We start from the raw sequence: 72,089 nt of genomic DNA, 5'->3' as shown, positions 1-72,089 counted from the left end.
TGGTGGGAAATAGCATCTGTAAAAGGCTAAGGCAAGGGAATTCCAGTCAGTTACACCGGCAGCTTCCCTATCCAAATATCTCAACCACTCCCGGGCATCATCAGTCAAGGAAAAAGGGAAGAGGACTCCCTTAACTCTATCCTGCGTTACCCCAGCAGCCAAAGGAATGGTGGAGCAATACTTTGTGAAGAGCTCTATGTGCTTGCAAGGATCCTCTCCAGGTGCCCCACTGAAGAGATTTCTCTCAACCAGCTGTATATATGATGGGTGGATTCCAAAGGTCCCCGAATCAGTAGTGGGTAACAAGAAACCTTTAGGAAGAGAATCCACCGTAGGCTCTGAATGACTGGCGATATTCGGCATCCTAGCAGATAGAGTCTACAGTAAAGCAGGTACGACAATGTTCTCTTCTAGAACAGATTTCCTGCAAAACTAATTAAGAACTTGCAAAAAGATGAGATCAATCTCAAGGAATAAATTCCTTGAGACGAGAGACAAACTTAATAAAAGCAACAAAATTACGCCACCTCCCCGGCAACGGCGCCAAAATTTGATACCGTCGTCAGGTACCAAAAATAAATACCTAAGTACTACTAACAGAAGTAAGTGGTAAGTAGGGTCGATCTCCACAGGGAGGCGGTCACTATCTACTTGTAAATTCTAGTCTGTCTATGGTCACAATTGGGGGTTTGAGTTGTTTAAACTAGACTAAATGAGATTAAAGCGAGAGAAAAGAATAAGAGGGATTAGCAATAAAGGGAGAAAACTAGGATTGTCGGGTCATCAATGAATGTCAGATAATTGCAGCTAAGTTCACATATCGGTCACTTGTATCGGTCAAAGGGGCAACGAATATCTCCTTCCGGTCTCAATTCGCCCTAAAACACTATTAGCTTAGCTTCCGCCCTCACTAAAGCATCCTAATGTTCACTGCAAGTCTCACCCCTTCCAACCTTCTGGTCTAGGTCAAGGCTTACCAAGATTAATTATCTAATTGTGTCGACTCAAGTAGACATGAACGATTATATGCAGTGAATAACAACAAAGACATGATAGCAATGAAAGATCTGTAAACCTAATTAGCAACTAACAATAATTCATTGAATCCCCTAAATCCTAGCAGGAGATTTAGCTATGCATACTAGTAAATAATGCAAGAGCGAAAGATGAAGAAATAATAAGCATCGCAAATTAAAGAGAGAGTAAAGAGAGGATTACAGATTAAGATCCGGCAAATAGAGAGAAAAGCAGTGTTCAACAGTAAGAAAAGGAAAAATAATGTATGAAGTGATACTAAAACCTCATGTCGTCTTTCCTATTTATAGGAAAGACAATTATTAAACCTAGAATATAAAATTAAACTAAAAAGCCCGAGCCCATTAGCGAGTTACTCGATCGAACAGTTTAGAACTGCTCGATCGAACAACATCTAGCAAAATCTTCTCGATCGAGTAGAATGAATACTCGATTGAATACCTCTAATAAAGCACCCCTCGATCGAACACATAAAGTATTCGATCGAATCTTCCTATCCTCCAAAAGTGCTCGATCGATCCATAAAGGCTTCGATCGAGTGACTTTGACTCAGTCAGCAACATTGCGTCGTTAGTTTCAGCATTGACTTGTTGTTTTATCTCCGCTCCAAATCCACTCATCCTCTAAATGCATGCAAAACGGACGATAAAAGGCTTGATTCCGCTACTTTCGGGTCCATTCCTGCAAATAAAGCAAAACAAACCAAAGTAGAATATTCGGGGCATTTCGTAGCGTAAAACTACGAGAATCGCATAGAAATATGTGCATAAGAGACTTAAAAAGACTATATAAAATGCACGTATCAATCGTGCTTGCAACTCCCACCAGGATCCGCTTGTCCTCACCTGAAGCACGGCTTGTCCTGTAAGAAGATCTGCTCGGGCTGGCAGTCGGGACGCTCGGATCATGCTCTGGTACGCTCGTCCTGAGCTCAAGCCGCTCGGATCGTGGCACAGGGTTCTTCTCTTGTTTGGCTCCTTAACAATCCGCGGGGATCGTGTTGGGGATGCAAGGATCTTTTCATCATTGCCCATTTCACTTTATTTATTTGTTTAGGCCTCTAGTGTCGGTCTCCTCTTCGATGCTTGGTCATTAGATGCGATCCATTTAGCTCCATTCTGCTCCATAAATGAAATGTTAGCGATCCTCTCCTACCAAGGACACAAAACCTCAAAGAATATGCAAAATGGGAAACTAAAGATAAGAAATGACCCTAATAGGTGCTAGAAAGCATGGGAACGAGGTTAATTCGGGGACTAAATGTGCTCAAATATGAGTCACATCACGGAGTTTATTGGGTTTAGCTGGCTACTACAAGAGGTTCGTGAAAGACTTTTCTACGATCGCGAGGCCTATGCCAGCATTGATGAGAAAAGAGACCAGATTTCATAGGGATGAGAGTTGTGAGACGGCGTTCCAAACCTTAAAGGAGCGTGTGACAACAGCTCCTATCCTAGTTATACCTGAGGGAAGTGAGAACTTTGAAGTATACACTAATGCTTCAAAGAATGGTTTGGGTTGTGTCTTGATGCAGAATGGGAAGGTTATAGCTTATGCGTCGAGGCAGATGAAGTCGTATGAGGAGAACTATCCTACTCAGTTGACTGTATAATTGATTTAAGATGTATTGTTATAATTTAATTGATATAATTGATATTGTTGGTTGATCGTTGTTGGTTGATTGGAGTATGGAGTATTGGAGTTGAGATGATTGTTGATGATGTTCGCGAGGTACGTCCTCGGCTGAGTGGAGTCACTTGCGGGAGTGGCTTCACGCCGTTAATTTGCCCTTTGTGGAACCCGCCACAAGAGGGGATGTGCACATTAATGAACATGGGTTTTCGCTCGTGTGATGAGCGGGGCTTAGGTGGTCAAGGCTTCGGTCCCCCACTGGCAGGCTACACACTTTAGTGTGTAGTCAGTTGTGAGGTGTGATTGGGAGTTGGAGATGGATTGTGGAACAACTGTTTATCTTTATTGTACTTTGTCTTATATTGTTTATGCAGTGAACTGACCTCGTTGTTGTTTTGTAAAATTTGTGGTGATCCATTCGGGGATGGTGAGCAGATTGTGACAGGTGATGATGGTCTTTAGCTATGGGGACGAGATGGGGAGTCATCACTTCGAGTCTAGCTTCCGCTGTTACGAGATTAGCTGTTCTAGATTTCAGTTGTTTTGAGTAGTAGTAAACATTTCTTTGGTTTGGTGTTTGAAAATTTTTAAATATTAACTTATATACTTTAATAAATGTTGTGGAATGTTTTCTTTTGATATATTATCCTCGGGCAACCGAGATGGTAACAGTCTCTCATGCTAGGGTGGTCCTTGGTAAGGCACCTTGGTATGTGGGGGTGTTACATTTACACTTGTAGAGAATCCGAGATTTGTCATGTCATATGCCACTAACGTCATAAGGATCATCCTTCCACCCCATCCGATCGCCCTTGACAAAAGCATTTATCAATTGTGGACGATTGTAGCCTAGTTTAACACAACTTGGAGCTGACTTGTTTGTATCCTCTTGGACTTAGTAACTAGGAGAACTAATATCTATGATGGAGTGTGTATCCTTAAATTGCTTCCCTTGTAGATGACTTCCGCCACTTAGATGAGCAAAGTGGCTATTCTTTTGTAGATGCATCCTTTTACTTGTTTTTGTGTGCTTAATGCTTGGATGCATCGCCAATTTTGGCAAGCCCCACCTTGCCTTGCAAGAAGGCATCTTACCTCATAGAAGTCTTTTTGTGAGTTGAAAGGGCGGAGTGAGACCGGCTAATTGTCTCACATTGGCTATTTTATAAATAAAGGTCATAGTTTTAGTCACCTATTTACTCGGGACGAGCAAAGGTTCGGTTTGGGGATATTTGATGTGACTCGTATTTACGCATATTTATTCCCCTAACTAGCCTCATTCATATGCTTTATTGCATGCATTAGGGTCGTTTCTTATCTTTAGCTTCCTACTTTGCATATTCTATGAGGTTTGTGTCCTTGGTAGGAGAGGAATGTTAACCTTGCTTATATGGAGCAAAACGGAGCTAAATGGATCGCATCTAACGACCAAGCAACAAAGAGGAGACCAATACTAAGGCCTAAGTCAATAAAACAAGTATTTAGGCAATGATGAAAGACCCCCACGGCTCCTCAACGATCCCCACGGATCATGAGGCAGCCAAATGAAGATGAAGCCAAGCTGCCCTTTGAGACGGACGTCCCAGAAGCAGCCCGAGCGTCCCAAAGGGAAGGACGGGCGTCCCTAAGACTCAGCCCGAGCGTCCCTTGAGCAGGACGGGCGTCTTTCGTTACAGCATGGGTGTCCATAAAAGGAAGGTCGTGCATTTCCAAGCGGGACTTGCAAGGTGTTAAACTCATTTAAGGGGCTTAATCGTCATTTAAGCCCTTAGTTAACCTAATACTTGTACTTAGTATAAATACTCCATTGTAATAGGAGACTATAGGAAAGTTTTATTAGCTTTAATCAAGTTTCATTAGGAGATTAATTAGTAGATTAATACAATTCAATTATGCAATTCAATCTTAATTACATCTTAATCCTTCCTTAATTGTTCAAGTGTTCTTAGACCTAGTTGGGTAATTTGAAGATTATTTTGGGGTTATTGAAGAATTGACAACTCTTCATTATCAATCAAGTTTTCTTCTATTATTCTTTGCTTTCCATATTGATCATCCTAAGTTGCACTACTACAAAACTGGTTATACACATCGGACTTTTTTGTATATGGACATCGGATTCACACCCGATGTAGAGTTTGGTCATGTCCATTATGGATTAATGTACATCGGATTTTAAACCGATGTCCATTAATATTTGCACAACGGATTTCTATATATCTGATGTCCATAACTATTAATATACATCGGTTTATATTTATAATCCGATGTCTTTTTCTATTATGTACATCAGTTTTAGTAGTAATCCGATGTCTGTTTCTGTCATGTACATGAGTTTACATAGAACTCTGATGTCTTTATGTGCCTATATTCATCAGTGTTTTACCTAAACCTCATGTGCATTATAAATGATATTACATCCTCTACTAATAAAACCGCTGTCCTTTTCCTTGCCTTTTTTTTAAAAAAATTGGAATGGCTAATCTAAATCAAGCCATTTCATCTGCATATCAAAACTTAGGCCATTTCATAACAATAACACTTGAATCCACAATTCAACAACTAACCAACAAAGGTCGTTCGTCATACTTTCATACAACGACCAAAACATAGATTCATACAACGCCATCCAAATTCAACAACCAAGAAAGGTCGTTCGTCATAGTTTCTTACGACCTTACCAAAACATAGTTTATACAAATGTCGTCCAAATTCTAACAACCTACAAAGGTCGAAGACATAATGTGCAAAATCTAGCTAACACATTACTATATCACTAGATATTAAGAAAATAGTTCGCCCATAAGTCCCGAACCTCATTGATTTCTTCTTCTGAATAAGCCATTTTGTCTTGAAAAAGCTGTAAATCATGCACATAAAGGTTTCTAATTAGATAATAACACACATAATAGGCTTGAGCTAGCTGGATAGTTCAATTCTAGCTATAATAATGGGATTGTATGGGGAAAAATTTGCAAGACAACACAAAAATTTGTATGACAACATACAGGGGATAATCAGACCTCGTTGATAGTTGTCATCGGATTATGACGAGTGACAATTTCCAGCATATATCTCATGATGTAGTAACCGCATTCTATAGCACTTGGCTGACGAGCACACTAATAAAACAACATGACGACGAATTAAACCAACACATTTTGTAAATTAAACGTAATATAAATGAGTCTACTATTGCATATCAACTTACATCAACTTTCACTCATTGCGGTGCTTGAGAACTCTTCCTTGACCCACCCGTATAGCCGTATGCTCTTACAGATCTAATATAAAGTTTCCAACAAAAAATTATCAGCCAAGTTGAAAAGTGTTCTTTCAATGAACATCTTGCATATCAAGAATAACTACTAAGTCGAACTTACGTATTAATTAAAGTTCTCAACGTTGAAGGGACAGAATTCCCGATTGAATCAAACCAATATATTTGATTATGCTCAACAATGTCAATTACAGCAAGCATCCAGTGATCCCTATAAATAATTAGTCACTTAAGTATTCAAAATAATCAAACTGTTGACACTTTTGTTTTACATAAGGGTGAGTACTTACTCTTTGTAATATGGGGCGATGTAAATATGGCTTTTCTTCTTTTTCATCCAGTTTGAAATATATGTTACTGCTCCCTCTGATTCAATGCTGCCTAGCTGTGAAGTCATTTCTAGGCATAAGAACCCATATGTTTTCATGTCACAAACGCTAGACAAGTACCTGTAACAATATACATAGAAGTATAACCAGCATGTACTTCAAATCATCATCTGCTCCAATGTAAAACTAGCTATGAGATCCTAACTTTAAATTCGGAGTCAATACATACCCAACAAAAGTCTGAATGACTGGAAGGGAGATCTTTTCCATGTTCAACAATGAAGTGATGTCCTCCTTGGCGAGTCGCAGCCTTCGCTTACATCCTACAACATCCTCGCTCAATTGCACATCCGTTACTTGAGTTTCGCCCATCATACTAACTACCTTGGACAAGAATCGTCTAGAATCATATTTTTGTTCCAAAAGTGCTTTCAAAGTATTGTTTGAACTAGCCACTGGATCATTTGTTTTAATTTTAGCACTTTCTACTTTTTTTGGAATTAGTACTCTCATTAACTCTCTTCCGCTTTTTAGTCTTACTCATCACTGACTTTTCTCCTACTTGTACTTCACGGTTTTTCTGAGATTCCTGGAAAGAAAAAGCGCAAACTGATTACTCACTGACAATGCAATTTTCAGTATGGTTCAATCAGAACCATCATTTATGTGTTGAAGACGGGGTAAGCTAAGGCTAGCCATATCTTGTTGGAAATCTATATCTCATTATACAACATATTCTTATATGTTACAAATTAATTTAGTCATAAAATTAATTTAGATCTTATGCATGCAAACTAAATAAGAAGAGATAAGAAAATCGATTTCTCACCATCTATAATTTCGGTCATTTGTGGGCACCAACAAGATCTTCTTCTTGTTAGTTCTTGAGCTTTCCAATAATGGATGAACATTCATGACTTCAAAATAGAAGCCCTCCAATAAGTAGCACCCAAGACTATCCCAAAATCCCACAAACTAACATGTACTAGATATTTGTAATGTGGTTTACCTTAAAATCGGTTACTAATACTCTTATACTACTACTAGTATTATTAGTGTTTGATTTGTACAAATTAGATTCATAAAAATGAATTTTATGAAGAACAAGAGAGAGAAGGTAGGTTTTTCATAAAACATAAGAAGAATGATGAAAATTGAGAAAATCTCTCAATGGTCCATATACAGAACCGGTGGGGTGGGGAGCTATTAGGCTCTCTATCTTTTTCCTTTTTGTCTTCACAAGACAAATTGTGTAAGCCTTTGTCCATAGTCATGTCACTATCAAGCATATTAGACAAATGAATAAGACAAATGGAAAAGGACAAAACTTCTCACATTGCCCACCAATTTTCGGTTTATATGTGTAATATGGAGTCCATTTTATTTTTGTCAATTGTACAATTGTATGTCATGTGACATGTGACATGTCTTATGTCATGTTTTAATTTAAAATGCATATTTAACAAATTAAATATCATTTACAAATTAAATAAATCACATTTAACAAATTGACTAGTAATTCAAAATTGCTTTCACATAAAATGGTCATTTAAATACTAGTTAGTATAATTCACAACATCTTGTAATTATGACTAACTTATCATTCTCATCTCGCGTGTTTCGCAAACACCGATTAATTTTAGTAATATAACTTCTTAAATTACTAAATAAAATCTTATTTAATCACATTATAATAAGATGTCATTTTCTCTCTTATGATAATAATTTGTTCAATTTTAAGGAATTAATTAATCAGACGACATACAATTAATTAACCTTTTTCAATTAAGGGAATCGTCCTTTAGGTGTGACCTCAAGGGATCAATTGATCACCACCGTCGCACGACAATAATGTCAAACTCTAGCCTTGACCAATCATTACCGATATGTGTGGACCAGTTGACTATATATGTAATGTATCATCCCTTTCGTATTCTTGATATGAGATTTAAATATGTGATCAATATGATCGACAATTGTGATCGCATTATTGTCGGGGACACTTACTCCAACAATCTCCCACTTGTCCTCGACAAGTGTGCGTCACCAATTCTCTTGTCTTATTACTATCTCCCACTCAATGCAAGGTGTCTTTCGGGTCGTACTTGCAAGTGATCATATCGAGAGTGGTTTCCTCGATCTGGAGAATAACTGATTGACCGGAGTTATCTACCATAGATACCATCCGAGCGTGGCCACGCATTTCCAGATCATTACTCCTCGAGTGGCCCTGAGATATTTTTTTTAACCCTGACAAGGGGGTGGACAATTCCTATCGCACTTATTCCCTTCGACTAGCCACAGCCATCATAACCCAAAATATGCCCATTTGACCCCATTTACGAAGGTCGTAGTAACACAAATCAAAGTTAATCTGAAACTGTGCCACCTTAGGCGAACAGTCTTTAGTCAAAAGAATCGACTCATTAGAATATTATAGTAGCTCTCGCCACAACCGGGCTATATAAATTTGCAAGAACTCTATAAGCGGTCACTGCCTGACAAAGTGTTCCTAACAGTCTGCCTATGTGATCGACTAGTCATCTCACATGACTGTATGGCACTGAACTTGCCATAAATCGCATCACACTCTAGTCACTTCGAGACGTCACCTCATACAAGTGACTATGGGCGAATACTATGTTAATCCGGGTTCACTTTAACGGGGTTCAATATCGTCATACAACCCGTTTGGATGTAACAAAGTATAATAAAAGAGTTTTAAAGTAAAACTCGAACGACAAATGCGATTATCACATATGAATAGTCAATGCCTGATTACTACTTCATATTCTATAATCCAGTTTGATCTTAAATGTAGTTGTTCATCTCAATTTAATTGAAATGACATGACTCATCATGTTAAGCCTATGAGAAGGCTTTGGTTAGTAGGTTTTATCAACTTCTTGTACCTTACTCAACCTTACTATATACTCGTTTTCCTTTATAATGTATACATTTGTATTACAAAACTTTCTGAGTACGTGTCGAGATCCAATCAAGACATAGGCCCTCTAGCCTTAGAATAGCTCCCACTGTTTTCACAGTGTGCGGGACTCATCCTTCTTGCACATCTCATGATTGCAAGTGTACTCAATTTCCGTTGTAAATATTTCTCATTGTTCTTTATTGCCTAGAACGATTCTAGAAAATCTATTTCTTAAATAACATAGCCACAATGGTATCTTAACCATCCTAATGTGTTTTGATTATGGTTTTGTCGGAAACCATGCGCAATCTCAATTGTCAATTGTCATTTGTGTAATACCCTTACACAAAATTGCATCAAAAACACTTTGCATTACATCCTTAATGCTTCTGCAAGCAATTAAGGGTAATCTTTATGGCTTACTTGGGATCTATTACTTAAATTCGATTTGAAACAATTCATCATACTCAAAGTATATGAAGTGTTATACATCATTTCCTATTTAATTGATTCGGCAGCGGAAGCAAATAGAATCAATCAAATATGTTTAACTTGATTGAACTAGTTATGAATCTTATCAACATAAGACTTCTTATTCGACGCTAATATCATGTGGATTTATCTCCATAAATCTGGATATAAAAGATGTATTATATATATCTCCAAGTCTTAAATCATTCGCAATGATCAATATGTCATCCACATATTAGACTAATTAAAATTTCCGTAATTCCCACTAAACTTCATGTATAAACACAACTTCTCGACTTATCGAGAAAAGTTTTATAACATGATCAAAACATTGATTCCAACTCATTGATGTCCTACTTAAGACAATCTCTTAAGTTGCACATTATCTTAGGATTGTAAGAATGTATAAAACTCATGACATGTATTGAATACATTCCTTCTAATTGAAGAAGTTGGTTTTAGATTCACTCGTTATAAGTATATCATCATAATGAAATACAATCCCTAAGAAGATCCGAATAGTGCAAAACACTTTGCAACTAATCAAGCTTTGATATCTCTCTTAGATATCCATCAATTCCATTCGGAATTTATTTCGGATTTACATGGCTCTAAGCCTTGTATTGAATTGTGACTTAAACACTCTCATGTAAGTCATATGATCATTACTTTCCAGAGTAATTAACTTGAATCAAACAATTTCTTTGTAAGTTGTAAGCTCTTTACTTTAAGCTCTTTACTTTAAGCTCTTTACTTTCTTAAAAGTAACACTAATTCATCATCTTCAACAAGTGATGGCTTTAACCTCCTAGGTTTTGAAGAAACAACGTCTTACATAAAACGTCTCATGTAGCCAAGAAAGACCAGTTTCTTGCGACATAACATTCTATGTGGCTCTTGATTAATTTCTCTCACTCTGTCTTCTAGAAATAAACTTGTATTTTAGAAAGACAGCTTCACGAGCCACAAACCCGTTGTACTCGTGATTATAATAAGGAAAAATGAGTATTTGTTTCTTTTGAAAACTTACAAACATGGTACCTTACCATTTCATATCTCATATGATTCGTTTTAGATTTAGTGGAAAAATAATTTAGACAAAATGATAAAATCCCCAAAAGGATCAAGTAACTCAAAGTAACTTGATTGAAGTCCAAACCATATCGAATAGCGTCTGAATTCTTTATCCAATCACACATTATCCCATAATGTATGCTAAGAGAGATTTACTTGTGATACTGTATCACATTTCCTTTGGCTTATATCCAAGTCTTCGCTTAGATAATCTCATCACGACTAAATCGTGATTCCTGGAATTCTTTGAACTTCTTCAAAGATTTCTCTATTTACCTTATTAAGTGAACACATTAGTGTTAACTTAAATCGTTGGTAAAAGTAAATGATCTACCTATTCTGTATCAATGATTTACATTCTCGATCTCCTTTTCAACCAAAAGCACGAGACCTCTTGCATTGAATACAAGATACGCATATACCATAAGATTTAATGGTTTCAAGAGTACTCGATAACTCTTTGCGTTCATCATTCCAGAATCTAAGGTTTAATCTTTGGGTTACCAATTTGAGTCTTGCATCATCTTCATGATATATCATTCTAGTTTGGTTTAGAATATAATCACCTTGATAATGGGCTAGCCATACATCAAATCATGGTGTATAGGGTCACAAAAAATGAAACATCTTTTGTATCTTAACAAGTTTATATTCTTATTTGGAGTTTATTCACTTAATAGTCATAATTAAGGTCAACTATAAACCTAAAACTAGATTGAGTACACAATGACTCTATCTCTCGACATTATTGTTGCTAGTCGTCATATTCTAATCATCCTATGTATCAAACATAATGATGAAAACCACCATTGGTTTCTAATATTGACGAAGTAGTACTAGCAAAATTTATGTCAATCAAATAAACATTTAAAGAAGAAAGTCTCATTAGATGTCCCACAACTAATTTGCTAATTCTTTCAATAATTTGGGGTAGTTTCCTTTCTAGTGTCCAACATTTAAGACAATGGAAACTTTATCGGTCGGGATTGATAGGTTTAGTATCGCTATTCTCAATAACTTTACTTTTAACATTACCTTGTATCAATTCTATTCTAATTTTTACTTCTTGAACCTCGCCCTTTTCTTAACGGTTTAAGAGAATGCTCCCACTCATTTCAAAGAATCTTTACTTAGAGAAGCAAAGTTGAATTTTATGAAGACTACTCTTCAATTCAATCGTTTTAGTCTTAAAACTTTCATTGAAGTGGTTGCGTTATTTTGGTCAATTACGATTTCTAACAAATCTAGTTACCAAAATGATTTAACGTTTCAAAGTACTTAACTCAATCAAGCATATGAGAACTAATGTGTTGTAAGTAGATATGTTAGTCAAGAATCAAAAACCTGTTTGATAATGAATAACTTTAATCTATACTCTTCGCAAGAGATCCTTCCAATGGATAACACGAGGTTTTTAGAAGAAAAATTCATATTTGTCTTTAGGTACGATGTTTTAATGGAGATTTGAACTAAAATCGAAATGATATCGTATATGAATTGTGGTAAAGAAATAGAACAATATGATGACGGAATAATGAAAACAAAACATTTATCGTTATATTAATACTTGTAAATAACAATGAAGCATTTACATAGTGACCTCTACCCAACTATGATAAATGATTCCAAGATCCAAATTCATATTAACTTGGGCATCGGTAAAGCCGAATACAATCCTCATCAATATAACTCGGTGGATTAACTCTTTAATCGATTCTACTTTTAGAACTCTTGGTCGATAAAATTACATTAATATTTATCTTTAGCCCGAAACACATCCGGCAACCGTCAAGAATACTTTCGTTGAGTTCAACCCAAATTTCGAATAAATGTGTCCATGATCCAAATTTAAATCAACTTGGGCATCGGTAAAGCCGAAAACAACCCTCATCTTTATAAATTCGGTGGGTAGACATTTATCACCCACTTCCCCTACGTAACAAGGTTTGTACCCCGGTAAAGCCGAGTGCACTCCCTCACGAAATACGTTTTCATGGTTTCTACTTTTTGGTAAGGCTATGTCTCAATTGTTTGTTTTAGCGAGAGGTCATGTCAATTTATTATCTATCACGTTTTAAGTGAACTAAAGCGGTGAACTACGATAATTGTAATTGACACGGTCGACATACTCGATCAAATGATAATGCATGTTTTAGTTATGGCGATTTAGCGATGCATGCAACATATAAATAAAATGCAAAGCATAAATTAAATCCTAGTATGGCCTTCCTAAAATAGTAAATCTTATAAACTATTACAAATTCGGAAACCAACTCCTTTGGTCCCTTGAACTTCGGTCTTGGCACGCATTTCAAGGCAACAAATTTCTTTAATGGATCGCCTTCTCGAGTGTCACCGTCTTCAAGGAACTCCGGAATAAATAAATTACATAACAAATTACATAATTTCCTATTATACATTTGTAATTAAAATAAAATAAATCTATTAAATTAGAAAACGGTGATACGAGATCACAATAAATTACAACCGAATCGATATTCCCATACATTTCGGGTAATATCAATTAAAAACTAAGGCCATACTAAGTAAAATTACATAATTCAAAAATTACATAAAATAAAATTATGACAATCATAAATAAAATGCAGCATTATAATATGTATGAACATGTCCAATTTTATGCTAAATCGCCTTTAAGGAGCCAATATCGTATATTAATCGGTTTTTACGGATTTGCGTGATTCAACCTTTTAAAATCACAATTATTACATAAAATCATATTTATGTACTAGTTAATTACCCTAACCATCTTAGGACTCAAAATTAGTCTCCACTAACATATTGACAATAATTAACTTATATTTCTTAAAATTGTTCATAAATGGACTCAAAAATACAATATAAAGCCATAAACTTCAAATAAATCATAAAAATTTCAAATAAATTCAAAATTTGAAATTTAAACTCATGAACATTCTGGAAAAATACCATGACACTTATAATATTCAAAAACTTAGGTTAAAATTTCGAAATTTATCGGAAAAACATGTTGCGATTTATCGGAATTATCAATTATAATCATAAAAACAAGAGAAAAAATATATTTATCAAATTTTCAATTTTAGATCTGAAATAGGTAATAAAATGCAACATGTGACATTTTTCCTTAGTCATGAAGTATGTTTTAGCAATTATTCACTAATTAAAGTCACTATTTATGCTATTTTTCATCAAAAATTCATAAATCATGCATAAAGACTTCATTATAGCCAATTATTTTACACACATCTTGTAAAATTGCATGTGACAACATACTAAATTTCTATGACCAGATTCAAAATATAACTCATATTAAACTATTTTTCCATTTAAATTCGATTTTATCTTGAAAAATCCATATTTCGAGCATAAGAACTCATAAAATTATGAAAATTTTACAGGTCATCTAAATATAATATATGTTAAAACATATCCAAAAATCACTGGAAAAATCGAAGTTTAGCTATTTTAATGTCATTATTATATAAAATGAACAATAAAATCCATGAATTAACCAAAATATCCTAAATACATTTTAGGACCAGAAATTTTAGCATGCATAAATGATTTCGTGATATATCATAATAAACACAAATTTATAAGTTTTATTTGTTAATCGTATAACTCGGAAAAAACTATAACCGATTTGCATGCAAACAACCAAAGGCTCATGATACCGCTTGTTGGAAATCTATATCTCATTATACAACATATTCTTATATGTTCCAAATTAATTTAGTCATAAAATTAATTTAGATCTTATGCATGCAAACTAAATAAGAAGAGATAAGAAAATCGATTTATCACCATCTATAATTTCGGTCATTTGTGGGCACCAACAAGATCTCCTTCTTGTTAGTTCTTGAGCTTTCCAATAATGGATGAACATTCATGACTTCAAAATAGAAGCCCTCCAATAAGTAGCACCCAAGACTATCCCAAAATCCCACAAACTAACATGTACTAGATATTTGTAATGTGGTTTACCTTAAAATCGGTTACTAATACTCATATACTACTACTAGTATTATTAGTGTTTGATTTGTACAAATTAGATTCATAAAAATGAATTTTATGAAGAATAAGAGAGAGAAGGTAGGTTTTTCATAAAACATAAGAAGAATGATAAAAATTGAGAAAATCTCTCAATGGTCCATATACAAAACCGGTGGGGTGGGGAGCTATTAGGCTCTCTATCTTTTTCCTTTTTGTCTTCACAAGACAAATTGTGTAAGCCTTTGTCCATAGTCATGTCACTATCAAGCATATTAGACAAATGAATAAGACAAATGAAAAAGGATAAAACTTCTCACATTGCCCACCAATTTTCGGTTTATATGTGTAATATGGAGTCCATTTTATTTTTGTCAATTGTACAATTGTATGTCATGTGACATGTGACATGTCTTATGTCATGTTTTAATTTAAAATGCATATTTAACAAATTAAATATCATTTACAAATTAAATAAATCACATTTAACAAATTGACTAGTAATTCAAAATTGCTTTCACATAAATGGTCATTTAAATACTAGTTAGTATAATTCACAACATCTTGTAATTATGACTAACTTATCATTCTCATCTCGCGTGTTTCGCAAACACCGATTAATTTTAGTAATATAACTTCTTAAATTACTAAATAAAATCTTATTTAATCACATTATAATAAGATGTCATTTTCTCTCTTATGATAATAATTTGTTCAATTTTAAGGAATTAATTAATCAGACGACATACAATTAATTAACCTTTTTCAATTAAGGGAATCGTCCTTTAGGTGTGACCCAAGGGATCAATCGATCACCACCGTCGCACGACAAGTAATGTCAAAATCTAGCCAGCCAATCATTACCGATATGTGTGGACCAGTTGACTATATATGTAATGTATCATCCCTTTCGTATTCTTGATATGAGATTTAAATATGTGATCAATATGATCGATAATTGTGATCGCATTATTGTCGGGGACACTTACTCCAACATATCTGACCCCCTTACTGCGCCACCAGCAAAGGCCGTTGAAGCCTAGAATAATATTGTCGTGGTGCCATTGTATTACGGTTCAAGATAGAAGGGTTTAATATAATTATGTAACTTCAACTTTAAAATGACATCCATACCTCTAAGTAGCGCAAAATGATTAAGTTTCTCGGCCAGGGAACAAATGAACCAATTGCCTCACCAACAGTAAAATGTTCTTCAGTTGGTAGAGGTAATGGTGTGTCCTCCATATATTCTATGACAACGTCAATGCATACCCTTAACTCATCTGCTCCAAAGGCTTGACCGTGACATCTTGATGCCTGAGTTGGGGCCTTGAATACTCGTCCAAGTGCGACCTTCTTCAACTGCGTATCTTTCACAGCTAGCTCGCATTCAACTCCCTGAGGAACAACATCACAGCCAGCATAAAAAAACAAGCTAAGGTCTGCCCTAGCTTAATTAATACACTTGAAATCAACTTCAGGAATTACTTAACAAAGTATCAGAATTAATTTACCTTCTCAGGTATGTCAGCAAATGGGTCGGGTCATGGTTAACATTATCATAACTACCATTCCCACTTTTGCAATTCATCTCAACCTCAACCTCAGCATCTTTTTCCTTTTCAACCGAATAACTAACATTCCCATTTGTCCGTTGCTCCACCATCACTTCTATATCTTTATACATTTCTGCTCTCACTTGCTCTGTGACTTGCTCTGTGATCTGCTGAGTAAGCTTCTCCACATACTCCTTTAACATTACTCCCTCACTTCGACTCCTTTTGCATTTGCCAAAATATTGCTTATGCCCCACTCGACCCCCAACACCTCTTACACGACCATAATGCTCATCAGTTCCAAGTGCTTTAGTTAATTCATCAACTTTTCCACTAGGTACAAACTCCCCTTTGTTGACCATTTCATTCACCATTTTCTGCAAATACAATATCGTTATTAGCAGAAAAAAACAAAAGAAATTAGTTGTAAAAATTCCTTAAAACAAAAAAAAAAGAAATTTGCTGTAAACAAAATACTCACAAGGTCTTCTATTTTTTTTTTGTCTCAGAATTTAAACATTCACTATCTTTATCTACTCTTCCCTCTATCCATAGGTGATACGTGCCTAATGTATAGTCTTTTTAGCCTATTTCAGCACGTATTTCCATGCATTTATATACTGTTTTTATAGTATTTTGCCCCGAATTGGCTACTTTGGTGTATTTTGTCCTTTTTGTAGGGATAATCGCGGAAGTAGCGGAACCATGCCTTTTTTCTGTCCTTTTTGCATGCATTTAGAGGAGACGGGAGTATCCCAGAGTGAGATGTTGCACTGAGAAGTGTCGTTGCACGCATTACGAGGTACTTGGGTGAAGACGTAAGCTGAATTGAAGATCCAAGTGGTCTATCGAGCTGTTTGGAGGACGATCGAAGGGTTCCAAGGCTCCTTAAGGCTCGATCGAGAGGCTCATTCCTCGATCGAGTAGTCTGCACCTGACCAAGACCTCGATCGAGTGACCAGTTGTTCGATCGAGGAGGTTCTGCTGGGCTGATGGTCGATCGAGTAGTCTAATCTACTCGATCGAGAGGCTTTTTGACGCTGTGGGCTTTAATTAGCCGTGTTTGGTTTATTTTGCAATAACACTTAGACTTTTCCTATTTAACCAAGGATTACTAGGTTAATTAGGCATCACTTTTTTACTCGGAGACTATCTCTTTTTACTATCATTCATATTGGAAAAACCTACTGTTACTTTTTACGTTGCTTTCACCTTGGGATTATTGCACTCGGATTTCGTCGTTCTTTACGCCGGATTGCTCAGATTGTAATCACCTCCTTCTCTTAATATTAATTAACCTTCTTGTTGCCTTTAATTATTGTTTATGCATTTGTTCTTCCTTGCCCTAATTTCTGTCATCGCGTTTTATCATTATTTCATTATGTCTTCTCATTTGGAATATTATGTCTTTGTTAGATTAGATATGAATATGAGTAGCTAAACCTCTTCATGTTGGGATTAGGGGATCTGCGGTAGCATAATGACGACGTAGTAAATGAATTAGACGAATCGATTTAGGAGACTCTGTCACTATAGCAATATAACTGTAATCACCGACCTAGTTGAGTGCACGCTTCTATGTCACCTATTAAACTGGCTACAATTAACCCTGGATCGAAAGATTGGATTAAATAGGCCTGCTATAAAATGAGACTACCCTAATGAGGACGAAAGTTAAGTTAGTGGTATTTTAGGGTGGGAAGTGGACCGAAAGGACCTTCTAATATCCGTCTCACAGTTAGTTCGTCTGAGTCATTTGCTGCTAAGTTGTTGAACTACCGTAGTGAACCGAAGTCCCGACATGCCTCTCTCTTATTGATAGTTTAATTCATTTCTTGCGTTATCTGCTTTCTTCTTTATTTCTCTTCCTTCAAACTCCGTAGTTAGAAACCAAAATTTAATCATACCCAATTGTTACCTTAGAATTAGAAATAGATAGCTGTAGTTACATTCCTCCCTGTGGATTCGATACTCGACTGCCTCTACTACATATTTAGTTGAGACCGTTAGGTTTTATTTTTGACAGGTACGCGACAGACGTGTCAAATTTTGGCGCCGTTGCCGGGGAGGCAATTGTTCCAATTACTAGCTGTTTTATTTTTAATTCTCCTTTTTAGTTTAAGGAACTTCGTTCCTTAGGCTATTCTCATATCTTGTCTGTAGTTTCGTCTTATGCGCAGGTCGCAAGGTGGTCCACTGCTACCTTTTGATCCCGAGATTGAGAGATCCTGTCGCGCAAAGAGGAGACTATTTCGAGAACAACAGGAAGAGGAAGAGCCCAGTTCTCGCGGCAATTTTTACGAGAACGAGCTTTTCGAAGACAACCCGCCGTCTTCTCCAGTTTCCGACCGTTCACTTGAGTCCATCACTTTCCTGCAATTTCCCGAAATGGTGAGGAAGCAACCATCGCTAGTCACTCCGAGCCCACGGTGACAATCTTTATAAAGGGTTCGAACCGCCTGGAGATGCGGGGAAGTTCGAACCTAAGCCGTCTTACATCGCATGGTAGAGAAAAATCGGTTCGGGGAGCCGCGAAGGAAGATGCACTCAACATATGGAGACTTTCATTGATTATCTTTGCTCCATACCACCTCCCACTCGGGCGTGACGGTGACGAGATCAAAGAAACGATGTTCATTTTCTCACTCCGCGATCTTGCGCGGGAGTGGTACAGGATTTGGACAAAGTCGCTCACGGCATAACAGATTGGAATTCGCTAGCATTGGCGTTTTATAAGAAATATTTCTCTGCCTCGAGAACCATAGCCATCGAGCTCGGATAACCGGTTTCAAGCGGTGGTCCCGACGAGAACTTCCACGAGGCATGGCTTCGTTTTAAGAAACTAGTGCGTACCATACCACACCACGGTTTCGAGAAATGGAGTTTATGCAACCATTTTTACAATGGTTTATATGATGATCAGAGGGCTATATTAGATCTTTGCACCAACGGTCGGTTTTTCGACAACTTGGGGCCGACGAAAGGATGGAAAATCATAGATGATTTAGCCACTCACCGGGCTGAATACGGGAATTCAAGGGGCAACCAAAGGAGAGCCGCCGAGTCCTCTTCGGTGGGCTGCGTTAGAGGCCCCATCGCTAGGTTCGACAAGTACGAACTAGGGGAGCTTTCAAGCGGGGATGTACCAGGTTAATGCTATGACAGACGGTCCTTTCGTGCATGTACGAGGTGCGGGGTAGACGGACATGTCTCGATTTTGTCCCGGTCCTTATGAGCAATGTGTCGCCTTCCAACATTATAGGCAAAACAACAACCAAGATGAGCCAAATATCCACCCCAATTTGAGGTGGAGTAACCAGAGCAACATACTCAATCCCACCGCCCCTCCAAATCAGCAGCAGCAGCCTTACATTCCGCCACATCAGAAGCAACAAGGCTATCAGAAGCCTCCGTCCTTCAACCCACCTAGCCACGGCTCATCTTCAAGTGGAGTGAGTGAAATGGGCGAGTTGAAATCTATGATGCAAGCTATTACAAAGCAGCTTCATGCGAGTGATCAACAAAGAAGCACAAGTGATCAACAGCGAGACGCGACCATAAAGGCACTTGAGACTCAAGTTGCCCAACTCGCCGCGAACCAATCCTCGAGAAAGCCAGGTCATTTACCGACTCAAAATGAGAAGAACCCAAACGAGACGGTACATTTGATAGAGCTGAGAAGCGGTCTCTCTTATGAGGGACCAGAAATGAAGAAATCAGACCTGGGAATAGCTGAAATCGACGATGAACAAGTGTGTTGGTAAGAAGAAAGGGCTCACGACACAAGAGTTACTCGATCGACTGAAGTCTGGTGCTGAAACAGTTCGATCGAGTGGAATTGGTGAGGAAATCCCTCGATCGAGTAGTCACTCTGCTCGATCGAGTGATCTGGAAGCTGAAGAAGGTCGATCGAGGGAGACTGTTGCTCGATCGACTGGAGTTGCTGAAGAAACAGCTCGATCGAGTGGACATATTGCTCGATCGAGTGGTATTACTGACGGGAAGCTTATTCGAGAGCCTGCCAGTGCTCGTTTAAGCGATGAATTACCAGAAAGGCCTCGTTCGAGAGGTAAGAAGCGCCCAAAGGACACCGAACTTGCGCCGGAAGACACTTTGGAGGCGAGGAACAAGGGACTTGAGATTCCAATTACGGTTCCCTTCCCGAGGCGGCTGCAGAATACCAAGATTAATCAACAGTTTAGCAAATTTGTTGAGCTGTTGAAGAGTTTGGAAGTTTCCGTGCCGTTCACTGAATTGCTTATGAAGGTACCCTCTTATTTACGATTTATGAAAGATATTTTAGCACGTAAGAGGACCATTAATGATAATGAGACTGCCGCTTTGATCGAGATGGGGTCACTGTCTCAAAATAAGTTACCTCTTAAGCAATCGGACCGGGTAGTTTTTCGATCCTGTCACATAGGTATGAGTTTGATTGATAATGCGCTATGCGATTTAGGCGCTAGCGTAAGTGTACTACCTCTGTCTCTAGCTAAGAGACTTGGTGTGACAAAGCTGAGTTGCACCAATATGACTGTCCAGATGGCCGACCGTAGTTTATCACGGCCACTAGGAGTAGCAGAGGACGTACCTGTTAGGATCGGGAAGTTCTTTATTCCCGTTGACTTTGTCGTCCTAGATATCCCCGAAGATGTGCATACCCCTATCATTTTAGGGAGACCATTTTTGTCCACTGCCCGTGCAGTGATAGATGTCGGGGGGAAGACTTTGACCTTCCAGGTAGGGGATGAGGAGTTGACTTTTCGTCAGTCCCAATTCCGGAGGGCTCCCATGCAAGCTCAGCCTTGCAATGCCCTCTCTTCTGTTGACCCTATTATTGACACTCCAGATGAAAGTTTGGAGAATATTGCTATTGTTGCTAACCCTCCGCCTCAGGTCGAGAGCAACAAGGAGGAAAATTCGTCTGTTGTCCTTCTTTGCAGTACGGATGAAGGCAAGAAAGGAGCGATCAAAGGACAGGTGGAACCATTGTCATTCAAACTGGAGCCAAGAAAGCCAAGGAAGCTGACAGAGCGACGAGAACAAAGACAGTTCGAACCTACATAGATTCGAACTATGTTCCTCCTCCTCTTAGAAATTCAAGTTCATGGAAGTCAAAAAGGACAGTCAGTATCGCAGAAGTGACGTCCTCCAGTCAGAAGCCCACGAAGGGGCTACGACGGTGATGGGAATTAAACGGGAAATGCCCCGTGTAACAAAGTGTAATAGACAAGTTTTGAATTTCCTTTGAATTGATTTATTTACGTTTTTAATTAGGACAATTAGCTTAGACATTCTTTTTAGCGTAGAATAAGACTATAGACTGTGTTGCTGCATACTTGGTATTTTTGGGATATGTTTGGATATGTTTTACGCAGGTTTGGGGAAATGCACGCATTTCGAGGAAGAAAAGGTAGAAATTCAAGGAAATATACACGAGGAAGTCCTTGATCGAGTACTTTTGTACTCGATCGAGTGAAGGATGGTTCGATCGAGTCTGCTGGCTACTCGATCGAGGATGACCAAAAAGAAACAAGTCGATCGAGAGGTGTTTCATTCGATCGAGCAAGGGGAACAGCAAAGACCTCGATCGAGTGACTTAAAATCACTCGATCGAGTGAAATGAACAGGGACACGGGAGTTTTCTTTACTTAACTCCTTATTTCCATTTCATTTTCTAATTTTGCCCCTAATTTCTCCTAACACTCCCCTAATTGCGATTTCCTTTTCCCCCAATCCCCAATTTCTTGCCCAAATTTATCAAATCAAACACCTACATTCTCTTGCTAGCTAATTAATCTTCCATAACCCCTTAATTTCCCCCTCTTTTGTGCTCGTTTTTACGGTTTTCAAAGGGGATTAGGGTTTGCGGTTTTGTCGATCAAATTTCCGCCTTTGTTGCTTGTTTTTGAAAGATTAATTGCTTGTTTTAGGATAATCATCATCAAGTAAGTGTTTCTATCACACTCTTTGCTATTTCTCTTGATTTAATTCGAAATTTTGAGGTGATTTTGAATTAGGGGCTCGAAAATTCCATGTATAGTCGACTTGTTTCGATTTTATTGTGTTTATTTGCCCTTGCTTCGCTTATTGATGATGTTCTCGCAATTCCCCACTGTTTTTTCATGTTAAATTCGAATTTTGCGCGGCTTCCGCGACTAGGGTTCCTGTGAGTCGAAATTTCGACTGTCAGACGGTTGTTGCTTCCATGCTTTGTTTGTCACTGTTGTCAACCGCTGTTAACTGCTTTCCCGTCCCCTATCGCCTCTATATGCTGTGAAGTCTTTGGGAATTTTGCGCTGTGAGTGATTATTTTCGCCTGCAAGGAGCCATACACGCCCCCATTATAGGTTTTCATGCTGTATTCACTCTTTTGCAGTCACTGCTTATTCACTTAATCACCATTCACATGCCCCCTTTCGAATCTTTTTGAGGAATTGCTTGTTTTTGATTTCTGGAAGTCGAATTTTCCGACTAATAGGGCTATTCTTTTTGCTGTCACATGTTGGTTAACGCTTCATTTTAATCACGGTTAGCAGCATGTTCCTTATTCGTGCCCTTTGATAATATGCAGGATGGACGCGAGCTCTCTTTCTTCTACTAGTACGTCCTCCAGCCCTTCTTCGAGCGAGCCAGTGGTCCCTGCTGTTGCCACTAGCTCCGCCTTGGTCACCACTGCAGCACCTGTTTTACTTGTCTCAGCTGCAGGGACAGTGTACGGCGCACCTAGCTCAGCCGGGAGCTCGGTTCAGGCCTCACAGGCCATCACCACTCCCAGGCCTTTCTCTTTGCTGGCTTGCGGCTTCAGACCCCGTTTTCCGCAGCTCGGTATGGTGCCGCCGAGGACCCACCAGCAGGCTAGCCAGCTAGCCCTCACTTCCACCCGTCCGAGGTCATTTGTTGTTACGGGAGAGGGCGCTATCGCGCTGCATCAAGATGCCCACGGTACGTTTCACTTCGGAGGCTCACCGGACACGGTTAGTTTCTTTACTTCGTTGCCCCCTCTCCTCCACCCGTTTCCTTGCGCGGACTGACCTAGAGACCTTAGGCATTTACGAGGAGGTCTGTAGTTTGTTGAACGGGACGGGTATGTCGGGTTTGATTACCATGCAGGAGGCTACCATCCGTACCCTTACGTACGAGTTCTTTAGCTCCTATTCCTTTGACACCGACTCTTATGCCGCTGACCACTCCAGTTCCTGTATTTACTTTCGACTCCGCAACGAGTCTCATCACTGGACCTTGGCTCAGTTTGGGCAGGTTTTAGGCCTAGTTAGTGACGGCCTCACTGCCCCACCTCGAGACCTTCTTCAGCCACTCTGGGCTGCTCTGTCTCACACTCCCTTCCACTCACGGAAGGGAGCTCACGTTCACTTACCCGCGTCCCGTTATTACTTGCGTCTGTTAGGAGAGACCATTTTTGGGCGCCCTGAGTCCAACAACGTGACCAACACTGAGCTAGCGATTCTCGCTGGGTACCTCAACATTGACTACGGTACCCCGTTTGTTCTGAACATTGCCTATCTGGTAGCTCAGCATTGGAACGGATTGGGACTCGGGTCAAGACCGCATTGTGCGTGGCGGGCTAGTGACTAGGATTGCCCGCCACCTTTACCCCACCGACCCTTCACTCACCGCACACCGATGAGGTGGCTTACCTTGACCGGGAGGCCATGGGTGTCTTGACCTGGTTCCCAAAGGCGAAGGGGAGCCCGAGGACGTGGAAGATCTGTGGTTCCACGTCTGTTACCTTGCCGTGCTCTACCCTTCCGCCACTTTTACCGCTCCCCCTCGCCGCCGAGGGAGCGAGGCCACCTCCACCTACCTACCACCTTACCTTCACCCCTCCCTCCTCTTCTTCTAAGAAGAGGAAGCTAGAGGCCGGAGCCTCTTCTAGCTCCCGTGCTCGACTCGAGCCCAGCCGGGACCGACACCCACGCCTCGCCCTACACCTTCACTCACTCCACCCCCACTTGACCCTCCTTCGGTTCGGCTTTTCCGGCCAATTTTGTCCGCCCTCCCGCTTTAGAGGCGCCCGAGGATATGTATAGGTACCTTACTGAGATGAGGCGGGATATGGCTTTAGCCGTATTCCCGCTTTACGAGTTCCATATCCGAGCCGGCGACCGATTCGAAGGGTGGCCGCATCCTTCCTTCTACCGATACCCGGCGGACGGGTACCCTCCGTTTTCTTCTGACTCAGAGGAGGAGCCGGAGGAGACAGCGGTAGCACGAGCGGTGCGGCTACGGGCTGAGCAGGCGGCACAGAGAGATGCCAGAGAGGAGGCGGCTGACCCTCCGTTCGTACCTGGTCCGAATGACCAGCCTGGTGACGACGACTGAGTCTCCCCCTTGTTTGTTCTTTGGTTTGGGAGACTGTTTTGTTGAGTCGGAGTACTCGAGAGAGACGGCGGTGCCGACGACGAGTAGCTCTTGGTCTACTCACTTCCCGATTTTCGGGGTTTGGTTTGGGAAGTTCGTGTTTTGTATGTCCTTTCACTCTTTTTATTTCGTCTCCTTTATTTTTATTTTTATTTTATTGGTTGTATACCCCCATCCCCCATTTTTATTTGGTGTATCTTTGGAGGACAACGAGGGCGTTGTCCGTTTTGGTTTGGGGAGGGTATTGCATCCTTTTGAGTCTGCATCTGCATTTGTTTTGCATTCACGTTTCATTTTTCAGTTTGCATTTGTTGTTTATTTTCATTAAAATCAAAAATCCAAAAAAAAATTAGAAAATGTTAAAAATTCAAAAAAAAAAAAAAAATTTTCACGTTTATTTCTGCATTTAGGTTGAGTCGGAACGGTAGATTCCCGTGATGATATTGCACTTAACTTGTCAATTCACTTGAGCCTTGCACTTTATTGATAGTTTTGAGCTTTGTCATACGCATAGTCTACGAATTTCTGTTCAAATAATAGCTGACTGTTTAGACTTGACCTATAAACTGGCAAACTACTTAAAAATTCTGAGTTTTTAGAGCCCATAACTGGTGACATTCATGACCAGTTCATTAGGAATTTTGAGAGTAGTACTCCTTGCATAGCATGTTTGTCTCATTTGCACATTTATGACATTCAATTTCTCGTCAAATGCACATATTCGGGTTTGTGGTTGGTGTCACATGCAGGGAGGGTCTTGCAATTCCCCTTCTTTATATATCTTCACCCATTTAGCTCCACTCTAGCCAAAACTTGCCTTTTTGACCCATTAGCTACACTCCAAACTGAGCCTGCCTAGTCAAGCTAGTTAGTTTGTCCTTTTGTGGTATGTGTTTCCATTGCAGTTTGGCCTGTCTTTCTTGTTGAGTTGGTGTTGTGTTAAGGGAGGAGGAAAGAAAAAAAAGCATTGAAAAAAGAAAGAAAAAACGTGAAGAAGAAGAAAAAAAAAAAGAAAAGAAAATGAAAAAAAAATGAGATTCACGTGAACAAAAGAAAAAGAGAAAAATTGTGAAAAAATGATTGTCCCCTCTTGTCAGAGTTGAGAAGATGTTCGAAGATGTACAATCGACAAGAGGGTTGGTTGTTTCAGTTAGTTGTTTCAGACGATATGTTTAAAAAAGGGAACTTTGTGACCGTCTGACTCCTCTACTCTTATTCCATATCTTTTTTGAGGAGATTGTGCTTCCAGTCTAGTGAGTTTTGTGCCATGAAGGGCACCTGTGTTAGTCTTTCGATCGGTTTGAGATCCGGATGGTTTATTATGGTCTGTTAGGAACTAGCTTGACGCTTTTACCTCCACATTTCCATAACTTGTATTGCCTTTTCTCACCTGAACCTCACTATTCCCATATTATTTGCAAACCCTCGGCTGTGACGGACATTATTGGTTGGAGTGTGTGCATTAGTACTTGAATTGTCTTTCATTTTTGTTGCATGCATGCTATGTAGGTCGCAGTTAGGTGAGTGACTGTCTTTCTTCTCTCTTTTACATATAACATTTGCCCTTTGCTTCATGAGAGAAGAGTGACCACGTGAGAGTCCGGTTTTGTTGGTCTTGCAAGGTCGATAGGTCACTTTATTTCGAACGACTTATAATTCGTTTGCGTATTGATCGCCTAGCTTTAATGTTGATTTGTTGCATTAAAGTGGTTCAAGTAGACAAGTTAAGCTAGCTCAGAGTTATCATTTCCGTTCCATTAGTTTAGTTTTGAGTTTACTCGAGGCGAGTAAAGGTTTGGTTTGGGGAGATTTGATACGTGCCTAATGTATAGTCTTTTTAGCCTATTTCAAAGACGTATTTCCATGCATTTATATCTTTGTTTTTATAGTATTTTGCCCCGAATTGGCTACTTTGGTGTATTTTGTCCTTTTTGTAGGGATAATCGCGGAAGTAGCGGAACCATGCCTTTTTCTGTCCTTTTTGCATGCCTTTAGAGGAGACGGAGTATCCGAGTGAGATGTTGCACTTTGAGAAGTGTCGTTGCACGCATTACGAGGTACTTGGGTGAAGACGTAAGCTGAATTGAAGATCCAAGTGGTCTATCGAGCTGTTTGGAGGACGATCGAAGGGTTCCAAGGCTCCTTAAGGCTCGATCGAGAGGCTCATTCCTCGATCGAGTAGTCTGCACCTGACCAAGACCTCGATCGAGTGACCAGTTGTTCGATCGAGGAGGTTCTGCTGGGTTGATGGTCGATCGAGTAGTCTAATCTACTCGATCGAGAGGCTTTTTGACGCTGTGGGCTTTAATTAGCCGTGTTTGGTTTATTTTGCAATAACACTTAGACTTTTCCTATTTAACCAAGGATTACTAGGTTAATTAGGCATCACTTTTTTACTCGGAGACTATCTCTTTTTACTATCATTCATATTGGAAAAACCTACTGTTACTTTTTACGTTGCTTTCACCTTGGGATTATTGCACTCGGATTTCGTCGTTCTTTACGCCGGATTGCTCAGATTGTAATCACCTCCTTCTCTTAATATTAATTAACCTTCTTGTTGCCTTTAATTATTGTTTATGCATTTGTTCTTCCTTGCCCTAATTTCTGTCATCGCGTTTTATCATTATTTCATTATGTCTTTTTGGAATATTATGTCTTTGTTAGATTAGATATGAATATGAGTAGCTAAACCTCTTCATGTTGGGATTAGGGGATCTGCGGTAGCATAATGACGACGTAGTAAATGAATTAGACGAATCGATTTAGGAGACTCTGTCACTATAGCAATATAACTGTAATCACCGACCTAGTTGAGTGCACGCTTCTATGTCACCTATTAAACTGGCTACAATTAACCCTGGATCGAAAGATTGGATTAAATAGGCCTGCTATAAACAGTAGACTACCCTAATGAGGACGAAAGTTAAGTTAGTGGTATTTTAGGGTGGGAAGTGGACCGAAAGGACCTTCTAATATCCGTCTCACAGTTAGTTCGTCTGAGTCATTTGCTGCTAAGTTGTTGAACTACCGTAGTGAACCGAAGTCCCGACATGCCTCTCTCTTATTGATAGTTTAATTCATTTCTTGCGTTATCTGCTTTCTTCTTTATTTCTCTTCCTTCAAACTCCGTAGTTAGAAACCAAAATTTAATCATACCCAATTGTTACCTTAGAATTAGAAATAGATAGCTGTAGTTACATTCCTCCCTGTGGATTCGATACTCGACTGCCTCTACTACATATTAGTTGAGACCGTTAGGTTTTATTTTTGACAGGTACGCGACAGACGTGTCAATAGGTCACCTCTTTTTAAAGTAGTTTGGGATTGACTACTTTCCCCTGAGTCGTCGACGTCATCAGCAGCTCTGCCTTTTTCTTTCTCTTTCAGTTTTTTTTCCAATTTCCGCCTTGTGTTCCTATATCCTCCACGAGACATCCTGTGGGGGTATTTGTTCTTCAACTGCCTCTCTGCAGCAATCTTACTTATAACCTGAAAATTTTAAATTACTTATCAAATATGATAATATTGCTAACTAAAAAATTAAAAAATATACTACATGTTAACTACTCACTTGAAATTCTGCCGTCATACGCTTCTCTTTAAACTTTTTTCCATACCTCAGATGTAATGTAAGGATACTTCTTTGTCGGATCAGTCTCAACAGGCGGCTTTCTTTTTTTAGGAGGTTTTCTGTACACATACAACGAAGTCAACTTTGACTTAAAGTTTGTCCATGTAGTATTTGCAATGCTGATAACTTGCTTCTTCTTCGTATCTGGAACGTTAAAAATTGTCTACAAAAAGCAAATGGCAGGTTATAAACAGTCAGTTCTTACCAAAACCTCTTCCCAAAAATTGTCTACAAAAATCAAATGGCAGGTTATAAACATACATTCAGTTGACTTAAAGTATGTGTATGTGTTAATAAAAAGGTCTTAAGATGCAGGGAGTTCTTACCAAAACCTCTTTCCAAATCTTCAGCTTAAGATCCTCACCTACATGCTTCCATGTAGGAATATCAATCGGCACTTTTGCGCGTCCCATTAGACCAGCGTAACTCGTATACTTAGCACCAATTTTATCAATTGGCTCACCAGCTTGATCCAATTGAACATCAAGTTTTATCCCTTTATCACGTAATGCTGTCAATTCCTTCATAAGTACTACGCTTTTGCTCTTTCTTTTAGGGGCAGTAGTACTGGCAGCTGCGGAAGAAGACATGCTGACCTGCATCAAGAAATTATTTATATTGTTAAAGAATGCAGGATACTTGCTTTGATAGAATTTTACTTGTATAAAAACAAAGTAATGTTAAAATGATGGAGGAAACAATGAGGGAAAGAGCATTCGATAAATTAACTTCAATGTGTCCTTGCTAAAGACAATGGAACAAGCAAAACATATGAGGGTGCAAAAAAAAAAAAAAAACAGCACAGGTTTATTATTTTTACAAAACAGACTGTAAAAAGGTAACTACATAAAAATCATCTTCTACATAAGCAGGTCTATTATTCCCATAACCCTTCGTCATGATCATCTCGTAGATAAAAATCATCTACATCGCCAGTAGTGGTAGAAGGCGGCAATCCAGAAGAAAAAGGAGGCAATTCGTCATCCACTTCATCCATGACTTCTTTACCCACAAACTTCTTCTTACCATGAAGAACAATCGACCACTTTTCATCCGATGGATCTTTAATATAAAATATTTGTTTGGCCTGACTAGCCATAATGAATGGCTCCGATTTGTATCCTTCACGTGCTAAATCTACCAATGTGAATCCCATCTCATCTACTCGAACACCCTTATTACGATCAACCCACATACAACGAAAAACAGGTATCCTAAACTGAGCATAGTCTAGCTCCCAAATTTCATTAATGACCCCAAAATATGGCTGAGCATCATAAGCAGGTGTATTATCTTTAGCACTAGCAACACTCATTGACATGGCCATCAAAGCTATTCCACTATTTTGCACAGTACTTCTATCATCTTGAGCCTTAGTGTAAAATGAATACCCATTGATGTCATAACCTTGATAAGATAACACGTTCAAACCAGGTCCATGGGCTAACCACCTTACTTCCTCGGATACTTTCCCACGGTCATTTTCCAGCTCAATATCTACTTCATTAGTAAACCATTTAAGAAATGATCGATTATGCTCTATTGCTAACCACCTTTCTCCCTTAGAAGGATTTTGTGCACTTAGAAGGGTTTGATGCTTCTCTAAATATGGATGTACATCGACCATGTGTTGGAGAATATAGAAGTGTGCCTGATCAAGGGTATCTCGATTAATAGTGACTACGGCTTTTCCCAGCGTACCTTGTCCCTCTATTCTTCCTTCGTGTCGAGATGTCGGAAGGCCAATAGATTCAACATCTGACAGGTAGTCAGTTACAAACTCCAGCGCCTCTTCTGCCACATACCCCTGAATCATGCACCCTTCTGGCCTATTTTGGTTTCTTACGTAGCCGCCTAAGGGTTTCATATATCGCTCAAATGGATACATATTTCTTAAAAATACTGGTCCACAAATTTTAATTTTCTCACCAAATGTACTACTAGATGCTGCATTATATCGAAAAAGGAAGGAGGAAAAAACATCTCAAGTTCACACATAGTTATAACAACATCTCGTTGTAATGTATTCAAGGTATCTGAGTCAACAACTTTGCTAAATATTGCATTAAAAAAATAGCAAAGTCTAGTAATAGCTCCCCGAACATGATTAGGCAGAACTCCACGAAGAGCTATTGGAAGTAATTGTTGCATTAAAGTGTGACAATCATGTGATTTAAATCCTACCAATTTTAACTCTTTCAAAGACACGAGTGATACGTGCATTTTATATAGTCTTTTTAGCCTATTTTATGCACGTATTTCTAAGCTTTTATCGTGGTTTATGCTACGAAATGCCCCGAATATGCTACTTTGGTTTGTTTTGTCTTATTTGCAGAAATGAACCAGAAAGTAGTGAAATCAAGCCTTTTACCGTCCATTTAGCATGAAATTGGAGGAAGAGTGAATTTGGAGCGGGAATATAGCTATTTTGAGATGCGCAAAGGAGAAAGATAGCTAGGCGAGCAAAGGAAGAACTTCAAATTGCTAGTGCCTAATTTGGAGAGCCATATCTCGGGTTCTACAACAGATATTCAGGTGATTCCAATTGGAGATGAAAGCTTGTCCTCTTAGCTTTCCAATGCCACCAGAATCACCCTGTTTGCCAAAGTAACGAAAAAATGGCAGCCGTTTGAAGTTCAGTGCGCAAAGCAGGAAACTGTTGCTGGAAAGTACTCGATCGAGTAGAATTTTGCTCGATCGAGTCCTTTTTCTACTCGATCGAGTAGTGGCATTTATTGATCTACTCGATCGAGTAGATTTTCTACTCGATCGAGTGGTTTAAGCTTTAGTTTACTCGATCGAGTGGTTTTATTCCACTCGATCGAGTGGTTTCGCTATGGGCTTGGACTATTTAGTTAATTTCCGTCAATTAGGTTTAATAAATCCTATTTTCTTATAAATAGGAGCTAGGACGACATAATTAGGGGGCTTCTCCTCTCTAATTATTCTCTTAACACTTTATTACTGTTACTTTCTTCCGGATCTAATTCAGTATTTCTTTCTTTCCCTTTCTTTTCCTCTTTAATTCATGCTTATGTTATTTGTTCTTCCTTTATTTCTTGTTTTCCCCTTAATCATGTCTAGCTAATTCTCTTAGTATGCTAGGATTAGGGAAGCCGTGGTAGTAATATGTTAGGATCGACTTGATTAGATTAGTCTTGCGATAAGAATTGTATTAAGCAATATAATTGTTATTAGGTTGAATGAATGCATGCAGGAAACCAATTTATCTAGTTAACCCCGACCTGGATCGAAAGATTGGAAGGGAAGGCTTGCTTAATTACAATAGGTGATACCTAATTAGGGCGAAAGCTAAGTTAGGAGACCCTAGGGCGGTTTAAAGACCGAAAGGTGACGACCATAGCTCTTCTTATCAATAGGTTAATCGTCTCAGTAGACCCGATAGTGTAGCTGCCACGGTAGACCGACTCCTAGCATATTCCTTTCTCCTACTGTTAATTTCTCGCACTCATTTCTCTTTTGCTTTAATTTCATTAGTATAGTCAAAACATTTTCAAACCCCCATCGTGACATTAGACAGATAGAATAGACAAGTAGATAGTACACCGCCTCCCTGTGGAGATCGACCCTACTTACCGCTGACTTCTGTTAGTAGTACTTAGGTATTTTATTTTTGGTACGAAACGACAGTATCAAATTTTGGCGCCGTTGCCGGGGAGGCAAATAATTATTTACTTGTTTAATTTTTGTCTGTTTTTAGCCTCAGGGGATTTTTCCCTTGAGGTCGTTCTAATCTTTCCTTTAGTGCTGTTTTGATAGGCCTTACAGGTACTACCTAGACAGTTCTAGGTGAAAGATCGTCAAAGGGAAGGCTTGAGTACCTTTGACCCGTCACCTATGTCCCATTATATGGCACAAAGCAGGTGATTTTATGCGGGAGATGTGGTGTCTTGGGCATGATGCGTTTTTTGTTTGGCGAGAGAATGACGAAGTTTATGCGTTCAAGCGTAGCGATCGAGCTAGTCAAGCATTTGTAGTTGTGCCGCCACATCCACCTTATCAATGGCCACCGCAACAAGATCTTCCCGATATACGAGAAAGAAGAAATTGCGGAGTGAAATCTTTAATGGAGACACTTGCATCTCAAATGCAAGATTATGATAATGTTGATGTATCGGAATATGATAGACGATTTTTCGCGCGCATTGATAAGCTCGAGTCTGAAATTGCTCAGTTAGCAGCTGAGTCGGATAATTGGCAACCAGAAGAGGTATATTTTGCCGAGAGCGGTTTTTCCCATGAAGAAACCGTGTTGCCCAATACTGAGAATGATTTCTATGACTCGGATGACGAATTTCTATCGTATTTCAAGAGTTCACACGAAGATTTCAGCCCTGTACAGGAGGAATCACTCGATCGAGTGACTAATATTAGTCGATCGAGTGATTTTCCAGGAGAAAGTGCTCGATCGAGTGATATTTCTACTCGATCGAGTGAAAATCAGGAGGAAAGTGGTCGATCGAGTAATAATTTTGCTCGATCGACTGAATTGGCCATTGGGAGCTTTGATTCGTCATATGGGTTTGATTTAGATGACGATTTTGATGATGATAACGGTTATGGTGAGTCTCCCCTATTCAAAGCCGAGCTGGATGCGCTTGAGGCTGAGATTTACGGGATGAAATCCATCGAGGAGGTGGATGCAGAAGTAGCTGAGTCGGTAATTACTCCTAGCACGGAAAAGGTAATAAATTCTTTTATCTATGATTCCGTCATTGAGGGCGACCAACTTGAGGTAGTAAACGATAATTTTATTATTGTTTGTTTTAATAGTATTTTGCCTCATTTGATTCGTACTTCTTCTTTTAAAGCTATACCTCCTCATATGTGGACGAATAAATTAGCGATTTCTCACCATCCTTGTCGTTTTAATTTTGTTAATCTGAAATGGAACCCCACTTTATCGTCAATTGCTCCCGCGCTCCTTTATTTTGTGGATAAATTTAGGAGCTCTCATAGGAAATTTGTTAGACTTAAATGTTTACATATTTTTATTTCCTATTTCTTTACTCCACTGTGGTGCTACTTATGCTTTTGTGTAGCACATGCGCAGATGTATGATCTCATGCTGCGCGCTTTGAGCTGTTTTGATTATGACTAATTTGAGAGCTCGAAGAAAAGAAAGGTCGAGCTGGGACCTGACTGAAGCTAGCGCTACCCGGGAGGCAACCCGGAGATTTCATTTTGGATTTTATTTAATTTCAGTTGTAATAAATGGTTTTTATACCATAAACTATCTCAGTATGCTTGTTTAGTAGTTTGCGGGTTGTTCTTAATTGCATTTTGCAGGAATACATTGAGAATTACTCGATCGAGTAGTTTTTCTACTCGATCGAGCACTTTAGCTGATGGATTCACTCGATCGAGTGATCAATTTACTCAATCGACCACCTGCGGAAAGAGAATCTACTCGATCGACCTGAATTCCTATCGATCGAGCAGTTTTTGGATGCCCATTCACTCGTTTGACTTGGATTAGCTTCTTGTGACGGTTTTCCGGGCCTTTAGCAACCTCCCATGTTCATGGTCGGTTTGGGGAGGCCCCTTATTCGCGCAATCTTGTGAGCTTTCCGTATTTACTCTCTTTCTCTTTTAGTTTGCATTTCCTTTCCATGTTTTGGTACAATGAGGGCATTGTACGGTTTGGTTTGGGGAGGTTATGCATCCATATCTGTGTCTGCATTTTGTCTTTATTGCATTTTTGTCATCACGTTTAATTTCTGTATGCATTGTTGTTTATTTCCATAAAATTCAAAAATTCCATAAAAATTGAAAATTTCAAAAATTTCACGTTTCTTTTAGCATATAGGTTGAGTCGGAACGGTAGATTTCAATGATGAAATTGCTCTGCATCTGTCTTTTTGCTTAAGCCTTGCGTTAAACTGATATCTTTCTAGCTTTGTCTTTTGCATGTCTACGAGTTAATGTTTAAATTTAGCTGAACATATAGATTTGACCTGAAATTTTGGCAACCTACTTATAAATTCTAAGATTTAGAGCCTTATAAACTGGTGTCATTTATGACCGGTTTCATGTAGGATTGTGAGTAGTTACTCCTTGCATAACATGTATCATCAATTTGCACGTATATGAAATTCAATTGCTTTTTGCCTTCATACATTCGGGTTAGTGGTTGGTGTCACATGCAGGGAGGTGCTTACATTTTCCCTTTCTTTCATTTTTACCCATTAAACTCCACATTAGCCAAATTTGCCTGTTGACCCTTAGCTACATTCCAAATTTAGCCTGCCTTGTCAAGCTAGTTTAGATTGTTCTGCGGTATATTGTCTATTGTATCAAGTTTGGCTTGCATCTATTGATTCGGAGTTGGTGATCTATGAAGAAAGGGAGGATGATGAAAAAAAGAGACGTGAAAAAGAAAGAAAAAAAAGAAATGAAAAATGAAAAAAAAAAAACAGAAAAAACGTGAAGAAAAGAAAAGAAGAAATAGAAAAAAACGAAAAGAAAAAAAAGGATGTTGTTTGTTAGTCGGTTTCACTCCTATGCTTTTTCTATATCTTTTGAGGAGTTAGTTCAGTTTGGTTTGGTGAGTTTTATGCCAAATGAAGGGCATTGTGCTTATTTCATAATTGAGTTGGAAATGGATGTTCTCATATGGTTTTGTTTAGGTACTAGCTTGATCACCTATACCTCCACATTCCCATAAATGTTTTGCCTTTTCTTACCCATTGCCTCACTTTACCATATTTTTGTAAGCCCTCGGCTGTGACAGGACCTTGTTTGGTTGGAATGTGTGTACGGTAGCTAGAATTGTCTATCATATTAGTTGCATGCATGTTTATGTGGGTCGTAGTTTAGGTGAGCGACTATTTTTCTTTCTCTCCTACATATATATGCTTACCCTTTGCTTCATGAGGGAAGAGTGACCCGTGAGAGTCCATTATTAAAGGTCTTGCAAGGTCGACAGTTCAGCTTTATTATGAACATCTTATAACTCGTCTGCATTTGACTGTTTGCTATAAGTGCTAGTTTGCTTGCATTAAATTGGCTTAAGTGGGCATTTTTAGCAAGCTTTGAGTTATCTTTTTCCGTTCCATTAGTTGCATTTTAGTTTACTCGGGGACGAGTAAAGGTTTGGTTTGGGGAGATTTGATACGTGCATTTTATATAGTCTTTTTAGCCTATTTTATGCACGTATTTCTAAGCTTTTATCGTGGTTTATGCTACGAAATGCCCCGAATATGCTATTTTGGTTTGTTTTGTCTTATTTGCAGAAATGAACCAGAAAGTAGTGAAATCAAGCCTTTTACCGTCCATTTAGCATGCAATTGGAGGAAGAGTGAATTTGGAGCGGGAATATAGCTATTTTGAGATGCGCAAAGGAGTAAGATAGCTAGGCGAGCAAAGGAAGAACTTCAAATTGCTAGTGCCTAATTTGGAGAGCCATATCTCGGGTTATACAACAGATATTCAGGTGATTCCAATTGGAGATGAAAGGTTGTCCTCTTAGCTTTCCAATGCCACCAGAATCACTCTGTTTTCCCAAGTAACGAAGAAATGGCAGCCGTTTGAAGTTCAGTGCGCAAAGCAGGAAACTGTTGCTGGAAAGTACTCGATCGAGTAGAATTTTGCTCGATCGAGTCCTTTTTCTACTCGATCGAGTAGTGGCATTTATTGATCTACTCGATCGAGTAGATTTTCTACTCGATCGAGTGGTTTAAGCTTTAGTTTACTCGATCGAGTGGTTTTATTCCACTCGATCGAGTGGTTTCGCTATGGGCTTGGACTATTTAGTTAATTTCCGTCAATTAGGTTTAATAAATCCTATTTTCTTATAAATAGGAGCTAGGACGACATAATTAGGGGGGCTTCTACTCTCTAATTATTCTCTTAACACTTTATTACTGTTACTTTGCTACTGTTACTTTCTTCCGGATCTAATTCAGTATTTCTTTCTTTCCCTTTCTTTTCCTCTTTAATTCATGCTTATGTTATTTGTTCTTCCTTTATTTCTTGTTTTCCCCTTAATCATGTCTAGCTAATTCTCTTAGTATGCTAGGATTAGGGAAGCCGTGGTAGTAATATGTTAGGATCGACTTGATTAGATTAGTCTTGCGATAAGAATTGTATTAAGCAATATAATTGTTATTAGGTTGAATGAATGCATGCAGGAAACCAATTTATCTAGTTAACCCCGACCTGGATCGAAAGATTGGAAGGGAAGGCTTGCTTAATTACAATAGGTGATACCTAATTAGGGCGAAAGCTAAGTTAGGAGACCCTAGGGCGGTTTAAGGACCGAAAGGTGACGACCATAGCTCTTCTTATCAATAGTTTAATCGTCTCAGTAGACCCGATAGTGTAGCTGCCACGGTAGACCGACTCCTAGCATATTCCTTTCTCCTACTGTTAATTTCTCGCACTCATTTCTCTTTTGCTTTAATTTCATTAGTATAGTCAAAACATTTTCAAACCCCCATCGTGACATTAGACAGATAGAATAGACAAGTAGATAGTACACCGCCTCCCTGTGGAGATCGACCCTACTTACCGCTGACTTCTGTTAGTAGTACTTAGGTATTTTATTTTTGGTACAGAACGACCGTATCAACGAGATTTTTTATGTTCAATGAATAGCCTTGCGGAACCTTCACCCCATGTAAACATTCACACACACATTTTTCTCCTTTCGTGACAAAGTAAAACAAGCTAGGGGTAAATAGGTTCTTGAACCTCAAATTTGTGGTGCTAATTCTGGTCGTATCTTTTGTGCGACCATATCTTCTCTAGCTTTGACACCATCCTTACTTTTACCAGGGATGTTGAGAAGTGTGCCAATGAGGCTATCGCACACATTTTTCTCCACGTGCATGACATCAATACAATGTCTCACGGACAAATGCTTCCAATATGGTAAATCCCAGAATATGGACTTCTTTTTGTAGAAGGTCCCATTACTTGGCTTCTTATATGGTTTTCCAAAATTATTTTCAATGTTTTTCACTTTTTCATAAACCTCTCTCCCACTTAAAATCTTTGGAGGGTTTCTAAGTTCTTGTTTCCCATTAAAAGGCTTCATTTTTTTCTATAAGGGTGTGACCGGCGGAGCAATCTTCGATTACAAAGGTACACATTCTTTCCACCATGAACTAAACGGTCAGAAATTGTATCCTCCTCACAAATTGGACACGCTTTAGCCCCTTTCACAGTATAACCAGAGAGGTTGCCGTAAGCCGGAAAATCATTAATGGTGCAAAATATCATGGCACGTAAGTTAAAAGTCTCACCATGATAAGCATCATATACCTCTACCCCTTCATCCCATAATAACTTCAAATTATCGATCAAGGGTTCTAGGTAAACATCTATATCATTTCCAGGTTGCTTAGGCCCCGAAATCAGTAGTGACAACATAAGATATTTACGCTTCATGCATAACCAAGGAGGGAGATTATAAATTGTTAGCAAAACCGGCCATGTGCTTCAGTGACTACTTAGACTACCAAACGGATTCACACCATCAGTACAAAGTCCAAGCCTTAAATTTCTAGCCTCGGATCCAAATTCAGGAAACAAATGATCTATTGTTTTCCACTGTGTTGAATCAGCTGGATGACGAATTTTGTCATCTAAAATTCTACCTTCAGCGTGCCAAATTAAGTTTTTTGCATCTTTTACATTTGCAAAAATTCGTTTAAATCTTGGGATAATGGGAAGATACCACAAGACTTTAGCTGGGACCCCTATATTTTTTTTGGAATTTTTTTTCGGCAACTTGTAACGTGAAGCCCCACACTTTGGACATTCGTTTAAATCTTTATAATCTTTTCGATACAAAATGCAATCGTTAGGACATGCATGTATCTTTACATAATCAACTCCCATTGGACACAAAATTTTCTTAGCATCATAGGTACGCTTAGGGAGTTCATTGCCATCTGGTAAAATCTCACTCAATAACTGAAGCAAACTTGTGAAACTCTTATCACTCCATCCATTTTTCGCCTTTAAACTATACAATTTTAAAGTTGCAGATAGGCGTGTCAAACTTGAACCTGGGTATAGGGGTTTAATTGCATCACCAGCTAGCCTATCAAACATCTCTACTTGTGTAAGGTCTTCAGTGGATTGTTTTAAATCATTAATCAGGTCGTCTACTCGATCGAAATTTTCATCAAAATCATCTCCCTCAATGTCGCTATCATCCTCTAAATTACTACTCAAGGTAGGCAACACATCCTCCCCATGCCAAATCCACCTTGTATAACTTTTGTCAATACCATTACATAAGAGGTGACTTTTCAATTCTTCAGAATCAAGATACACATTATTCCCACATTTAACACATGGACAATAAATTTCTTCAACATTCTCTGCATTATTAATAGCAAGTCTAACAAAATGTTCAACCCCTTTCCTATATCTAGGGTCCAAACGGTCAACAAACATCCAGTCACGATCCATATTCCCAAACTCCGTATATATTCAATATCCACTGCGATAGTTTATAAGGTTAAAAGGTTATTATTGAAAAGTTCAGGACGAATAATTCAAAACTCAGGCATTAATCAGCTAAATACTTAACATCAACTCCATAATTAACAATCCACTGATAATTAACACTTAGCTTCTAACACTCAACTGATAATTTGATGCACATTAAAATGCTGCTACGACTGAAAGCATGACAGTAGAGGGTATTGCAGTCAGCAATTAGCGTGAATCAATGCTATTGATGAACGACTACTAAGTGCATCAAAATTGGCATGGAGAGGATGATGAACACTAAATGGTGATTTTCTTAACCATACCATCATGCATCTAAAATAGCTGGCCTATCAGTTTTATTGACTGAACAGCTACTAAGTGCATCAAAATTACACACTTCTAACACTTCGCCTAACACTTCTAACATCTCACCCAAAGCATAAATTCATCAAAATTGATCAAAATTGATAGGTATCAGCATGCAGTAAATTCACCCAAAGCATATGTAGCAAAAAAAAATACACTTCTAACACTTCTAACAATCCATTAATCAGGCATGCATGCAGTAAAATGATCAAAATTGCATACGGTAACATCTCAGTGATCTCACCCAAAGCATAAACCCCCAATTTGAAATAATTAATATGTATCAGCATAAACCCCCAATTTGATTATCAAAACTACACTTTTATTAAGCATAAACCCCAATTTTATTATAAACCCATAATTTATTCTTCAATTAAAATTAAAAACATATCACATAAATGACAAAATCCAAACATGCATGCAGTAAATTGATCAAATTTACAAAAAATTAAGCCTTTAGTAAAAAAGATCGAAAAATACCTAATTATGGTGAGGGATGACAGCGCGAGATAACAACACAGGGTGGTTGACAAGCGCCTGGTGGTTGACGTGCGCCTGGGGAGACGATCGCTGGTGAATGAATTTGATGGATTTGATGTGAGTGTATTGAATTGTGTACTGATGATATGAGGATGAGGGTGTTGAGTTGTGTATACGATATGAGGGATGAGGATTATTAGGTTTATGAAAACTGATGTGCATTCTTTATTAAAAATGAATTTTATTTTTTTTATACTCGAAATATATAAGTGATAGGGCGGTGAGCCAAATAATTTGCGCGCTTATAATTTTCACTGTATATGTACATCGGTTAAATTTTATGTACGATGTACTTGATTATCATATAGACATGGGTTTTGTTAAAATCTCATGTCCATTAAAATCAGAAATAATGGACATCAGTTTTATAACTCAACTGATGTACATATAATTATAAGTACATCAGTTTTTTGCAAACAACTGATGTGTATAATTTGTACATCAGTTTTCTAAATAATCAGATGTCCATCAACTGATGTCCATAACGAGTTTTGTAGTAGTGTTGGTACAATTTCTTTACTCTTTACCTAATCCTTGTTTATTGTTTTACTCTTTCATTATGTTTAGACTTGTTAAGATGATTGACACCATTATTAACATGTTCACCATGACAATGAGTGAGTAGTTCCTTAACTAGGGTTAATGGGGGATTAGTGGAGTTAATCATGGGGTAGATTTTTACTTAATAAATTCATATGAATGCTTGCTTGTTATAGTTTCAACTTATGCACATGTTATGCTTGATGAAATGCTTGATTGACAACCTAGCATGATTCTCTTATCCTTTCAACAAGACTTGTAAGACATAAACTAACTCAAGGCTTGTTAGACCATGCATATAGTTGAATAGGGAGAATTAAGTCGACTTGTGGGTGTTGTAATGTCTTGACCGACTCGTCTCCGAGACCCAAAACTTCCTATGAATTGTAAGATATAAACTAACTCGATTCCACTACAACAATAAATTGCTTGCATCTATGAAACTTGTTTATGTGATCACATCATGATTCCCCTATGAACCCATTACACTCTAGTGCTTTAATTAATTGTTTACAACCCCATTTGCTTGCTTTGCTTTACTTTCATTTTTTTACATTTGCTTTGTTAAGTACTTTAGATTGCAAATCTCGACCTCAACCCAAATTGTGACACCAAAGACATAGCTTTCTACAACCGATAAGTCAATACAATACCCATCCCTTGGGATCCAACCTTTACTTACCGCTCTACTAAGAGTAGTTTGTTGAGAATATAAATAGTGTTTGATTAGGGTGTAATAGACGACGTTTCGACCCCTACATCATCGACCACTGGAGCCAGCCGATCGACTTATGGCTCAAACGTCCATGTTCATACTTCGTCATAAATTTTGCAATACAATAGTATACATAAACACAAACCATAGTTGAGTAGGTTATCCCTACCTTTTCAGCAAATACTCCGTGCAATCACAAGGCGACGAACTACAATTGTTCCTCAACGAATTCCAATCATATACAATAATTATTTGCATACAATTAACAATGACGTTATGAAATTACGGTACAACCCGATCCCCCAACCAAGGGTCACGGTCCACACGGCTAAAGGTCACGAGTCACGGTCAGTCTAGGGATGCGCGATACCATTTTCAGTGTACACAGTTGACCATTACGACATACTAGCAAAATTCTCAACCCCGTCTCACAATCGATCACAACTCGCTACTAAGGTCTAGGGTTTGGTCATCTTTATTCTAAGACATAATTATTAAGCAACAACACCAATAGATTAATTCAATAAAGAATAGGATTAGCAACTTACGATAACAACAAGAATTGAATGACGATTTCCGTCCCAAACCTGTGTTGCCCTCTCTCTCTCTCTGTCTCTCGGTTTCTCTCATTTCTTTATCACTTAGGGTTTGTGTGTGTTTGTTTTGAATAAGTAAGTGTTTTAAAACTAATGGGCATGTGTATTTATAGATATAGGTATGCTTAAGTGAATTAGGAAATATTATAGGGTAACCCACAAAAAACACGCTAACTTGCTAAACACGAAATAAGTCGATTGACAGGGCATAGCAGTCCATCGACTAAAACACCTAGCGCAAATCAGCTTCGCACACTTAAGTTCAAATGTCCGTTATTTCTTCGTTATTTAGCGTAATGAAGCTTGCGACCATGCATTGGAAAGCTAAGACCATAAGCTTTTGCCTCCAATTTGAATCACCCTTATCGAAGCTCTACAGCTCTAGATATTACAGTTTGAAGTTGACCTTTATACGAGCGACCATCTCTCCAACTCACTACTTAAACGCTGAGAGGGTCATATAACCTTAGAATATGACGGGTATTATAGTTAAGGAATATAGTGAGGTGACACGAGTAGCGAGTTGATGACGATAAAAGCGAAGTGACCTATTGGGCTTTCAAGGATGGGTGAACTTCGGGGATGACGTTCATTTTACGGGGGGAAGATTATAATACCCGCCCTTTTGAAGACCGATACCCGATGCAGAAAGAGCCAAAGATCATAGGGACTAGTACAGAAGGACTCAAGTAGAGAACTTAGCCGAGTGGCCGAAGAGACTCGACCGAGTGGGTCGAGTGGGTTCATGCGGGCACGCAAACCAAAGTATTGAAGTCATATTTTGAGCTAAGGGGTCATTTCATTCTTCTCTTTTTCAGACCCTTGGCTGTCTAGAAACCCTAAAACTCTCTCTCTCTCTGAAACACTCACTTATCAATTCCCTCCCAACAATTACCCTATTATGGTTATCAATTGAAAGGTCTCATTATAGACGGACACTATCCGTCTATAGCTATAGACGAATAATGTCCCTCTCACAAATTAAAGTGGGTAGTACAAGTGGGTGGGAAATGGATACCCCACTTGCACTACCCACTTTAATTTGTGAGAGACACACTATCCATCTATACCTATAGATGGATAGTGTCCGTCTATAATGAGACGGACCGTACTTTTATAAGTCGGAAAAATACTTGTGGCGTCAGATCCTAACTTCGTCGATATGTTACTAATGATTCAATTAGAAGCATGGTCGCAATTCGTTAATTGATACGGAGTAATAGAGTATGCAATTACACAATTAGCTAGGTGATGACTGATATGCGACTTATCGATTGTTATAAGGGTATTAATGTCCAACATCAAATAATTTGTCCCCTCCTCTTTTCTTGCTCTCTGCTTCAAAATTAATGGTAAATAAATAAGCAGAACAGATGCGGGTTAATGTTGGTTTGTTAGAAGGGAGGTGGGAAAGTATAGAGAGGCAGGCGAAATCTTTAAAAGTGAAACGTGGCGAGCATGTAAAGCTAACTTATATATGCATGCACTTCCAAACTTCAACCGTGAGGTTACATCAAATCACACTGCATTTGTTTTCATTTTCCAACCCGTTAATGACACTATCAATATCAGCTACGGACTTCTTCACATTCTTACTACCCCTTCTAATACTTTAATCCCAGGTGATAAACCTTTTTTCATTTTTTTCCTTTTTTTTTTTTTTAATTTGTTCAATTTTTTGTGGGTTTTGAATTTTGATCCATATGTGTTCTTGTCAATTTTGCATTTCTCTTACGATAACGTCTATATCTATTACCTGTACAAGGGGATGTCACACAATATACACTTTTTTGGTTAAGACAATCCTCGATTAAGGCAAAAATGGAGGGTTGTGAGAGGTTATACTTAAGACCGTCTTAAGAAAGGCGTGTGGTCCTATAAAATAGTTTGTGGGATATCTGACCAGGAATCCATCATAAGAACTTTTGCAATTCATTTGATGGTAAAGACAAATAAGTTAGCGAATTTCATACGTTTCTTCAATACACGTGAAGTGTATTTTAATAGACCGTATGGAATTTCATTATGGGTTATATGTAACACCGATTCCATGTGTTTTGTATATAGGGCAAGTGTGTCTGCATCCGACCCTGCCTTAGGCAGAGCTATTGGCACTAGGGTAATAATCTTGAGCTGAATGGACTTTAATACTGCTTAAAAATTGAAGTAAACTGGTTTGATTCGAACCAAACCCGGCCTAATAGTTTTCATAATTAAGTTGGTGTTTGCAGGCCCTAATTTGGTGGGTCTACCATTAACATGGTGTTTAGGTGCTATGACGAGGGTAATTCAATTATTTCCTTAGCTTATGGAACTAATGCTAGTTTATATTCATTATTCTTCGGAGATGATCTTGTAAACAACTTTAACTAAGCAATGTATTAACATTTCCTTGGTGCCTTAGGGGTTCCAGCCTAAGAAAGGGTTGCGTCTATGTTAAAACGCACAAGATGTTAGTGAATCGCAACCAGTGTATGACTCATTTTGCTTTATTTTAACATGTTCGTTCAAAGGCCAAAGAATTGTGAGCCTTTTGTCTCGTGTAACATTAATTTTATTTCAAGTGTCAAAATTTCATAGTAGTCTGTGCCTCCATAGTTTTGTAGGGACTGGTTGCCCGTGGAAGATGTGAAGAAAAGAAATCCGTTAATATATCAGTGAATAGGCAAGAAATGCTATCTTACAAGCTTCTTCATGGACCAGCCGTCATTGTTGCAGTGTGCTTTGCATTGCTAGCATTGGTGCTCTCGGTCATTCTGATATTCCAACATCTTAGATGCTATAGTAATCCTGCTGTATGTTCCTTGCCTGTTGTTATTCTATAAGTTAGTTAGTGCCTTTAGGCAAGATTTTTGCATGAATTTTCTGTATACAAGAGCTGACTATTGAAGTATAGTTCAGTAATAGGCTTAATGCAATGAACTCTTACCCAAAGCAAGTCCCAACAAATTCTTGTAGCTTTACCGATTTGGCTAGGATTCAGAACAGCCGATAGTCTGATTTTGCAGTTAGCTTACAGAAAAAACTTAACAGTGAATTGCTTGTTCGGATTTACCCCAAGTTCTAAATCGTGTAACTGCATGTGCAGATTCAATGTAGCGCATAGCAATTTACTGTTAAGAAAAACAATTGATTATATCACCGCTAGTTTTTTTTTTTTTTTTCTTTTCTTCGTTGTTTACATATGTGTGGCGAAGACTCTTTTAATATGATACATATACATATTCCTCAGGAGCAAAAATGGATTGTAGCTGTGCTTCTGATGGTTCCAGTTTATGCAACTGAGTCAGTAAGTATTGATTAAACTTTTGCACAGCAGACAACTTATGTTTAATGGGTAGCAAGAGATATTAATCAGACCACGCAATTTTTCTGAAAAACCGTGAACAACGATGTCGATACAGGGATATGGTCTTATCACTTACAGTATTTATTTCCGTGGGGTTCATCCCAGTTATTTTGTAGCATCTGACTATGGTGGTCAATCTATTTCATCTTTAAATAATATTCCCCAAGTATATTTAGAATACATTAAAATTTGTCATGTTAGATTTATCAAAATAGCGACTATCATATACGAGAGTAATACATTGGAGGATGTATTGATTATGCATTTACTTGTTCTGTGCCTTGGCTATTTGCTCATTTGACCAGTGAACACTTTTTATCCAGAGTGTTGTTAAATGATTCTGTTACTTATTTGTGCATGACAAAAGTTCTTATGGAATGCATCTGATGTTTAATTTGCCGTTCCAGATCATATCCTTATTTTACCCGAGGACTTCGCTGGCCTGTGACATCTTAAGGAATTGTTATGAAGCATATGCTCTGTATGCTTTTGGGAGTTATCTCATTGCGTGCCTTGGTAAGTGTCACAATACTTCATGTGTTTAGCTCCTTATGAAGATAATTATAGCTTATGAGCCGCTCTTTGTCGCATAGACGTTCACAACTTTATGTTATTGTGCCTTGTTCTTTTTCATTGAAGATGTCCATTTATATTGGAGCCAGAGAAATGTTTTGTTTAGCGTAAGTATGATGGGAACAAAGACCAAAAGGCTCATTAAACTATACGCGCTTCTTATATTATAAAGTAACATTAGGATTTAGGACGATGCAGTTCTCCATGTTAATTCCATTATAGGTCATCACAAATCTATTTTCATTTTCAGTAAAGAAATCCTTATGCCATTGTCAGAACTCAGAAGCCAATGTGTCATTAAGGCATTGAGGTGATGTAGTTCTTTTCATTGAACACATCTTATTTTAGGTGGAGAAGCGAGAGTTCTTGAACTATTAGAGAATGAATCAAGAAATGTACTGAAGAAGCCACTGCTAGAAGAAACAGATGGAAAAACGAAGCCACATAATAACAAATTTTGCAACTTCTTTCTCAAACCATGTGCACTCGGAAAACGATTGTTTTCAATCATCAAATTTGGTCTGGTGCAATATGTAAGTGAGATATACTTTATTCCTGTAGCCTGTAGGTGCTTCAAAATAAGTTTCTGAGTTCTGACTAACATGAGCTTAGTAACCAGATGATTCTGAAGACAGTCTGTGCATTCCTGGCTTTTCTTCTGGAAATCTGTGGCGTATATGGTGACGGTGAGTTCAAGTGGCACTACGGGTATGTTTGCCATGAACTTTTCATTTTCTGTAGTTATTGATGATGCAGACAATTTTTTTTAAGTGAAAGCGAGTTTGTATCACCCACTGGTATTAATATATTGATATCACTTATTTTTCAGGTACCCGTATATTACAGTTGTATTAAATTTCAGTCAAATGTGGGCTTTATATTGTCTAGTTCAGTTTTATAATGTGACTCATGAGAGACTCAAAGAGATTAAACCGCTTGCTAAGTTTATAAGCTTCAAGGCTATCGTGTTTGCAACCTGGTGGCAAGGTGTAGGAATTGCTATATTGTGTTCTCTACGAGTTTTGCCAAAAGAGGGAAAGTTTCAGACTGGGTTGCAAGATTTCCTCATCTGCATTGAAGTACGTCTCTTGCTTTACATTACTCGAAACTTCACTTTGACGGGTCAACATGACATGAGATTCGAAAATACCTTTTAGACGAGAAAAATAGTCTATTAATCATGTCTGACACTTGAACTGAATTCAAATAACATAGGTGTTTGGTTGACGTTTAAAAATGAATTCCACACCCAAGAAAAAACGATAAAGTATTTCATTTCACTTATTACAAAAGATTCATATTATCATATACTACGTGTAATAGAGCCTGTTATAAATAAGCTAATTATTTTTTCTCTTCAGATGGCGATTGCAGCTATAGCCCACACTTACGTTTTTTCTGCAAAACCTTATCATTACATGGCATTGTCTGAGTATGGAGAAATTACTGCTCATGCTGAGAAAACTGTGGTAGATATGGAGGAAGGGAATGACAAGGGTCCAACTGTAATTGAGAAGACGGAAACCGAAGTCAAGGCTCCTGGGACAAGCATCAAAGAAAGTGTCCAAGACATTGTAGTCGAGGGTGGTCAACAGGTACGCATATCTACTACTCCCTTCACCCCCACATCTATATTGTCCCTTCTAACTGTGATGGTTAGCCGATGTTAATTTTGGCCTAATGGTTTCTCATAATATACACTAGTGAAAGGTTAACAACTTTTTCAAAATGAGAATGTGAAAAAAATTGTTTTGATTATCCAAAGGTGACAAGTTTTATATTGGATCTCGACGCATAATAGGGAGAAACTAATGGTGAAATTTGACTAGTTCACCAACAAAGTCAATTGGCGACAATATAAATTGTACGAGGAAGTTAGGAGTACTAGCAAACCTGGAGGCTGATCCATCATTGGGTCGTGGACATCAGAATCAATTTTTCTACGCATTTTGCTCAATTACGGTGTTGAAAATTTGTAAATATAGGGTTTTTATATAATAATGACTAAAGAACTTATGTTTGAACTCTCTGAATCATTAACCAAATGATGGCAGGTTGTTGAGGATGTGAAATTAACAATAAATCAGGCGATGAAGCCCGTCGAGAAGGGCGTAACAAAAATACAGGAGAGCTTTCATCACATAACAGTGGGTTCTGATGACAAGAAAGGTTCTGAGGTAGAGACTGAGGAATGCATTGAGGAAGATGATCAAGGTGATGAGCTTCGTTTACATTCGGAACAGGTGACAGTCTCTGAAAATGAAAATGTGAATGAGACTGAGGAATGCATGGAGCAAGATGATCAAGGTAGTGAGCTTCATTTACAATCGGAACAGGTGACAGTCACTGAAAATGTGAACGAGACTGAGAAGTAACCAACTGTTTGTTTCAGCTATGATAGGAGAACCCTATTGTGTTGAGATATTGTTACTTGCAAGTTAGTTATATCAGATTTATTGTCTACTACATCATCCGGGCAGGGCCTAAATGACTTTGCAAATTGCTGGAATATTGGGCTGGACGTAAGCATTTTCATTGTTGTGTTACGAAAGCAGCTTTTCTCAGTCTCTTAAAAGTTGCATTGGAAGACGGCTACTCTACAATACAAAGAGTTGCAGGTTACCATTGTGTTACCCATACAAAGCAACTGTTCTCGGCTTTGTTCTATCATAACCTAAAAGGCTAAATAAAACCAAAGAATTGGGTTGCTCAGATTATTTGTGTAGTAATTATACGATTACAACTGTATGATTACCCTCTTCGGAGTTAGGTCGAGTAGAACCCTCATTGGTGTACTGCAATTGCTGCAACAATATTTAACCCCCAGTTGTTGGTCTCGTGTAGTACTATTGATAGAAGTGACGGAACTGAGGTTTTACGCATAGAATAAGGTCATGCGGTAGATATTTAAATTTGCATTAGAATAACACTCATTAAACGTTCAGTCCCGATATGAACGTTTAACGAGTATTGACACAGGGTTCAAACGTTCAGTCCCTGTACATCATAAAATCTTTACAAGGCATACATACATCAGAACTTCGATCTTGATTTCATAACATCATTACTGCTTATTTGGATGATAAAAGTTGCCGTAACAATCAAGCCAACAGACCACTAATCCAACGACACCTGCAAACTTGCTCTGGCAGCAAAGAGATCGCAATTCATCCATCACTTTTCTCTATAAACAGTATACGACCTTTAAACAGTATGCTACCTTACGTATAAAGTCGAATATATTTACGTTTACTTACAAAATAAATAATCACTACCAAAATCAATTGACGCAGCCTATACACACACAGAATTAAAGCGTTTCTCTGAAGCAAACCACTTATCAATCATTCCCGGAACAGCAAATGGCCGAACAGCATTCAAGACAGCCAAAACAGGCTAACGCAGTGCAAGCCTGAGTGAGAACAATCGCACATTGATTGCTCATCTTGGAGCATATCTGTATGCAACACATACAACAACAGTATCCGCACATTCTCGTGCAGCAATCCGATGCTGCCTTAACTATGATCTCAGCTGCTTCCGGTGGTTTTGGTTCGTTAAATCCAGGAGAGATGTTTTCTGTCGTTGCCTTCACATTTCCAAATCCGATGCCTATCTTTTTCAGTACTTTGACTTTCTTTGGCTTGGGTTCCGTACCAGCTGCTTCCCCTTTGCTAGGTGATTTTTTCTGATCACAGTAAAGTTGAAAAATTGGTAGGAGTATAGGCCACACAACCGACAAAGGAAAATGAACTGCCAACCCCTCTTTTATCTTAGTATCCCTTAATGAGAATGAGGCAAAACAAAGGAACCTTGTTAAAATCAAAAGTTTTCATCCCCAGCAAAGTTTATGTTCTCCGCAAAATACTGAAATGTAAGGGGTTCTAACCCATTATTTGTATCACTGTTGCAAGGTTCGTTTCATCAGTTCAAGGAACATGCTCGAGTTCATAGAACACTAATGGCTTTAAAATAGAGAATTTTAGTGACCTATTTAATTTGTGAATGTCCATCCCGATATGAACGGTTTAGTTTGGGGATCGGTCGCCCGCGCCTTGAACCATGTACATCCAAATGACGCATAATATAGACAGGAATACTTGAGAAAAATTCAAGTATCGGATAAGGTATATCTCCATTTATCTTCGCCCCCCCCCCCCTCCCAAAGTATGGGTTGGGGGGTGGGGACAGTGGGGTGAGGGGCAAGGTTCTACTCCCACCTTTCACTGTTTCTATTGCTGCGCCAAAGTCTTGGTTTGATTATACTAAATCCTAATTATCACTGGGTTCGCTACGATATATTAAATCCAGGTGACCACAACCGTTTATGGGGTAGTATCATCCGCATTTACAGCATAACGACCAAGATCAGAATGCGACGACCGATTCTGAGATTAAAGTCTTAACCTGAGAGTTGGTACTCATGGTTGACCCTAGAACTGTGTGTCTAAAAGTTCAAAATATTTAAAAAGGCCTATTGTAGTAGGCTAAAAATAGCAGAGTACAAAACACTGGAGTAGGTGTAGGAAAGGTGTCGCAATACCTTCTTAGCTTCTGAGTCTGCCTCTTTCTTCAAGGTCTCAGTTACAAATAAGGCCATAGATGTAAACTCTGAGACAATGCTATTCCGGATGCTCATATTTTCAACCTGCCAATCCATTTCATTCAGTCTACAATCATTCCCATAAATTATAGAAATAGCCATTCAGGAACTAATCATACTAATATAGCTCTGATGATGTAATTTATGAATAAGGACCAGTTAAAAGACTCTCAAACGTTTTCAAGGACGTCCAGCATCATAGAATGATTCACGACATCAACCAATGAATTGGATGCATAAGAGAACCAAACAAATATAATAAGAACAGGAGTTCCGCAGCATGAACAAAGGGAAACCTAAGATGCAGATAGAAATATCAATGCAAGAGAAGTTTCTTGCCCAAATCCTTATTAGTAAAAAAAAACATGCACTAATTAAACATTTAAACATGCTGATTGTCAAAGGCAGAAACTCCCACAACTCAATTTTTTAGGTATTGTATCATATCAATCTAAACTTCGGAAAATCTAAAATAAATAAACATTCTTCTCACCTCTTTCTAGAAAAACGGTACGATATGATACAATGTTCCTGAATTCTTCATACGAAAACCTCAGCGCGTGTAATCACATTGGATATTTTAAACTAACATTGTAAGAAATTGTTTAGCAGATCATAGGCATGAATATACAGATTCAAAAACATTATATATAAAATACATATAGATGTTTCTAGAATTCTCGAGGCAATGTAATCTAGGATGGTCACAGTCAAAGCGACATACCTTTGACTCAAGTTGTTTACTCTCTAAAAACCATGCTTGAGAGGTGTATATAATTATTTGCTGCAAGGCCAATATCTGTAAAATACAAATGCCAACCAGAAATGTTTTAAGAGTAGAAGTCTGATAAAAAATTCAAATCATGTGATGAGCTCAGCTCCATTAAAAAGCTGTAAGAAGTATAAGCATCCACTTTTGAATTTTGGAGGCATCCAAGCTATTAATATACCAAGCCAGCCAAATAATTAAAAGTGTCACTAAATCAACCATTTGACTCATTTTGAATTACAATGTCATAAAATTTCATGGAAAATCAGCATCGCTCTGACAAAACTCAAAAAAGGGGAACTGATTTAAACTTGGTCCCTCAATAGATAAGCTTCGTGAAAGAATATGAGACCTCAAATGTAGTTCTGGTGACAGGAGGAAAAAGGGCTGTGTACTATTTATATTATGGCACACCTAATTTTGAACACTACACTTGATAAACCAAGCTTTTGTTTGCCGTAGCATCACGGTAGAAAATACATCAGTTAATAAAGCACAAAACAAGAAAATCAGGACAATAGCAATATCTTACTCTTTCAAGAGGTATTCCCTTTGCCTTGGTGACCTTCAAATCCACTTCGTAACTCGTCATGTCTGCAACAATACCGCTCACTTTGACCACTTCAGGAAAGTCTCCTTTATACCTTCCCGATATTATCAATGGGCCTTCTGATGAGAGGTCCGGCACACTTGTCGGATATATCTGAGATTTCAGGTGGAACTAAAACAGATCATAAGACAAGCTCACCAAAAAACACAAGGTAAACTAGCAGGAGGTAAATTACATATCAGGCAGAGAATAATAAAACGCAACCAGCAGAACGACAGCAGCAGAAAATACATTCTAGATGAGAAGTCAAATACAGTGTCTAGGGTATTGGACTTGGCTTCGCTATTTTTTGAGAAATTGTTGGTTGAGACCCCGCAGGCTTTCGCAGTCTTATCGTATAGGATGCAATCGTATGTAATTTTTCAAGAGTATAAGACCCAATTAATCTTTAACAATGGTTCTTACGTGTTACATATCCACGCCCTAAATTTCTTGCTACGCCAACGAACGTCATAGAAACCAATCATTCTCCCTTGACTTTTGCATAAAGTGACAGAGGAAATTGACAGGACATTTAAGTTTCCATATTCCAGATTTCCAGTGTAATTGTGCAAATTTTAAGGTCATCTCTACTACATGCAATCTCCGATGCCAAATTGTGCCAATCATTGGGTCTACACAGACAGTGGCTCAAGCAAATCAGGACAATAGCAATATCTTAGGACATAAACTAGCTGCATAACACTCACTGTTGATTGACAAATTGCGGTTTACAGGATACTATGCGCTGTTTTCAGGCATCATTCGTCGTTCATTTAGGTTTGGTTCACAAGAAAACTTCTCAAACAGATTTGTGCTGATTTGTATCAATTTATCATGCTGTTTGTTAAAAGCATGTGTGTGGTAAACCTGTCATTTAGCTTATCGTTTCATTTCATAACATGCACTCAACACACTTGCGGCACACTATCTACTCTGTCTAGGACATACAAACATAGAATCTCCTGAGACAATGTCATGAAGTATCCAAGTCCGCAAAATAGAAGACAAAGGTGTACCTCAACATCATTAAGTTCATCTAATGCGTCAAAGGTCATATTTGCAAATAGAGCAGAAGAGGCTCTATTAATTAGTCTCTGGAACCGATTCTCTATACCATCTGCGGAGACAATAAACAGGGATTTTACAACCAAAATAGACATGTCTTTTATAATACTGTATCCGGCTAATATTAAAAATTACAGAAAGTCTCCCTTCAGTCGGCCTATTCCATCTGAAGGCTTCAGACGGGCCTTATGTGACCATCTTTATGACATCTGACCATAAAAATGGTCACATAAGGCCCGTCTAAAGCCTTTAGACGGAAATGGCCACCTGAAATGAGAATTAGTGTAAAAATTAAAATGCATATTTACCATTGAGACTCAATGGTTATATTTTGAAATCCAAGTAATGAGACCAACTGACAAACTTCACGAAAAGGAGAAATTGGGGTTTTCTGTCAAAGTACTACGGTCTATAATTTTAAATTCAGTAGTACATAAAATATTACGGAAACATAAGGTAATAAGAAAACAGACTGGCTTATCAGAAAACGAAAAAAAAAGTGCATTATGTCAGAGTACTATGATGTATGATCCCAAATGATGATAAATTGATAACCCCTCCCCTCAAACCAATAGACAAAAGGATGCCCTAAAGTCAATCACTGAAGTAGAATAATAAAGAGAAGCTAATTATCATGACTGACTGTAGAAAAAACTAGAAACAAATGGAAAAATTATTTCACAGAGCAACTAACAACAAACATATTGGATAAAAAAGTAAAGACGCTTAGATCGGTATCGAACATCCTTCACACCTTTGGTGATTTAGGATACAGCCACAGTAACCAACCTGTTTCATAGGCAGCATCATAAAGGCCTCGGCCAATCATTGCCAGCATTCTCAAAAAGTAATGATTACAATATAAACCTGCATTTCACATGGTGTCAGATTGGAATTAACCAAGTAAAAAAATAAAAATTTACACACATTTCAAGAAAAGAGAAACACCAATCTGCTTCAATATTCAAAAATCAGCATATCAACCAGATAATGGTTTGAGGAGGTTGAAATAGAAATACTCTTGCATCACACTAATAGAGAAACTCTTTATAAAAGACTCACCAACAAGACACCTGCAGAACCTGAGTAACTTGACGCTCAAGTAAACGGACAATAAAGCATGCAAAAACCACAAAGAAAAAGACTCATTCACATGAATTTATCTAGCTATTTAAGTGGGCCTCGATCTAGTGAAGGTTACAGTAAGTAAGGAGAAATTCATAATGTGCTGCTTTTTTGCAGTCTAGTAACTTCATAATGTGAAGTTTCACTTATTTCACAAAGGATAGGTTTTCCTCCTCTTTGGACACAGCAATTTTTGTCCTGTATTTTCCTATATGATGGTCATTAATTTCGGTCCTATATTTTTGTATATGAGAGTCACACTTATAATTTTCAACTGACAAGATCACATCATCGAGAAACAACCAATGCATAAATATTCTTTGAATTTCAATCTGAGAAGGAAGTGCTTTATCTACCAATGCCAAAGGTATGTATGCGCGGACTTATTGATTTCATATTTGATAGATGGCTCTTCACATCATTACATATACGTCTCTCATCTTCAACAGCCCCATCAGTGATCATAATAACCATAGGTAATGCGTCACGTGTATCTGACAACATCTCCAACGCCTGCGAGAAAAACAGGATGTTTAATCCACTTCTATCAGCAGAAGAAACATGAAGAATATGCTATATCTGGGTCAACATAATGCTTCTAAAAAGAAAATGGTTTACTTGTTTCCCATAGCCACAGTTCCAAAATAAAAAACAAAGTTTCCACAATGGTTTGGCTGCCCTATAATGAAATATTCTGTCAAAGAATTTTTTTACAACTCAACAAAACTGTGATAAAAATTTATTGCATTCCACTCCGGACAAATTAGTCTCATTAATATAGCAGCTCATAGTACTCGCAAAATTACTTGGCAGAGACTGTATGTCTCTCAATTTTTCACAACCCTTTGTATTTTTCATAACCCTTTTATTGCCCAAAGTGAATTCCTAATGAGCACAACCATTTTTATCGTACATAGTGACTATTATATTAGTTTATCATTCGTGACCACCAACTTATTACTTTTGGAACCTTTTTACAGCTTCTCCTCTCTCTCCCATATTCTCTAATAAAACCTTGACACCATTACGAACATCAGCTAGGGAGTAGAGCCGAGCATCTACCAAGTTTGGTGGTGGTAATCCCCAAGTTTTATTTTTAGATTTAATATTTACACCTTCCATAAGTTTAGAACTTCCTACTTCATCTGGTACAAAAACTAAGGAAGCCGACAATATGTGCTTAGTTGAAGAAAGATGTGGGGTAAGAAATGATATTGACCACAGCAGACAGAAAAAGAGAAAAGATTCGAAGTAGGATTTTGAAGATGGAGAATTTTAAAAGAAAAGTTGGAAGTTTAAAAAGTGAATGGAGACGGTAGTAAATTATGTTTGAAATAACTCTTCCTTTCCCTTGGGAGTTTTTTTGCATCTGTGGTTGGGTTTCATCTCTTCATATGCGTGGTTTGAGAAATCTTATCAGGAGAATGTGCAAGATCCGACAATGAATGTGTAAGAGACACAAAGTTCCTAAATGGGCGTTCTGTAACTAACACCACCCCATAGTGAGCCTGTTACAGGAAATTCTGATCAGTAACTGAAGACAAACCTTTTTTAATGCAAGAGAAATGTTGGTGCCATCTCCTGTGACAAAGTTGGTGCCAATCCACTGCACAGCTTCTTCAATTGTTTCTCTACTAGCAATCTTCGTGGATAATGAGAAGGGGCAGATATCTCCATTAAAACCTATTATGTTAAATGAATCTTGTGGATTAAGCTCAGATAGAGCATCACATAATGTTCTTTTCGTTGTCTCGAGTGGCTTTCCTTGCATGCTTCTACTAGTATCAATAACATAAATAATTTTCCTGGGAAAAACCTGATAAGTGGCAAACCTATTTAAAATTAAATAGCATACAAAGAAGAGAATTGAACAACAGAGAGAAAACTGGAAGAAGGAAACATAGGATATTAAGATTAATGTGCAAGACTCAGAGCCAGGCATTTCTTGATGAGATGACAAAGAATGGGTCAAAAGTTAAATCTAAAACTAAAACAACCAGGACCCAGCAGTAATCCTTTCGCAGCGTTAATATTTCTTACCAAATTTTAGCAATTTGAACAAGGACCGTCTAACTACCATTGTACTCCCAAGTAGTCATTATCATAAATGCTCAAGAATATTAGCAGACAGACATATTAGAACATCCCAATTCCCAAACCCAAAACTCCAAATGGAGAAGGGTAGTTAAACATTAAAGCTTCAATCAGACATCAATGTTTCAAGTCCAAACCTTTTTGTTTCGATGGCTTCCTGGAAGAATGTGCATGCAAAAAATATCTCTTTGATCAATATCATCTACTGACGGAGATTGCAGAAGCACGCTGCCTGATATATGACTACAAGGAACCTGGTAACAAACAACAAAATTTAGGACACAATATGAATGCAAATTGGTGTTCAAAGATACACAAGAGTAAATGAATCTAAAGCGCTATTGTCTTGGAAAATTGTTAACTTTGGAATAGAAATATTACACTGTATGAGAAGCTAAAATCCATACTTGACCACGAAAGAACATCTGATTCATACAAGAATGAAAGACTATCGACTTGTCGCTTTCTTTCCTGAAGTAGGAATAAATTAATCAGGAAACCACCTCTTATATCACAAAATCATAATGAGTACGAAGGTGAAGAGTACCTTTAAAGGGTGACTGACAATTTTACACACGACTTCGCTTTCACTACCTGGGTGGACATTCAACTGTATTCTCTCGCTTTTTGGTATCTTTTTGCTTGGAGGAGTCACGTACTCTGGAAAAGAGAATGGTATACACAGAGAGAATTCACCATCATGATATAATAGCTTCTGTGACCAACTAATTTTAATAGAAACATTGGTTCCCCCATCAACCTATCAAAGATAAAAGCACATATAAGGTTTGTTGCCTGACAACAGAAAAAAATGGTAAAAAGTGGCGGAATCAACTTCGCACCTGAGGAATAGTTAACAAGAATATGTCAGGCCTTAGAAGTAGGCCATCATCAGCCCCTAAGGCATTTTCCAAATCCCTTTTATCTTCAGTAGCAACTAGCTGAGTATGATAGGATTTTCGAGGAATATCAATCTCAACACTATGAATGGAACCCTGTCAGACAGATAATAATACATTATTGAGAATAGCAAGGGAAAATACAATAGTGAAAACATAATAATTAACATTAAGCAGGTAATAATACACTGACGTTTGAGAAGATCATCCCAGACCAGCAATTATAATCAGTTTAACAGAACGTGGCCACACAAATGAAACAGCAAGCAAACAGATGTGGACATGTAGTTGTAAGTTTTAACCAATTACAAAAGACGTTTGATTTGAAATTCTATTCCAAAGATGCAGCTACTCATATGTTAAAACATTGAAATCAATTCCACCAGCATCATTTGCTTTATCTAGATTTTGTCCAAAACCAGTCAAAATACCAACTGAAGAAAATGAAACAATATGATGAAAAGAGACCCCTATAAGACGTTAGAATCACTAAATGAACCGCCACGAATAGAAAAATGCGTGTGTATGAGAGGTCGCTAATAAACGTAGTCTATATATAAGCTATGATAGTATGATGTACCTCTTCATGCATCACATAATAGATTCTTTCCAATTTAGTTAGCCCCTACAATGCCACTTTTTGAGGAAAAGCAACAACATACTCCGTTACCAGAATCCTGCTTAGTACTTGTAATAACTGAAACTAAAATGACTGAACTACATATGCCTGTTATTACATTTGATCAACTGAATTTGATTCCTTAGTCCTTACAGACTGAATGACAAAATATCAACCAACTGGCAGTCCAGAATGCTGAAACAATTAGAGCCCTTTCAGACTAATGACAAGCCCACGCCTCACGGTTTTATACTTCTATGTTTCAGAAGTTGTGGCTAAGATTGTAGAGAACTACTCCCTCCGTCCCAGGTTTACCTTTGGTTTTGGAACAAAGACTAAGGAACGCAACGGCGGAGCCAGGATTCTCCATTAGGGGGGCGAAAAATTCCAGCGGGGGGCGAACTGGTAATGACATTAAGTACACCTCTAAATTTTGAAAATTTTAGTTAAGAAATTCAAAATTCTGAATTTCCAGCGAGGGCGACCGCCCCTGCTATACCCCCTCTTCTTAAATCCGCCACTGAAGGAAAGGAGAGGGGAGCATTTTTTGTGGTGGTGGTTAGTGGATGACAAAAGTAGACCATAATGGGTGTGTGTGATCAAATCACCCAACAAAAACCTTCCTAATATAGAAAGGTAAACAAATGAATGAGACACCCTAAAATGAAATAAGTAAAAACCTTCCTAGTATACCCACTTTAGAATTAAGAGGCGTGAGATTCGAACCGTGACCAAACTGATACCATGTCAAGAAACCCATCTTTTTTTTTTGAAGGGATGTCAAGAAACCATCTCAACCAAAAGCTTAAGCTTAAGCTGATGATTGGAGTTCCAAAATCGATTTTATACTCTAACATACTACGGAGTACTGAATAACAATAATCATAATTTTATCATCTCAAGAGCGAAAATCAAAATTTTGTCCTTGAGGTGAAAATTTAAACTGAACAATACAGGTAGCATGTACATTGTACAGTAATACGAATGTTGCATTGAGCTAGCCTAGACCAGTGCCAATTCATACTCCTTAATGTTATGCCATATCTTCGAAATTATCGTACTCAAGTTAACAATGTACTCCCCAATTCCAATCATTTGTTTACTTTTTTACATTAAAGGTAAATAAAGAATTTACTATTTGAGGCAATTATATAATGTCAAAATATTACTATATGGGACAGGAGATGTGACACAACTCCGAAACCTCAATCAATCAATCAATCAATCAATAAAACCAAGAAATAAAACATACTTGCTCGCCCATGGGAACGGCAAGACGACAATCAACAGTCTTACTCCCCATAACACAGTGAACCCGCCACTCTCCGGCAACGGTAACAAAAACTGTATCATCCAAATACGAATCAACCTCCAACGAAACCCGATTCATGTGAAGCGGAATTAAGGCAGGAGGATCACATCGACCGTATACATAAGGCTGGTAGCTAGGAATATCAGGATTATCGACGACGGCAGGATCGGTGACGACGGCGTATAACATGGCGGCAGTGGGAAGGTATGTATTCGGAGATTTAGACATCGGCGGAGGAGGACGCGGAGGGGCAATTGATCGGTCTTTGCCGTAGTAGAGACGCTTAGAGAGTTTGAGTCCTTCTTCAACTGCTTCCATGAAGGATTCTTGCGCCATTGATTTGATTGTTGAAGGTGATGAAGTTGATGGAGATTATGGAGATGGAGATGATGAGGGATTTTAGGTGTGTTTGGAAGAGTTGAGCTGGGAAACAGGGGATTTTTGTGTGAAAAGAGATAGAGAGAGAAAGACAGATAGGGAGAGATGTGGAAAAGACAGTTGGGAGAGGAGAGGTCAATGATTATTGATTTGTTAATTTAATTGACATTTGATTTGTTGATAGACTTATTAATTATTATCTTTTCTTCTACACTAATAAATACAATTCTACCGATTAATTGTTTTCAGAAATACTCCATACTAATTTCTTCTTGGAAGAGATACTTGCACGTCAACTTTTGAGTTTCTCTCTCTATCTCTAGAGAGTTTCTCTCTAATTGAGAGTCCTTACCCTCTGGGTTTTTCCACCGCCAAACTATTTGTTCTGTAGCCGACATATCTCCGACAGACATCCACCATCCCATTATCTTTCTTCCTCGCCAACTCCTTTATCAACTTGCTTACCTTTCTGCCAAACTCCCCCTTTTCTTATCCCTTTGTTGTCTTCTTTGCATATGTGGCGGTGCTCTGTCCGGTCAGTTGCCACGTAGAGCTCCGGCCAAACCCTTGTCTTCTGTTTTTCCACCTATATATACCTTTCTACGATTTTTAATTCCTCCCCAGCGCCAAACTTCAATATTTTCCCTGTTTTATAAACATCAACACAATATAATACCATGGCTTCTTCATCCTCCACCGCTCTTTGTCGGGCCGGAGTGAATATAAAACTACCACCTCACCTTTGTGTTGATCTTACGGGTTTGGATTTCAATAGAGTTCTAACTGCCCGCTTTGTTGACCAGAGATATCTGGATGTTGACAGAATTCTATACCTGATTGGTATCAACTGGAGGCTAAATGGGTCGATTTCGATTCGACCCATGAAACCGTATTACTTGTTTTCGTTCTCATCTACGGCGGATTACAAATACTTTCGCAAGCGTCAAACTGTCAATATTGATGGGAGTTTGTTGGTTCTTCGACCGTGCTCTGCAACTTCTTTCCCTGACAATATGCTTTTTCATATTGTCCCTGTTTGGGTTCGGGTCCTGCATCTTCCGTTTCACCTGATGCACTCCTCTGTTGCTGCTTATCTGTTGTCTCATGTGGGAGACATTTGTGAAGAGGAGGTTGTTAACTCTTTAACACCCCCTCGATGCTTTGTTAGAGTAAAGGTCTGGGTGGACTTTTCGAAACCGTTGATTCCTGGTTGTTACCTGGAAATTGATGATCGTACCCATCAGTGGATTGGGTTTTCTTACGAGGGTGTGTTCAGATTTTGTAAAACGTGTGGAGAAGTGGGTCACCGTGTATCCTTTTGTCCGTCTGGAAAGATTCACGGTGCTCGACGGATTCGTGCCCGTATGGAGGAGCTAAGTGCAAGTGGGTTAATGGTTCTCCATGGCCCACCTGGTTCGCGTTTTTACACACCGGAGATTATGGGTTTACCTTCAAGAGTAAAGTACTTGACCTCCAGAATTGATATTGCTGAACCTGATGAGTCTGCTCAAGTTGATTCAGGCGGTGATTCTCCAGTTTTTTCGTTCTCATCTTCACCTTCCAACAATGGCGGGGACGAGGAAGCTCCTTTTGCACCGCCACCTTCTGCTTTTATGGTCCACGAAGATGAATCTCGCGAAGTTCTGCTTGAGTCTCACCCTTTGAGGCGTTCTATCCCTGATCTTAATGGAGCGTCGTCCTCTGCAGTTCCTGTTTCACCAAGTTTTCGCATGAAGGCGCCTGATATGGACTTGGATCCTATCATGGATCTTGGTTTGCTCGAACCAGGTTACCCCCACGTCATGTGGATGTGGGCATCCTTTTTCGTGACCCTTTGGTTGCTGGGCCTAGCTCTGGCTCTGGTAATTCCGTTCCTATGGACTCGTCTGGTAGGAAATTGAAATTTGTGTTCAAGCGCAAGGTAAATTATGGGCTGCATCGCCTGAGTTGTCCACGTTTTAAACGATCTTGTCGTGCTAAGTTTATGGACTTAATTTTGGATTCGTCCTTGTCTGTCTTTGAGCCACGAACACTCCCCCCTGAGTGTCTCTTTGTTTTCCTGGGTTTACCGGGTTTCAGCTACACGAAACCTAAATCGCCGGATTTAGTTCAGTTTGCTGGTGTTTGTGGGCCGAATAAACGCAAATTTATGAGTTCGGATTCGGCCCTGGAAATTTGTTCATTTAAACGTCTTAAATGTTCTGTTGACAGTGGGTGCGGTTTCCATTTTTCGTCGCTAACTGTTTTTTCGTCTCTTTTCCTGTCTTCTCACAGCGCTGAAGATAGGACGGATCGTTTAGGTCAGGTGGTGGACCTTAAGTCACCACCAGGGTATCAATGACTATCTTTTGTTGGAATTGTAGGGGCTTTGGAGAAGCGGATGATCCTACAATTCCGTATCTACATCAGTGTGTCCTTAAATATCATCCGCTGATTTTGTTTTTGCAAGAGACTCATACTAATGTCGACATAGCAACAACGAAGACTCACCATCTTGGTTATCCTAATTCCTTTGGGGTGGACTCTTTTGGTCGTAGTGGTGGTCTTCTTTTGTACTGGGATGACTCTGTAGATATACAAGTTATAAGTAGTTGCCCCCGTTTTATTTTTTGTAAATTGGGCTTAGTTGTAAATCAAGATGTTTTTAAGGATATGTATGTAATGTTCCTGTATGGGGAACCGGTTTTCCAATATAGGTCTTTTCTATGGGATAACATTTCTAATGAAATCTCTGGTTGCTCTCCTTTTCTGGTTATTGGCGATTTCAATCAAGTGGAATTACATTCGGACAAACTTGGTGGATCTTTAACAATAAGAGGTCAAGCTGAGTTTACAGCGTGGAAATTTCATAACAATCTTGTGGATATTCCTTTCTTTGGTCCTCGTTTTACCTGGATGAATGGCCAACTTGATAACAAATGTATTATGGAACGCCTTGATCGTGCATATGCAACCCAAGACTGGATTGATCTCTTTCCCGCTTCCTCGGTTCTTCACTTACCTATTCTTATTTCCGATCACTCGCCAATTATGCTACGTTTTATGCCGCAACCAAAATCACGTAAGAGGCCATACCGTCTTGACAACTGGTGTCTTCAAATTCCGGAAGTAATGACTCTTGTATCGAATGCATGGAACACTCCAGTTTATGGCTCCTCTTCTTATGTCTTATCCGAAAGTTAGTCTTTGCTCGTTTTGCTATTCTGAATTGGGTTATTCAACACCGTATCTGCTATGGTATAAATTGGTCTTCACTTGAAGGTGATCTTTTTCAAGCATCTACTTCTCTTTCGGACTCTGATGACGCCCTTTTGTACCACAACCTGAGAGCTTCCCACCTTCAGCTGCTCTCCAAGCAACATAGTTACTGGATTCAGCGAAACAAGACACGTAAAGAAGTTCTGGATGGCCTTCCGACCCGTTTTTTGTTTAACCGTGTTAAGCAACGATCTTCCAAGCAACGACTGATTTCTCTATGCACTTCTGACGGCACATGGATTAATGACCCAGTTGATATAGAAGTCGAGATTTGTTCTTATTTCCGATCTTTTTTGGGAGGTCACAAGTCGTCTCCTGCTGATATTTTTCAGTCCACGGCAGCTTTTCTTGATGACCTGGATGTTCCTTTGCTTTCGCCGGCCGACTGTTCTATTCTCTCTGCTCCTTTCACAGAGGCTGATGTTCTCCGGGTGATTCGTAGTATGGATGGTTCGAAATCACCTGGCCCGGATGGTATTACTCCCCGTTTTTATCAGGTTTTCTGGCCTCAGATTGGTCATCTTGTAACTACGGCAATCTTGCATTTTCTCAATTCTGGAGTAATGCTGAAAGAATGGAACCAGACACATATTATACTTATTCCGAAGGTGGACCACCCTGAGTTGATAACCCAGTATCGGCCTATTAGTCTTTGTAATGTTATCTACCGAATTGCATCTAAATGCCTGGCAAATAGGCTTAAGCTGGTTATTCCATCTATTGTATCTGACTCGCAACAAGCTTTTGTCCCTGGACGGCTGATGACTGACAGCTGCCTCGTCGCTCATGAGGTGCTGCACTATCTTAACAAATCAACAAAGGGTTCAAACTGTTTCGCTGTGCTTAAGCTTGACATGAACAAGGCCTTTGATCGTGTTTCGTGGAGCTTTCTCATGTTGATTATGAAGCGTATGGGTTTCCCAATTTTCTGGAGAAATATTATTTGGGAATGTGTTTCTACAGTCTCTTATAGGGTTCTTATTAATGGCGAACCGTCGGAATCTTTCCGATCAGCTTGTGGTCTTCGTCAAGGGGATCCTTTGTCTCCCTACCTTTTTATTATGTGTATGGAAATATTGTCGCGACAACCGATCGGGTGATTTGAAAAAGTTGGCTCCTTGACCAAGCATCAAGATTTCAAGATATGCACCACCACTTTCACACTTATTCTATGCAGATGATGCTTTTCTATCTTTGCAAGGCAACACCTTTGTCCTTTGAGACTTTACGGGATATTTTCAAGGACTTCGAAGTATTTTCAGGGCAGATGATTAATTTTAGTAAGTCCTATATCAAGTTTAGTCCGAATACACCTACGGACTTCCGAGAGCATCTGACTTCGATTTTGAAGATGGCTCAACTTCCCACTTTTGGTACCTACTTGGGAGTTCCTGTTGATATCCCTCGCAAGAGGTCTGCGATTTTTCTTCCTTTTGTTGATACTCTCACTACTCGCATTTCATCCTGGTCTGCTCTCCATCTCAGCCAACCAAGTAAACTGATAGTTATTTCAGCTATCTTGCTTGCTTCTTTGAATCACGTCTTCTCTGCGGTACCTATTCCTATTGGTGTGTGTCGCAAAATAGATGCCTTGCTAACGGCTTTCTGGTGGCGCAATGACTGGAATAAGCAGTCTATTCACTGGACTTCAAAAAGTATACTGCAAGCGCCAAAGGAATATGGTGGTCTTGGTTTCAAAAACACCCATCTGCTAAGCCAGGCTTTGCTTCTTAAAAATTTTTGGCGTATTCATTCACAACCGACTGCGTTTCTGGCTAGATATATGGCCCCGAAATATGCCCGTGATTTGCCTATTCCTCTAGCAACCTCTCGAGTATCTCAACCATCGTTTATCTGGTCCGGCATTTGCAAGGCTGTTTCTGCGGCTAATAATGGTATTTGCTGGAAGCTTGGTAATGGGCGTTTACTTGACCTTTGGTCAAGTCGTTGGATTAATGGTAAACAGCCATTTGGCACCGCTCCAGTTCCAGTTCCAGAGCCTTCACCATCTCTCTCTGATTTCTTGCTGGAATCCGGTGACTGGAATCCGTCTATGGTTTTCCGTTACTTTTCCTCTATTTGTGCAAAGGAGATTATTGCTTTGGAACCCCCAGCTCAGAATTTTGATGACTTTCTCTACTGGAAATATACAGAGGATGGCTCTTATTCGGTAAAATCAGGTTATTCGCTCCTATGGTCTCGAATCTTCTCACTTTGCCGCATTAGATCTTTTGTTCATACCTTTCCTTGGAAACAAGTATGGCGAAAAGAGATGCCACCAAAGATCTCAATTATGTTATGGCGTCTGGCTCATAATATTATGCCAACAAATGTAAATTTAATATCCAAATATGTCTTAGGTTGACTCAACGTGTACTCTCTGTCATTCATCCCCCAAATCAAGACCATTTATTTCGTTCATGTGAAGCTGCCCAACATGTCTGGAACGCATCCTCCCTTGGGATTAACGCCATGGCTAACCCATCTATTTCCTTTATAACTTGGGTTGGAGACTTCTTGTCTTATCTTTACAGACAATCTTTGGTGCCTAATCAAAGGTGGCTCCTGCTTCACTTTTGCTGTGTTCTCCAGGCCATTTGGACTACTCGCAATGCGGTGATTTTTCGAAATCACAATGGTGACCCTGCAGTTACCTGTCGACTCATTGAGGATCTACTGCACTCACATGTGCAATTTTCCAAGGTACGTCCTACACGATTGCACCCCTCTACTGACTTTGTTGCACCATGTGTTGTCACAGATACATCTTTACCTCAACGGAGTGCGATTTCTTTTTATGTTTCCACATGCCACGTCCCACGCACAAACCTGTTTCAATTCATCGCATTATCGCACCGAAATTTGGATTTTTCGAGTCATGTGTTGTTCGCGCAAGTTCATCTTTCGACGTTTGTCACCGGGGCCCTTCTATGTGCTATGCGCTATGCCCATTCTCCGGGTCCGAGTTCATTTGTTTCTTAGTCCCTTGTTGTAAACTATCTGCAGTTCTGGCAACCTCTTTGCCAGTCCCAATTAGTGTGCGGCATTCCTTTCGGGAAATCCGTGCTTTGTTTGTAATTTATCCTTTCTGGTCTGTACGCCTGGCAACAGGCTAACTCTGTATCCTGCTTCTTTAATATATTTCAGTTCATTATTGTCAAAAAAAAAAAAGAAATACTCCATACTTCTAGAAGTATCACAATTCTTCAATTCAATAATATGAATAAATCTCTAAAATAAAAAAATATACTCCCTCCATTCAACTCAACATTCATATATATCATTTTTGCACAAATATTAACAAAAATATACTCCCTCCATACCATATAAATGGTAACGTGTAAAAAATGGGGGTTTTTAAGAAAAGAGGGTAAAAAAAGGGGTAAAGAGGAAAGAAAATAGGTGGGGTATATAATTGTGGGTTTAATTGTGAGTTGGTAGGTGGGGTCGTGGGGTATGTAGTGGCATTTTATGTAAATATCAAATGGATATAAGGATAATTTGGTGATGTTGTGGGCCGAATAAGGAATGTTACCATTGGTGTGGTACGGCCGTATTAGATAAGTGTTACCATTAGTCTGGTACGGAGGGAGTATTTATTATAGTAATAAAAGTACAACAAGTGGATGGAAAGTGTTAGTATTGTGTGTAATTTGTGTTGAAGAAGTGGGCCTTAATAGTGACATCTCATCCCCTATAGACTAAAAGAATAACACACCTGTGTTATTCCCGCTCATGTTTTCCGCTCAACTGCCCCCATATGAAATATTCCGTTCTAAAATATTCTCTTTTAAAATATTGTACTCAATAATATATTGTCACATAATTGATGTCAATTTATTTTAAACAATAATAAATATATATACACAGAAAATCCCAGAAATCCCCTATAGACTAAAGGAATAACACACCTGTGTTATTCCCGCTCATGTTTTTCGCTCAACTGCCCCCGCTCATGTTTTTCGCTCAACTGCCCCCATATGAAATATTCGCTTCTAAAATATTCTATTTTAAAATATTGTACTCAATAATATATTGTCACATAATTGAGGTCAATCTATTTTAAGCAATAATAAATATATACACAGAAAATCCTAGAAAATCAAGAACAATAAAATAACAACTTTATATACAATATGCAATATTCTCTTCCGAGATTATCATCCAATACACAATACTCAAATTATATAGACAATACACAAATTTTATACACAATACACAATATTCTACCGAGATTATCCCCCAATTTATAAATCGCCTTTTTAGATTCGCACTATATCGTTTTTACCGGTTTTCTTTATAAGGCTAATACTCCCTCCATACCAGACCAATGGTAACATTGACTTTTTGGTACTATTAATGGTCGTAGGGAATCTTCGATATTATTCTTAATTTATAAGACAAAATATAGCCATGTGAGATCTTATTTGATTTATCGTCATAAATGCTATAAGAATATCAAGTTTTTATAATTTTTAATAATGTATAACTAAATATATTCACGTTGCAAAACGTGTCTCGACAAGTGTGAAAAAGTCAATGTTACCATTGGTGTGATATGGAGGGAGTGCGTGTTTTAATTAGAGATCGTACATCTAACTTAAAATGTATTATTAATGTCATCAATTAGTTGCATGTAATACTTATTTACAATTATAGTTTTATTAATACTTCAAAACAGATAATGTAACTTAAAGTATCCTTACATGTTAGTAAACTTTCATATAATTTCATGTTAGTTATATCAAGTACATTTTAACATTAAATTAAAATCACATTCAATTTATACAAATAATATTAATTCGGGCACCTCTCTAAAAACACCACCTATAAAATTACCGTGCTGTAGCACGGGTTCTATACTAGTATATACTAAAAGATTAACACATTTCTAAATGTTCTTTCGTAGTTTTCCCGCCTAAGTGACACTCTACAATAAAATATTTGTTTATCTCACTATCTATATGTACTCTTATTACAAAATTTACCTCCTAATTTATTATATACCATAAATGTAACACTACGGCCCAAACCGGGTCGGGAGCGGTTACTTATGATAGCTCAACAGGCTGTGTACATTGCCCACAGATCAACATGAGTCCTTTATAACGAATTTTGTCTTCACTCATGCGCATCCCGGGAACCTTCCTAGGAGGTCACCCATCCTAAGACTACTCCCAGCCAAGCACGCTTAACTGTTGAGTTCTTTCGCATGGATGACCATAAAAGAAAGTGCACTTTGTTGATATGAATAGTACTTTCAATCCATTTAAGCATTAGTCATTTAAGCCTATCAATGGATCTTTTCAATTCCCGTGGGGTGTTACAATCACCCCCACTTGAAGAGCGCAACGTCCTCGTTGCGCCAGGGAGCATAACCGCTAACCCAGAATCCTCCCCCGCTAGGTGGGTGATCATAATGGAGCGTATAACAACTGCTCCAGGAGCATATAACAACTGCCTCCCATTACCACACGGTCGCAGGGTTGCTCTGATACCACTTGTAACACCCCGACCCAAAACTTAGGGTCGGGTGCGATCACTCACGGTAGCTCGCCAGACTGTGTACATGGCCCATAGATCAACACGGGTCTTTTTCCAGCGCATTTTGTCCTCACTCATGCGCATCCCGGGAACCTTCCCAGGAGGTCACCCATTCTAAGACTACTCTCAGCCAAGCACGCTTAACTGTGGAGTTCTTTCGCATGGATAACCAGAAAAGAAAGTGCACTTTGTTGATATGAGTACTACTTACAATCCCTTTAAGCATTAGTCAGATTTTAAGCCTATAAATGGACCTCTTCAAGGGGGTACTCCACCCGAATAACGTCTTCGGTTCAGTGGAGTATTACACACCCTCACTTGAAGAAGGCAACGTCCTCGTTACGCCTGGCAGCATCTGACCGCAGTCGAGCTAAACCCAGAATCCTCCTCCGCTAAGTGGGTGATCATAATGGAGCGTATAACAATTGCTCCAGGAGTATATAACAACTGCCTCCCATCACCACACGGTCGTAGGGTTGCTCTGATACCACTTGTAACACCCCCGGCCCAAACTGGATCGGGAGCGGTTACTTATGATAGCTCACCAGGCTGTGTACATGGCCCATAGATCAACACGAGTCCTTTATAGCGAATTTTGTCCTCACTCATGCACATCCCGGGAACCTTCCCAGGAGGTCACCCATCCTAAGACTACTCCCAGTCAAGCACGCTTAACTTTGGAGTTCTTTCGCATGGATGACCATAAAAGAAAGTACACTTTGTTGATATGAGTAGTACTTTCAATCCCTTTAAGCACTAGTCATTTAAGTCTATCAATGGACCTCTTCAATTCCCGTGGTGTGTTACAATAAATATTAACGATAATTATGGTCATAATTCTCCTATATACTACGAGAATAAAATTTCTCTAAAATTTTCTCTCCAAAGTGCTCAAGCTTAAATATGAAAATAAATTAGATTTTCATTCATTAAACTAATTTTTCATTAAAAATAATCTTTTCATCATCAAATTTAAAAATATAATCTTTTAAATAAAATAAAATAAAATTGGTATAAAATTATAAACGACTACTATTCATAAACATAAACTATTACAGTATTACCCCTATTATTAACTTCGTGACGAAAAAAGAATTTATTAAAATAATTTGAAATAAATAAAATATTTTTATAAAAAAATACACTTCAAGGAATTACTCAATTCTCTTGATTAATTTTAAGAAAATTTATGAGATATAAATCTAAAATCTATAAGTAATACAGTAAAAATTAAAAGGTTTTATATGTACCGCGCATTTGCACGGGATCTATACTAGTTATAGTATTATAGTATTAAAAGTACAACCAAATAAGAAAAGGTGTAATGTGGAGTTGAATGGACCAAAAAGGAATATGTGTAATGTGGAGTTGAATGGAGGGAGTATATAATACTCTCTCCGGCGGTAATTTGTTTATCTTTATTTTGACACAAATATCAAGGAAAAAGAAAAGGATCAATTATGTGATGATAAGTAGACCAAATTGAGTGTGGAAGATTAAATTGTTATAAAAGGCATTTTCAAAATAAAAAAGTAAACAATTGTGTGAGACAAAAATGAAACAGTTAAACAAATAACTGGAACAGCTTAAGCGAATATTTGTATTAGATAATAATAACAGTAGATTTCATGAGAGACCGTCTCCCACTAACTTAGTGGGAGACATAATAGAGAAATAATAAATCTAATGGGTCCCTCACTCCATCATATCAGAGGTATCTCAATAACGTTATTGAGAGACCGTCTCTCCGGAGTTTTGTGAATAATAATACTACCGAGCAAAATGGTGGAAAGTATTTATGAGAACAGAGAATGCTCTACTATGGTATTCAAACTACATATTCTGTTCCGGCCATTTATTGAAAATATTCTTAATACTTTATATTATCTGATTATTACTCCCTCATATTCTATATTTTTCCCCTATTTTTTTATTCGGTTATTCGGGGTTTTTTTTCCTATTTCCTTTTTTGGGATAATTTGTGACCCAAATTTAATGGCACTAGGTTTGGTGCCCGGCTACGCCCGGGCTACCTTTATTTACCATTTAAATACTTATTTGGTTACTAAAATCGAATTGTTAGTTAATTGTTCATACCCTCTTCGTTAGTTTTGTCAATCATTATTATTTACTAATTAAACTAGTTTAGATCCCACGCAATGAATGCGCGGTATTTATAGAGTTACTAATATAGAGCTCGTGCAATATATGTATGGTATTTATAGAGTTTTACTTTTTAGTGTATTATTTATAGAATTTAAATTGACAATTCACTTATTTTTCATGTTTCTCCTTAATGTATTTTGATTAGAGAAATAAATAAAAATTTAAATCGTAAGAAGTAATAAAATGATTATTTTTTTTGAATTTTTTTTTTTTGTTTTTTTAACTGAGAAATTAATGATGTTAATTTACAAATATTTACTAATAACATATTTTTTAGCTGCTAATTTTTATCATAAAAAGTCAATGAAATTTAACAAATATTTACTAATACCATATTTTTTAGTTGCAATTTCTTATCATAAAAAGTCAATAAATTTTTATCAATAAGTTCTTTAAAAGAAGAATTTCCTTATCTTGAAAAGATCGGAGATAAATTTGTGGAGAATGTGAAATATTAGATGTTATAAATATTTAAATACAAAAGATTATATTCATTAATAACTTATCATGTCCACACCTATATTATATGCTAAAAATACCAAGCACTATTCTAGGAAATATGTTTTAGGCGGGAAAAGTTGCAGTTTCGCCTATTCATTTAGTAAATAGGGGATTACAAATATAATGAATTATGGAATATTATATTTTTTGGAAATCTAGATTGATTTATTTACTTTTAATAGTAATTAACATATTTATACTAATTAATAACTCAAGTGGGGCATGTTTATTTTAAGGAAAATCTCCATATTTGATGTTTTCTAAATTAATACTATATATTAAATCCAGAAACCAATAGACTTTAATGTAATTAAAGAAAGTTATACAAATTAATATACTATATAGTTTTAAATCAATAGCACCGTGTGATGGACCCGATTAAGGGATCTCAATGCAAATATTATATAGTTTGGGTTTAAATTAAATTATATAGAAACTTGGTAATTTTCCTAAACATTTGTAAGAAACTAAAACATGGTCAATTTCCTTAAAATAAATAAATTAATTCAGATGATCAATTTTCTTAAAATAAAATAATTAATTAAGAAGGTCAATTTCAAGGAGACTAAAAGAAAAAACATGCTTGGTAATTTTCCTAAATATTTATAGAAGATGGTCAATTTCCTTAAAATAAAATAATTTAACATACAAAAATATAATATAAGTAGGTTATAAATATTTCAAGTTAGATTCCATAATATATAATATTGCATAATTCTTTCAATTTGATTTAATGCATATATGTAATATATTTATCTAAATATATAATCCTCTTAAAATTGCATGCCTAAGTAGTAAAAATAATTTCGTCAGTAAAGAAAAGAATTGTAGTAACATTGCATATAGTTATATGATAATAATCACTCATTTGAATAGTAAAAGTAACAATATTATCAGCGAGATTAGTGAAAGTGGTAGAAACAACGGGAGTAGTGAAATAATCAATATTAATGCAGCAATAGTGAAAGTAACAATAATTACGGCGGGAGTAGTGAAATTATCAATATTAATGCGGCAGTAATGACAATAACAATAATTACGGCGGGAGTAGTGAAAGTAACAATGATTACAGGCAAGTAGTGAAATTTTATTACAATTATTTCATTAATAAGAGTAAAATATTAATAGCGGGAGTGGTGAATTTGTCTCAAAATTTATTTTATCGTAATTTTAGGATATGTCATAGAAAAATATATTAATGATAAATTTATGGGTTATGCAACTTTAAATAATTTTATTTAATGAAAAAAAAAATGTAATGGTAAGTAGAGGTAGCCCGGGCGAAGCCGGGCACCTATACTAGTTTATACTTAAGCCAAAACTATCAAATATTTACATTGAAGTCCCTTAGTCAGGTCCATCACACAGTGATATGATTAAAACTATATAAAAACTATATAATATAATTATTTAGTTTGTATAGATGTAATTAATTACATTGAAATCCCTTGGTTTCTGGAATTAATATATAGTATTGATGTGAGTAGTGTGGTTTGTGCGATCCAAAATCACTTTCTTATTTATTGTGGAAAAAAAAACCAGAATAGAAGAGAGTATTAATGTTAATAAACTAGACTAGATGAATAAAAACGAAAAAAGAGACATTTTATGTTGAATAATGCTTGTCTTCTGTATAATTTTGTGCTATCTAATAATGCAGGCTATATCACAAGTACCATTAATCATACTCCGTAGAAGTA

The 72,089-nt window shown here is 38.0% G+C and overlaps 3 protein-coding genes across 5 annotated transcripts; 1 reads left to right on the top strand and 2 right to left on the bottom strand.

Annotated features, from left to right (window-relative positions):
- Positions 1-37,780: 37,780 nt before the first annotated feature.
- Positions 37,781-38,761, bottom strand: LOC141608026 (uncharacterized). Its single transcript, XM_074427375.1, has one exon. It carries the CDS (start codon positions 38,759-38,761, stop codon positions 37,781-37,783), a length of 981 nt encoding a protein of 326 aa, XP_074283476.1.
- Positions 38,762-42,724: 3,963 nt separating this feature from the next.
- Positions 42,725-48,015, top strand: LOC141605797 (protein LAZ1 homolog 2). 2 transcript variants are annotated; one of them, XM_074424694.1, is made up of 9 exons: positions 42,725-43,164; positions 44,141-44,337; positions 44,775-44,831; positions 45,299-45,407; positions 45,813-45,997; positions 46,084-46,172; positions 46,294-46,543; positions 46,826-47,059; positions 47,519-48,015. In XM_074424694.1, the coding sequence occupies exons 2-9, from the start codon at positions 44,215-44,217 to the stop codon at positions 47,837-47,839; spliced, it is 1,368 nt and encodes a 455-aa protein (XP_074280795.1). In that variant the 5' UTR covers positions 42,725-43,164; positions 44,141-44,214; the 3' UTR covers positions 47,840-48,015. The 2 variants fall into 2 exon arrangements, with proteins under 2 accessions (XP_074280795.1, XP_074280796.1); XM_074424695.1 differs by lacking the exon at positions 42,725-43,164 and adding an exon at positions 43,946-44,014.
- Positions 48,016-48,495: 480 nt separating this feature from the next.
- LOC141605796 (uncharacterized) lies at positions 48,496-59,080 on the bottom strand. 2 transcript variants are annotated; one of them, XM_074424692.1, is made up of 13 exons: positions 58,483-59,080; positions 56,555-56,707; positions 56,260-56,472; positions 56,094-56,183; positions 55,850-55,966; positions 55,165-55,434; positions 53,975-54,131; positions 53,283-53,360; positions 52,445-52,545; positions 51,369-51,557; positions 50,792-50,866; positions 50,008-50,112; positions 48,496-49,152 (listed from the first exon to the last, which is right to left on the bottom strand). In XM_074424692.1, the coding sequence occupies exons 1-13, from the start codon at positions 58,876-58,878 to the stop codon at positions 48,805-48,807; spliced, it is 2,292 nt and encodes a 763-aa protein (XP_074280793.1). In that variant the 5' UTR covers positions 58,879-59,080; the 3' UTR covers positions 48,496-48,804. The 2 variants fall into 2 exon arrangements, with proteins under 2 accessions (XP_074280793.1, XP_074280794.1); XM_074424693.1 differs by having other exon boundaries at positions 51,369-51,539.
- Between the last annotated feature and the right edge of the window lie 13,009 nt (positions 59,081-72,089).

The sequence above is a fragment of the Silene latifolia genome, chromosome 10 (assembly GCF_048544455.1).
Source record: "Silene latifolia isolate original U9 population chromosome 10, ASM4854445v1, whole genome shotgun sequence".
Lineage (NCBI taxonomy): Eukaryota > Viridiplantae > Streptophyta > Magnoliopsida > Caryophyllales > Caryophyllaceae > Silene > Silene latifolia.
Note: the sequence above shows the minus strand (reverse complement) of the source record. Positions and strands in the feature narration are given on the sequence as shown.

Excerpts from the sequence above, each read along its gene's own strand:
- LOC141605797 (XM_074424694.1), top strand. The coding sequence starts at position 44,215 with ATGCTATCTTACAAGCTTCTTCATGGACCAGCCGTCATTGTTGCAGTG. Across the intron at positions 44,832-45,298 it reads CAGTTTATGCAACTGAGTCA|ATCATATCCTTATTTTACCC; the intron begins GTAAGTATTGAT and ends TTGCCGTTCCAG. Across the intron at positions 46,544-46,825 it reads ATTTCCTCATCTGCATTGAA|ATGGCGATTGCAGCTATAGC; the intron begins GTACGTCTCTTG and ends TTTTCTCTTCAG.
- LOC141605796 (XM_074424692.1), bottom strand. The coding sequence starts at position 58,878 with ATGGCGCAAGAATCCTTCATGGAAGCAGTTGAAGAAGGACTCAAACTC. Across the intron at positions 56,184-56,259 it reads TTGTCAGTCACCCTTTAAAG|GAAAGAAAGCGACAAGTCGA; the intron begins GTACTCTTCACC and ends TTCCTACTTCAG. Across the intron at positions 53,361-53,974 it reads CATACATACCTTTGGCATTG|GTTTATATTGTAATCATTAC; the intron begins GTAGATAAAGCA and ends TGTGAAATGCAG.
- LOC141608026 (XM_074427375.1), bottom strand. The coding sequence starts at position 38,761 with ATGGATCGTGACTGGATGTTTGTTGACCGTTTGGACCCTAGATATAGG.